We start from the raw sequence: 72,089 nt of genomic DNA on the forward strand, positions 1-72,089 counted from the left end.
CCCATACAATTGCAGCCCACCCATTCTGACCCCAATCCCTCCCCTCCCACCCCCGCCCCCCTAAAAGTGTCTCTGGTTCCTAGTTTTTTGTTGATTTTGATTTTCACTTTCTTATACTTATTCATTTTCCTGGTCCCTTATTTAAGTTTTCTAGATTCCTGCTATGAGTGAGACCATCCGGTATTTTTCTTTTTCTTTTTGGCTTATTTCGCTGAGCATGATCCCTTCCAGCGCCATCCATGTTGCTGCAAATTGCATGTGTTTATCTTTTTTGAATGCTGAGTAATATTCCATGGTATATATGTACCACATCTTCTTGATCCAGTCATCTATTTTTGGGCATTTCGGTTGTTTCCAAAGCTTAGCTATTGTAAACAGTGCTGCTATAAACATAGGGGTGCAGGTGTTCTTTGGAATTGATGTTTCTGTGTCCTTTGGGTAAATACCTAGGAGTGGAATCGCTGGATCATATGGAAGCTCTATGTTTAGTAGGTCCAGAAATCTCCACACAGCTCTCCACAGTGGTTGGACCAGTTTGCACTCCCACCAACAGTGCAGAAGAGTTCCTTTTTCTCCACACCCTCGCCAGCATTTGTTGTTGCTAGTTTTTTTAATATGTGCCATTCTCACTGGTGTAAGATGGTATCTCATGGTAGTTTTGATTTGCATTTCCCTGATGACAAGTGATGTTGAACATTTTTTCATATGCCTGTTGGCCATTTGCATTTCCTCTTCAGAGAAGTTTCTTTTTAGCTCTTCTGCCCATTTTTTGACTGGATTATTTTCTTTGTTGTTGTTGAGTCTCATCAGCTCTTTGCAGATTTTTGTGATCAGTCCTTTATCATTAGTGTTGGGTGCAAAAATGTTCTCCCAGTTGGTGGGGTTTCTCTTTGTTTTTGTTATTGTCTCTTTTGCTGTGCAGAAGCTCTTTAATTTGATGTAGTCCCAGCTGTTGATCTTTGCCTTCACTATCACTGCTTTGGGTGATGTGTCTGTAAAGATGTCTTTGATGTGCAGATCACGTAGTGTTTCGCCTATATTTCCTTCTATATATTTTATGGTTTCAGGTCTTATGTCTAGTTCTTTAATCCATTTTGAGTTGATTTTTGTGTATGGTGTGAGGTAGTGGTCAAGCTTCATTCTTTTGCATGTAGCGACCCAGTTTTCCCAGCACCATTTATTGAACAAACTTTCTTTGCTCCAATGCATATTCTTTGCTCCTTTGTCAAAGATTAGTTGACCATAAATCTGTGGGTTTATTTCTGGATTTTCTATTCGATTCCATTGGTCTGTATGTCTGTTCTTGTTCCAGTACCATGCAGTTTTGATGATTTTGGCTTTGTAGTATAGTTTGAAGTCTGGGAGTATAATGCCTCCATTCCCTTCTTTTTTTTTTCAGGAGAGCTTTGGCTATTCGGGGTTTTTTGTGATTCCATATGAATTTCATCAATAATTGTTCTATTTCTTTGAAGAATGACATTGAAATTTTGATTGGAATAGCATTGAATCTGTATATTGCTTTTGGAAGGATGGCCATTTTAATAATGTTTATTCTTCCAATCCACGAGCAGGGGATGTCTCTCCATTTCTTTGTGTCTTCTTCTATTTCTTTTAACAGTGTTTTATAGTTTTTTTTGTATAGGTCCTTTACCTCTTTTGTTAGATTTATTCCCAAATATTTGATTTTTTTTTGTTTCAATAACAAAAGGGATGGTTTTTTTGATTTCTTCTTCTTCAGATTTATTGTTTGTGTATAGGAAGGCTACTGACTTTTGCGTGTTGATTTTGCATCATGCCACTTTACTGAACTGATTGATGAGTTGAATTAGCTTTTCTGTGGACTTTTTGGGGTTCTCTATGTATAATATCATATCGTCTGCAAATAGTGATAGTTTGACTTCTTCTTTTCCTATTTGGATTCCTTGGATGTCTTTCTCTTGTCTTATTGCCCTGGCTAGGACTTCCAGTATTATATTGAAAAGCAGAGGTGAGAGTGGACATCCTTGTCTTGTTCTGGATCTTAATGGAATTGCTTTCAGCTTTTCACCATTGAGAATGATACTGGCTGTTGGCTTGTCATAGATGGCCTTTATGATGTTGAGGTATGTTCCTTGTATCCCAAGAATTTCAAGGGCTTTTATCATGAATGGGTGTTGCACTTTGTCGAAAGCTTTCTCAGCATCTATTAATATTATCATATGGTTTTTATATTTCTTTTTGTTGATGTGTTGGATAACGTTGATTGATTTTCAGATGTTAAACCATCCTTGTGTCCCTGGAATGAATCCTACTTGGTCGTGGTGAATTATCTTATGGATACATTGTTGGATTCTGATGGCTAAAATTTTATTGAGGATTTTTGCATCAGTGTTCATTAGGGAGATTGGCCTGTAGTTTTCCTTTTTTGTGTTGTCCTTGTTCGGTTTTGGTATTAGTGTATTGTTGGCTTCATAGAACGTGTTTGGTATTGTCCCTTCCTTCTCAAATTTTTGGAAGAGTTTGTGAAGGATAGGCACTAATTTGTCTCTGAATGTTTGGTAGAATTCATTTGTAAATCCATCAGGTCCTGGGCTTTTGTTTTTGGGGAGGTTTTTGATTACCATTTCAATTTCGCTAATTGTAATTGGTCTGTTTAGGTGTTCTATTTCTTCTTTATCTAGCTTTGGGTGATTGTAGAGTTGTAGGAATTTGTCCATCTCCTCTAGATTATTAAACTTGTTTCCATATAACTGTTCATAGTAGTTAGTGATTATTCTTTTGATTTCTGCTGTGTCCGTTGTGATTTCTCCTCTTTCATTGATGATCCTGTTTATTTGTGCTTTCTCCCTTTTTTCCTTTGTGAGCCTGGCTAGGGGTTTGTCTATTTTATTGATTTTTTCAAAGAACCAGCTCTTGGTTTCATTGATCTTTTGGATTGTTTTTTTAGTTTCAATTTAATTTATTTCTGCTTTGGTTTTTATTATTTCTTTTCTTCTACTGGTTTTGGGTTTTTTTGTTGTTCTTTTTCTAGATCTTTGAGCTTCGAGATTAGGTTGTTTCTTTGAGTTCTTTCTTGTTTCTTGATGTGAGCTTCTATTGCTATATATTTTCCTCTTATTACTGCTTTTGCTGCATCCCATACATTTAGGATATTGGTGTCCTCCTTGTCGTTAAATTCAAGAAATTTTTTAATTTCTTCTTTGATCTCCTCATTAGTCCAGTGGTCTTCCAGTAGTGTGGTTTTTAATCTCCATGAGGTAGGAAAGTTCCTTGCCTTCTTTTTATGGTTTATTTCTAGTTTGATGCCTTCATGGTCAGAAAAGATGGTTGATATGATTTCAATCTTGGTGTATCTGTTGATGTTTGTCTTGTGCCCCAGTATGTGATCGATCCTGGAGAATGACCCGTGTGCGCTTGAGAAAAATGTGTACTCCGTTTTTTTGGGGTTTAGTGTTCTATAGATGTCTGTTAAGCCCAATTGCTCTAGGCCCTTATTTAGAGCTTTGGTTTCTTTACTTATTTTTTGTCTTGTTGATCTATCCATTGTTGATAGTGGTGTGTTGAAGTCTCCCACTACATATGTGTTTTCTCTGATGTCTGTTTTCAGAGAGGACAACAGTTGTCTGATATATTTTGGTGCTCCTTCGTTTGGTGAGTATATGTTAATGAGTGTTATTTCTTCTTGAAGTATTGTCCCCTTGATCATAATGTAGTGACCATTGGGGTCTCTTTTTATCTTTTTGAGTTTGAAATCTGTTTTATCTGATATAAGTATAGCTGTTCCTGCTTTCTTTTTTGGTCCATTTGCTTGTAGGATTGTTTTCCATCCTTTAACTTTGAGCCTATTTTTATCTTTTGTAGCTAAATGTGTTTCCTGGAGACAGCAAAAGGTTGGGTTTTGTTTCTTAATCCAGGCTGCAACTCTGTGTCTTTTTATTGAAGAGTTTAGTCCATTTACATTTAGAGTTAATATTGATATGTTAACATCTGTATTTGCCATTGTGTTTGTCTTTCCTTTGATTTTATTTATTTATTCTTTTAGTAACTTTTTTTTTCTTTGGCCTTCTTTCATTGTTATTCATCCCTCTGAGGTTCTGGCTTTAGGACTCCTTGTAGTATTTTTTGGAGTGGGGGTTTAGTTGCAATGAAATTCCGGAGTTTCTGTTTGTCTGGGAAGGTCCATATTCTTTCTTCAAAGAGGAAGGAGAGCTTTGCGGGATAGAGTATTCATGGTTGGCATCTGTTTTCTTGGAGTCTGTTGACTATGTCCCTCCACTCTCTCCTTGCCCGTAGTGTTTCTTCGGAGAAGTCTGATGTCAGCCTGATTGGCTTTCCTTTGAATGTTATCTGTTTCTTCCCTCTTGCCAGCTTCATTATTTTTTCCTTGTCCTGGATTCTTGGGAGCTTTACTATTATGTGTCTTGCTGTATTTTTTCTTTCGTCGTGGAAGTTTGGTGTTCTTCTTGCTTCTTGTATACCAATTTTCAGCTCCTTCTTCACATTTGGGAAGTTCTCTTCAATTATCTCTTTGAATATTTTCTCTGTTCCTACTTCTCTCTCCTCTCCTTCTGGTATTCCTATAACTCTTATATTTCCTTTCCTCATGGAGTCAGATAGTTCCCGAAGTCTTTCTTCATTCTTTTTCCTTCGTACTTCTCTTTCCTTTTCTGTTTTGGTTCTTTTTATTTCTGTGTCTTCAAGAGCACTTATTCATTCTTCCATTTCATCAATTCTGCTTTCATTGCTTTTCCCAGAATTCTTTAGTTCTTCCACTAATTCTTTGATCTCCTGCATTTCTTTTACTTCCCTCTTTAGGGACTCAATTTCATTCTTCTGATCGTTGATTATTTTCCCTTATCATTGTTTTCCTTTATGACTTCTGTCAGTTTTTTAATCACGGCAATTTTAAATTCTCTTTCTGGAAGGCTCAGAAGTTCTTCCAAGTTACTGTCGTTGCAATCTGGGGGCTGGCTTTCTTTTTGTGGTGTGCTTTTTCTCTGGAGAGTTGCTAGGTTGCGTGTGGTTCTTCTCCTCCCTACTGTCTGTTTTCTAATTTGCCGTATGCGTTGGGACACTGTGTTGTTGGGACTGGCCGGCATCTTGGGTGGGCTTCTCTTCTCCCCTCTGGTTCCTCCAGGAGTCATCTGTCAGTTTCAAGCAGTCTTTATTGGAGAAAGGTCCCTGTCCTAAAATGTCGATGTGGGGACACACTCCCCTGTGCGCCTGGTCTGCACAGGCGGTGGGTTACTGCTCCCCCTCTGGGCTTGGACTGCAGGCCAGAGGGGGTCTGGCGTGGGCGAGCTTCCCCCGCTCACCTCTGGCTCCTGAGGAAGCCTTCTGCAGGTAGTCTTTACTGAAGAAATGTCCCTGTTCTAAAATGGTGATGTGGGACACACTCCCTGCGCTTCCAGTGTCAGGCACACTCTTCTGCGTGCCTGGTCTGCCTTGGCTGTGGGTGCTCGCTCTCCCTGTGGGCTCAGACTACTTGTTCGGAAGGGCCCGGGTGTGGGCTAACTCCCCAGCTGGCCACTAGCTCCTTCAGGAGCCTGTGCTGGCTTCAAGTCGCTAGGTGGCGCCAAAGATCTCTCCTAGAGCCCTTGGGGAGCTGATTTTCCACCCCGTGGGACAGGGAGCAAAGCGGGGATGGTAGGGTACACCTCAACGGCTTTGGGGTGCTGTGTCTGCCTTGTGCCCCACCGTCGTGGGGAACCTACGCCCCTAATTTCGTGCCCCGGGTCTCAGTTCCAAAGCCTTCAGTTCCAGGACGCGGGCTGTAGCCCAGTTCAGTGGCATGGGAATGGCGCCTTTTGCACCGCTCCCGTGCCTGGGCTCCTGGTTCCTGCTTACTCAGGGAGGGACCTTCACCTCAGTGAGTACCTCTGCGTGTCTCCCTGCAAGCCTAGGTCGTCTCCCAAGCCTAGGTCGCAGGCGCGGGGACCTGGGCAGCAGCGATCCTGGTGGAGCTGTTCGCTCACCGCCGCGGCGAATCCTGCAGGGTTCGCCTCAGCTCCCGTTCAAGGGGTGTGGTGGCTGAAATAGTTCCTTTCCACTCACAGTCCTGCTTGCTGCGTCGTTTGTTCTTGGTGGCCGTTTTGGTTTGTTGTTTTCCTCCTCTCTGCCGGTTGGAGAGTGCCGCCTCTGTGGGCAGGGGAGGGGAGCAGGGTTCTGCGCTTCCCTCCCTTCTGGTCCTCTTTTATGGCAACTTTCTTCTTTGGGCAGTTTGCTGGAGTCGTCCGTTTATCTTCCGTGTCCCAGTTCTCACTGGGACCTGCCGCTTTTCCTCCCTATTAACTTTTTTTAATGGGAGATATTACTCGCAGCGTCTCCTCGCAGCCATGTTTCTGGTGAATCTTCTAACCCCCACACCTCTGGCTTGTACCCCAGCTCTTGTATATAAAAATAAATAAAAAATAAAAAAAATATTTCTATTATTTTTTCATAGTTCATGAATTTTATAATAAAACTTTAAAATTTTCTGTACTTCATTTTTACATTTAGAAATATGTATTTCACACACACAGATATTCTGTTATTCAAGAATGCTTGCCAATTAAGTAGCAATTATTCAATTGTATCTTAAGAGGGAAATAAACAGTGCAAAGATATTTTTGCAGAATAAACTCAGTGTATTGTTCCTGGAGGCTTCATGGCCAGGATACCACAGTGGATTCTGCATGGGAAATGGGGTTTCTCTGCTAGAGACAGGGGTTCTCATTAGTTCATAGACATCATGTGATATCCCAACCCCAGTGTAACTCAAGAAGAAGAGCGAGAATCTTTCATTTACTATTTTCTATCATCCTGACAGAAATGGGCAGGAGAGGGATTACATTAAACTTTTTAAAATCATGATAATTTTTTTTTTGCATACCTAACTTTGTTTTTTTAGAAAAAAATTATCTACTGTATTTGCAAGAGTAAAGTTTATGGAGTTATATGTGTGGATGGTTTTGTTTACTCAGAAGCACATGTTTATGGCAATTGTATGACATGACAACTTTCCCTATGATAATTTTTCTATTTAGCTTTGTCATGTTTTGAGAACCACAGCTATCAATTTGGGAAACATTCTTCTTAACAGGTAAAAGGGCACAAGTCAAGGTGAAGATAGAATTGGACTGGCCCTGAAACTACTGTGCATGAGAAGCATACTCTTTGTGAAAAGGGAGCATTTGAGGGCCTCCCCTGTGGCGCAGCAGTTGAGCGCTGGGTTGCGAAGCTGCCCGCAGCCTCTGTGGCACCAGTTCGATCCCCAGCTGCTCCCCGGCCACCGGAGGAGGGTCCCACATGGCGCGCAGACCTCTCCTGCCGCCCGCTGCTCCCCTCAGCAGTGTACTTTGGTCCTGCTGCCTGCTCTGCTACCCTCTCTGGCTCTGGTGAATTCTCTCACCCTCCCGCGCTTCTGACTGTACCCAGTATAAACCAAACAAACAAACAAATAAATAAATAAATAAAACATGCCTCTATTAAAAAAAAAAAAGCAGCATTTGGGAAACTGCTGCTTTTTTTTTTTTGCAAATCACTAATTTCAAAGCAAGACAGACTTCAAAGTTTGCAGCAGGGCTGAAACATTTAGTTCCCAGATGATAAAGCTCTAAATAGGGTAAATTTTAGCACCATCCTTGCTATTCTCAATAATAGATGACATCAGAGATGCCCACTAAACAGGTTCCCACCCAGATCCTGGGTTTTTTCCCCATACAAATTATATAAAAACCTTATTGAGAAGCTCAGAGTTTAGGCAGCTCTTCCAGCTCTAAGTGGAGCTTGTTTCTAGAATTCATTCACCACTCTTGATTCTTTCATAAGAGCTCTTAATTATTACTTGTTTCAACTTATTTAAGTCAAAAGTTTTCCCAATATATTTTGAAATTCTCACCCAAACAAGAATTAACAGAAGTGCCTCAAAAAAAGAGGTCAGCTTTTCTTCCTTGAAAAACCTTTCTGAGAGCAGTTTTTATTGCTTGGTTTCTCAAGCTATAGATCATTGGGTTGAGAGTTGGGGGCACAACTGTGTACATAATAGTGAGAAAAAGGTCCAGAGCACTTGGAGAGTCAGAAGGTGGCTTTAGAAAATCAAAGACACCAGTTGAAACGAATAAAATGACAACAGAGAGATGGGGAAGACAAGTGGAAAAAGCCTTAGCTCTACCCTCAGCAGATGGCATCCTCAGTACAGTGGAGAATATCTGTGTGTAGGACAGTACAATAAAGGTGATACAAAGACCTCCCACCAGAGAAAAGAAGACACTGACCCCAAACTCACTGATATACTCATTAGAACAAGAGAGTTTCATGAGCTGGGGGATGTCACAGAAGAACTGGTGAATGATATGGGGACCACAGAAGTGCATGGAGAAAGTGGCGGCTGTGTGCATGGCTCCAGAAATGACCCCACTTATCCAGATGCCCAGGACTCCTCGGACACAGGTGCTGATATCCATGATGATTTCATAGTGCAATGGAAGGCAGATGGCCACGTAGCGATCATAAGACATCACTGTGAGCATGAATGTCTCAGCAGCAGTGCAGAGAATGAAAGCAAAACACTGCACTATGCATTCCCCAAGGGAAATGTAGCCATTATGTGTGAAAGAATTGTAAATGGACCTTGGTACAGTCACAGAAATGTAGCACAGGTCCAGAAAGGAGAGATGTTTCAGGAAGAAATACATGGGTGAGTGGAGACTATTGTCCATGGAAATTGCAGTGATAATGAGGAGATTGCCAGTTATGGCCACCATGTATAAGACTAAGAACAGAGAAGCATGGACGAGTTCTAACTCAGGCATGGCAGAGATTCCCATCAGAAGAAATCCGCTCATAGTAACATTATCCATGTTCCTTCTTAATTTCCCAGTGATGCTGGCTGCAAGACAAGATGGAACCATTGGAAAATTATTATTGAACCTCATAATCCACCTGAAATAAATGAAGTTAGGCATGAAATTTCTTAAAGAAATCACCACTTCATCATTCATGTGAAGGTAGTTTTTATATACTACTAATCAAGTGGAGAAATTTTAAACGATTTTGGTCACAAAATGGAAACATGGATAAAGAGGATTTTAAATTTTAGTGTTGCCCATTTCAATCAAAGGAAATGGAAATGCATATTTGAATAAAATCAATACAATGTCTTTTAAAATATATAATCTTACAGTACTGGAGCATTGAATTTTGATTTGTATACAAAGTTTTATGTAGTGTATGAGCTCATATGCTCAAAGTTTTAAAAGTTTCTTAGCCTTATACTTTTTCATTAATCATTCTTTCTATTCTTATACCACTCCAATTACAATGGATTTTTATTGCAATTTTATAATTTCATTTTGTATTTGAGAAGTAAAATCCACATAATTTTGCTTCTTTAACTAAACATTTACATTCTCAATAAATGAAATTACAAAATATCAAATTGATGGCAGCTGTGAGGTAATTGTGATACATAAATAATATGATATATAGGTAGCCATTATAATAACATTATGTATTGTAAAGTATTGATCTGAAAAATACTTATTTCCTACATGTATTGGAAAGAAAAGGACCTTTATTGATGTAATTTAATAAAAATTAATATAACTAATGTACACCTGAAGAAGTCATTTACTCTATTTCTTAGTTAATAAAACATAGAACAACAAGGGAACATAATTTGTACCAAACACATTAGTGAAGCTATGAAAAGAAAATACTCAATGCTTTAATTATGGGAAAGCCACCTCATGGTCACATATATCTCAAGAGGTGTTAACCTGACCCCTAAATCTTGTACAGTCTTGGAAATAATCCAACTTTAATAAATTCATACAATTACAAAATAATGTTATTTCATGAAAGAAGGAAAAACGGTTGATATATGCAAGCAGTCTGGTCAAATTTGTATCTACTCTTTAGAAAAAGCAAATATTTAGGGAAAAAAACCTTGAAGCACACTGCATCTTAAGCCATGTAACTTCAGTATAGATAACATTTTACTAAGTCATCTGAATAATTAGTATTAAGAAAAATATTTCACTCATAGCAGGAATTTAGAAAACCTAAATAAGGGACCAGGAAAAAGACTAATTATAATAAAGTAAAAATCAAAATCATCAAGCAACTATAAGCCTGAGACACACAAGTGGGGGGAGGTGGGGAGAAGAGAGTAGGATCAAAACAAGGGTGGTGGGAATTGTATGGGGACTATAACCAAGATAAAAATGTATACACTGTGCAAAAATGAAAAAATGATGTAAAAATATATAAAATTAAAAATTAAAATAAAAAAATAAAAAACAAGTTAAAACATAAAAATATGTAAAATGTAAAAAATAAAAAAGTAAATGTAAAATTCAAAAAAGAAAACTATGTTCATTTTAAGTTAGGGCAATAGGAGAAATATTGACAAATTCTAAAAATATAACTGAATAAATATTTTCATGATAATATTTTATGCAGCCTTGAAATTTGTCTTTTTGAAGTTTTTTTTTTTAATAGGATTTGAGTACTACTTAGATGATAAAGAAGTAAGATATAAACAATTTATGTTCTCAAGACAAGTAAATACTCAGGAATGGAATAAGCAAAGAAAAAAGAGTATAAGGCAATGAAACGCCTAACATCAATGATTATTTCTGCATGGTAAGGGAATGTTGTGTTTATGGCTGGTTTGTAGATTTGTTAAACTGACCAGAAAAGAAAAGACAATGATCCTCCTTTTCAGTTTTTCAGCCTAAAATACATGGGTGTTCTTGTAATGATTTACTGAGAAGCTGAGGGTGACGGGTGCTTCTAGCTTCTGTACTGAACTATACAATTTTACTGGGAAATTGCTTAAGTCTGATGGATAGAAAGACTTGGCATAGATGAAACAGTCCTTTCCACACAAAAGCAAAATTTATTGAGAATTGGTTCAGCTATTGTATGTGTGTGTATTTCACAGGATTGTTAATATACTATTAAGTGTTACCAAATAATTCTGTTTTAGAGAATATTTAAGGGAGACTTTGAAGGTGACCCCTTGCATTTTTAGAGGTGATCCTGATACATTTACTCATCTGGCATCATCTTTCATAACTGCGACTTACCAGGTGAGGTTTCTGAAGCCTCTAAATTTCCATTTCTATGTGTCTGGGAGAAGGTTACTTATTTATTTTATGGAACCCAACAAAAATAATTCATTTCATATATATTGAAGTATTACTTGATTTATCCAAAAGTATTTATTTGATCTTTCCATTAATTTAAATCTACTTTTGTCAATGATTATAAATTAATGTGAGATTAGACTATATATATATATATATAAACATGTGTAAATAATTTATGTATTGACCCAATTGAGTGTGTGTGTGTGTGTGTGTATTGGTATGTAAAAAGTTACTTTGTCACAATATGGATTATAAATGAATCATATTTTTAATATGGTACTGCTGTAACAACAAGTGTAAAAGCAGTAAGAAATAAAGGACTTGAAATGTCTTTAGTTGGTTCTTAGATATTATATCAGATTACTTTGCTTTATTAATTAGATATCACTTTAATCATGAAGATAAGATGGTCACTTTTGCTTCAAGGAAATCCCTAATTTCAGGGTTGATCTAGACATTTACAGTAGTTTTACTTCTTTAATTCACCATTTCATTGTCTTCAACTTATTCACTGTTCTATAATAAAGGGAACATTCAAAGTGTTATACATCGGGCTTCCCCAGTGGCGCAGCGGTTGAGCGCTGGCTTGCAAAGCTGCCCACAGCCTCTGCAGCGCCGGTTCGATCCCCGGCTGCTCCCTGGACACCAGAGGAGGGTCCCACATGGCGCGCAGACCTCTCCTGCCGCCCGCTGCTCCCCTCAGCAGTGTACTTCGGTCCTTCTGCCTGTTCTGCTCCCCACTCTGGCTCTGGTGAATTCTCTCACCCTCCCGCGCTTCTGACTGTGCCCAGTGCTTGTATAAATAAATAAATCTTAAAAAAAAAATGTTATACATCTATCACTATTTTAGGTAAATATTAAATGCCTTTAAATATTAATGTTTAGGTGGATATGGTGTTTTCAAAACATGACAAAATTCTTTGTTAAGTGGATTGAGTATGATGTACTTAATTATTTTTACCAGTTATTTTTCCAGTCCTTTTCTCTATTAGTTTTTCTATTAAATGATCATTCACAAGTCCATTTCAGAAATTTGTGTATTTTCTCTATTTCAGAATTGTCTCCTAAGAGTTAGAAGAAATTAGAAGGCTGGGTTATTGTTATGATATGAACCATGCTCTCGTATTACATTCTTTCAATCTTTTTTTTTAATTTAAATTTTATTTTTATATTCCCCATACAATTACAACCCCCTTATTTTGACCCCAAGCCCTCCTTTCCCCATCCCCCAACCCCCATAGAGTATCTCTGGTTCATAGTGGTTTGTTGATTTTGATATTTTCTTTCTTATATTTTTTCTTTTTCCTGGTCCCTTATTTAAGTTTTCTAGATTCCTGCTTTATCTATGGTTTGTTTTTGATCCTTCCTCTGGTAAGATGGAAAATGTAGTTATAATGCTCTCATGAAACTGTTGGATCCATTATCAATTTTCAATCTTTTCTAATGTATTTGAACAATATTTTCTGAGATTTCTAATGTGGAAAACATTCACATCACTTATAACTCACTAGCATAAGCGTCAATGAATGATATGAATATAAGGTACATCCAACAGAATTACTCTATCATACATCCACACTGAATTACTTCTACAATGGTTAGAGAAAGAAAGACATTGTTATGGAGGTAGAATTGGCACTCCACAAAGTATTTCTTGGAATAGAACACATTTACAACAGTCTCCGAGTTGCCTAATTTCCTAATTTCCGTTCTAAAGTAATCATAGCTTATCAATAGTATTTCATCCTTAACAAGTTAAATGACATGACTAGTTCTCTCAGCCATTCAAAACCGGTATCCAATGGGCTTTCCATTATTCTGTGTGATTCAGCTTTTTAGACTCTAAGGAAACTCACCAGAGCATATTCAAGAATATCTTCCCTCAACAGAAGAAGCTGTCAGTGTGAACAGCTGACACTTATTTCAGTCTTGATCACTGAAATCAGTTCACAAAATGAGAACTGTGGAGAAAATTTAAGTTCATCCCAATCCTTTTTGGGCCCTAGTGATTAGACAATTATATCTCTTGGCACAAGCAGAGTTTGTGGCAGCTCTGGGTATTTGGCATTGTTGGCCAGTACCCTGGGACCAAAGCTTGAAATTATATTAATTGCTCCTGCAGAGTATTTTTCTACTGAATTGCTTTAATGATTAGTTGTGTGTATTGGATCAAATTATTGAAAAATACTATAATTTAGTGTTAGATTAAAATATTCAATTATATTTATTGAAATAGAAAGTTATTAATTTACTTTATAGTAACATAGTCATTTTTTTTTTTTAAATCTGAGTGTGTGGTCAATGTTTTGCCTATCATAAAACTTAATTTTTATGAAAATAAACTCTTTGTTCAAGGTCAAGCCCAACAGGATATTCACTGAGTATATATTCCAGTATCATAAAACATGTCTTTATCCAAGGCTTCATTTTAAAAAGAATGTAATGAGCTTTATGTTTTTTCCACATCTACTTTGTTTGAATGTGACTGGATTGCAGAGATCAGTATTGAGCTGTGTCAGCTACTCATGGAGACAGATTCTCCTTCAGTTGAGGGAACATGATCTTCAATATGCTCTGATGAGTTTCCTTAGGTTCTAACAATATAGATTACAAAGTTAAGGAGAGCCCATAAGTTACTGGTTTGAGTGGATGAGATAACCAGTCATTGTTGGTAGAATATGAAATGGTATTTATGAGAGATGATTATTTTAATATGTTAGGAATAAGGGGAGAACATTGTAAACTCCTTCTCCAGAAGCATTTTATGCAGTGCAATTCTCACCTCCCTAACAATGTTTTATAATAATGAATTATATATAAGAGATGTGAGATCCTTTCCACCTGTAATAGTAAAGGTAAATTGCTCAAATATGCAGAAAAAAATATAAAATGAGAATGTATCAAACATCTTAATGAAAGCATAATTATCACATTTTCCATCTTCACACAGTGTAGAACAAAGGGAAAGTATAAAATTGAAAGACCAAATAGGAGACGCTTCTTTTCATAACCAGTCATCAGCCTTCTGATTTCTTTTAATTCATAGGGGAAAATTCTGAAGTAGAGAAAATTCAATACCCAAGAATGGACATGCCAATGGTCAATATTTTAGAAATATAGAGAAAAAATTTTACAAGAAAATTAGCTGTTAGGGTGAAGATGGATATTTTTATGTTTCATATTTACATGGATATGTTGTTTTTAAAACATAACCGAAGTCTGTTAAATGTATTGACTTTAATATATTTAATACATTTGGATCTTTACTAAAATTATGATAGAGATCTTAGATTTTTAATTCTCCTTCAGTTATATGACTGTGAATAAGTTGGGGACAATAAAATGGTATAATTACAGATGTAAAATAATTAAAACTTCTAGATAAACACAGAGTAGGAATTTCATTGACAAGGAAAATCGACCATCTTTATCTCCTTTGTTAACATGAGATTCATAAAAAAGACAAAGAATTGGAGTAATAGCTATGAACCAATAAGAATTTGTTCTTTTCCATAAAGAATTCACAAATTTGATCCTTGCACTTGCTTGTATTAAGCTTACTATTTCTTTATTTTTTTAAATAAATCATATTCATTATTATTTTATGCATTCATTTTATTGAAGTAACATTTACAACACTGACCATGACTTAGGGGACTATATTCACATCTCTATGTTACCACCAGGTATCTTTCTTCATAATATGTACTATTGATTATATTATTTTTGATGGTTTACTAATATGTTATGTTCAAAATTTTATTTCATAGTTGTTTTAATCAAAAATTAGAATAAATATAATTTTGTGTATATAAATCACATTATTTTCTTTTAAAATATACATGTTGAAGGTGTGTTCAATTCTTTTCTTTCTAGAAAACAGTATTTTTCAGATAAATTTATGTATTTTATGTTAATAAATTATTTATATGTCACAATTAGGTAATGAATAGGCACCACCAGTTTGATGTTTCATTATTATAACTATTAAGAAAATAGGGACTACCCTGGTGGCACAGCAGTTGAGCACTGGGCTGTGAAGCTACCCGCAGGCCCTGCAGCACCTGTTCCGTCCCTGGCACCGGTGAGGGACCCACATGTCACGCAGACCTCTCGTGCTCTGCCCGCTGCTCCCCTCAGCAGTGTATGTCATCAGTCTGCCTGTTCTGCTCCCCACTCTGGCTCTGGTGAATTCTCTCACCCTCCCGCGCTTCTGCCTGTACCCAATGCTTGTATAATAAAATAAATTTAAAAAAAAGAAAATAATGTTTATTTAGAAGTCAAAACATGAGGAAATTTTTCCTTCTATATTAAGCAAAATTATTACATTGCAATAATAAACAATGGAGGTTGCTGTGGTGTATGAATAGAATGATTAACAAAAAATAGGCAGCTAAAAATAAAAAATAATAATATAAAAATAAAATATCCAAGTAGTCAGCAAAAAAAAGAAGCATTTATAAATGTGAAAGTCTGAACTATATAAAACTTTAATATAAATAAAAAATCAATGACCTATAGTGTAAGTAATAAATAATCTGAAGAATAGACTCAGTTTTGATGATAAGTTTCAGGGCAAACTAGGATGGGCTGCTTCCCCTTCTAACCGTATTATAGGAAGTAGAGTACTTTTAAGGATGAACATTAAAATACTCCGTTATAGGAAAGAGGGTGTCATTTTTAGCTGAGAGGATTTGGGCCCAAGTGAGTGCTAATTCCTTCATTTGGTGATTGATAATCATGTAAAGAGCGTTATTTCAATAAGATGGAAATGTGATTGAGTAAAAGCATTTTGTTCTTTTCCAACATATGTTCTGCCCAAAATGATGCAAAATTAGGGAAAGGGATGTTTTATTACTGAAAATTTAGAAAGCATGTCAGTCACCTGACAGAAACTGCAATGAATATTGGCCAGAGACAGCAACTGATCCATCCTGAAAGAAAACTCTGAAAATTGCTTCCCAGTGACCTTTCTGAGAAGCTGTAAGGCATGTGGAAATTACAGCAAACCCTGGACTACTAGAGTGACCGGAAGGGTGAGGGTGAGATGAGAAGAGAAGAGGCCCAAGGTGTAAGCTAAAGTACTATGGGAACTTTGACTGTGGGGTGGAGTGGAAACATACTTCTGAGGGATGTGAGCTTATTCCCCTAAATCATAAGCAGTGTTGCAATACAATGTTACCTCAATAAAGAAAACATACAAAAAACTGAAAAATAGAAATTCCATTTGATCGGGATATCCCATTTCTGGGTATATATATGAAAAAATACAAATACACTAAGTCAAATAGATATATGTGCCAACATCTTTATTGTGGTATTATGTTACCATAGCCAAGAGTAAGAAATAACTAAATGCCCAGGGACAGATGAATGGCTAAAAAGGATGTGGTGTATCACTCAATGGAATAACACTCAAGTGTTCCAAGATGAACTCTGCCATTTGTCCCAACATGGGTGTCCCTGAGGGTATTATGCTTAGTGAAATAAGTCACAAAAAGAACACTAATACAGTAGGCTTTTACTCATGTGTGGATATATATCAGCCAGAGAAATAGAGATTATATAATACAAAAACAAAGTTCTATACCAATTAGCAGTTACCAGAAGGGCAGGGGAAGAGGAGTGGGTAAATGTCATAAAATGTGCCAGTTGTATGAGAACAGAATCTGAGCTTTAGTGGTGAACTTAATGTAGAAAACACCCATTGTTCATTTTTAAGTATGCACACTTGAAACTTACAGAATGTTGAAATGCAAGATTATTCCAATAAAGAAATGAATTTAAGTATTAAAAAAGATGTACAAAACCATTACACTAATAACTATATATCATGGATGAGAGAATTTTCAAAGACTTCAATAAATGCAAAAAATTTCCTAACCATGGATTAGAAGATACGATCTTTTCAATTCTTCTGCTCTATCTATAGAGTGAATATAATTTCAAACAAAATTTCAGCAGGTATATTTTGGAATTGGAAAGCTGATTCTAAAGTTTGCATAAATGTAGAGGGAACCCAAAGAAGTCTAGACAATCTGTAACAACAGAATACTTAGCATAATGAATTACTGTGAAACTATAGTAATTTACAGATTTTTATGTTATAAGCATTAATCGATACATCAATCGACCAGGTTAAAACTTCCACACCTATATCATCAGTTCACAACACACAGGTGAAATTTATGAGCAAACAACATTTCTCAATTAATGACACTGAAATTTATTGAGGAGACTGCTTCTCAATTAATTTTTGTGAACCATCTACATATCACTTTGAATAAAATGGACCACCACATCTACCTCACTTCTCAAATCTTAAGATAGTTAATTTTAAATGGATTGTGGAATGCAAGAGATAAAACAGTAAAGTTTTTAATGTAAATATAAATATTTTTGTCTTTGTTATTTTATACTTTTAAAGGTGTTTTGAATACACTTAAAATATATTAACCAATTTCTGTTTCTTGAAGCTAGTGATTTGTATTTCTATTATTTCTAGGAAACATATCAACATCATTTTTTAAACATTGTTTGTTGCCATGCCCTTAAAGCAATGGAAAACACATCTCTGGCCTATACCCCAGCTATTGTATGCAGTAGTAATTAAATCTTAAAAACATATATTAGAGTCTCTCCCTTCCTGTCATTTATGTTTCGATCTCTTTCTCTATGTTTTATCACTTCATTCATTCGTTCATTTGATGGAAATTTTATTTATGTTTGAGCACCTATCTTTCAGTTTACATTTCTGTCTTTCCTTGTTTTATTTGCTGATTAATCCATCCATTGATTTTTTAGATTTTGATCACTACAATTTGTATCTCTGTGTGTATATATATATATATATATATATATATGCTTGAAATATTTCTGTTTTTGATAGTTTATGAATTTTAGAATAAAGTAATATTTTAAATGTTCTTTGAGTCATTTTTAATTTTAGAAATATTATTTCACAAGCACTCACAGATATTCAAGGATTCCTACCAGTTGACTAGCAATTATTCAATTGCATCTTAAGAGACAAATAAACAGTGCAATGATATTGTTGCAGAGTAACCTCAGTGGTTTGCTCCTGGAAGCCTCACGTTGGGTAGAACACAGTGGATTCTGCATGGGAAGTAGGGACTGTAGACAGGGGTTATCATCAACTTATAGACATCATGTGGTATCCCAACTCCCAATGTAAATTAGGAAAAAGTGGAGAGAATCTCTTATTTACTATTTTCTATCATCTGGACAGAAATGACCAGGGAAGGGGTTATTTGAAACTCTTTAAAATTATGGTAATTTTTTTTTTTGCATACCTGACTTTTTTTAAGAAAGCATTTATCTACTGTATTTGCAAGAGTAAAGTTTATGGAGTTATATGTGTGGATGGTTTTGTTTACTCAGAAGCACATGTTTATGGCAATTGTGTGACATGACTACTTTCCCTATGATCATTTTTCTATTTAGCTTTAAATTATTTGCTGGCTGTGTCATGTTTGGATAATCACAGCTAGCAATTTAGGAAACATTCTCCTTGGCCCCAAGTAAAACAGCACAAGCCAAGGTGAAGATGGAATTGGCCTGCTCTTTGTGAAAAGGCAGCATTTGGGAAATTATTGCTTCTGGGAAGATGACTAACTTCAAAGAAAGACAGACTTCAAGGTTTGCAGCAGGGCTGAAACACCTAGTTCCCAGATGATAAAGCTCTAAATAGGGTAAATTTTAGCACCATCTTGCTATCAACAATACATAGATAACATCAAATATATCCACTAAGTAGGCTCCGATACAGATTCTGGACATTTTTGCCCAGCAAATTGTAAAAAAAAAAAAAAAAAAAAATAACAAACAAAACAAAACCTCATTGAGAAACTCAGAGCTTAGGCAGTTCTTCCAGATCTATCTGGAGGGTTTTTGTGGAATTCATTCACCAGGCTTGATTCTTTCATAAGTCCTCTTAGTTATTACTTGTCTCAATTTATTTAATTCAACAGTTTTCTCCATATATTTTGAACTTGTTTCCAAACCAGTAACTTTGAGATATGTCTTTTCTGTCTTAATAAAAGAGGTCAGCTTTTCTTCCTTGAAAAACCTTTCTGAGAGCAGCTTTTATGGCTTGGTTTCTCAGGCTATAGATCATTGGGTTGAGTGTTGGGGGCACAACTGTGTACATAATAGTGAGAAAAATGTCCAGAGCACTTGGAGAGTCAGAAGGTGGCTTGAGAAACTCAAAGACACCAGTTGAAATGAATAAAATGATAACAGTGAGGTGAGGAAGGCAAGTGGAAAAGGCCTTAGCTCTGCCCTCAGCAGATGGCATCCTCAGTACAGTAGAGAATATCTGTGTGTAAGACAAACCTATAAAGGAGATACAAAGAAAGCCCACCAGAGACAAGAAGGCACTAACCCCAACCTCACTGATATACTCATTAGAACAAGAGAGTTTCATGAGCTGGGGGATGTCACAGAAGAACTGGTGAATGATATGTGAACCACAGAGGTGCATGGAGAAAGTGGCAGCTGCGTGCATAGTTCCACAAATGACCCCACTGATCCAGATGCCTAGGACTCCGTGGACACAGGTGCTTACATCCATGATGATTTCATAGCGCAGTGGAAGGCAGATGGCCACATAGCGATCATAAGACATCACTGTGAGCATGAGCAGCTCAGCAGAACCACAGAGAGTAAAAGCAAAGCACTGCACTATGCATTCCCAGAGAGAAATGTAGCCACTATGCATGAAAGAATTGTAAATAGACCTTGGCACAGTGACAGAAATATAGCACAGGTCCAGAAAGGAGAGATGTTTCAGGAAGAAATACATGGGTGAGTGGAGACTATTGTCCACGGAAATTGCTGTGATAATGAGGATATTGCCAGTCAATGAAACCATGTATAAGATTAAGAACAGGGAAGCGTGGACGAGTTCTAGGTCAGGCTTGGCAGAAAATCCCATCAGAAGAAACCCACTCATAGTAACATTATCCATGTTCCTTTTTAATTTCCCAGTGATGTTGGCTGCAAGACAAGATGGAACCATTGGAAATTGTTATTGAACCTCCTAATCCACTTAGTATCAATGATGTTAGGCATGAAATTACTTGAAGAAATCACCACTTCATATTCATTTGAAGGTAGTTCTTTAAGCTACTAATAAAGTGGAGAAAATTTAAATGATTTTTGCTCACACATGGTAACCATGGATAATGAATTTCAAATTTTAGTATTGCCCATTTCAATTAATGGCAATGAAAATGCATATTTAAATACAATTAATACAATATCTTTTAAACTATATAATCTTATTCATAGTACTGGAGCATTGAATTTTGATTTGTGTACAAAGATTTATGTAGCTCATGTACTCACATTTTAAAATGTTTCTTAAGTTTATTCTTTTTCATTAATTGTTCTTTCTATTCATATACCACTCCATTTACAGTGGATTTTTTATTGCAGTTTTATAATTTCATTTTGTATTTGAGCAGCAATAGCCATATATTTTTGCTTTTTAAATAAACATTTACATTCTAATAAATTAAATTATGAAACATCAAATTGAGGGCACCTGTGAGGTAATTGTGATATATAAATAATATGATATATAAATAGTCATTATAATAACATAACGTTTCATAAAGTATTGGTCTGTAAATTACTTAATTTCCACATGAATTGGAAAGGGAAGGGCCTTTGTAGGTGTATTTTTATAACCATTAATATGACTAATATACACCTGAAAAAGTCATTTATTCTGCTTCTTAGTTAATAAAACATAGGGGGCCTCCATGGTGGCTCAGCAGTTGAGCACTGGGTTTGATCCCACGGCCAGCAGGCGAGGGTCCCACACAGTGCGCAGACCTCTCCTGCCGTACCCGCTGCTTCCCTCAGCAGTGTATTTTGTCAGTCTGCTTTTTATGTTCCCTGCTCTGGCTCTGGTGAATACTCTCATCCTCCCGTGCTTCTGACTGTACCCAGTGCTTGTATAAATAAATAAATAAATCTTTAAAATAAATAAATAAAACATAGAACAACAAGGGAACATAATGTGTACCCACACTTTAGTGAAGCTATGAAAAGAAAATACTCAGTGCCATTAATTATGAGAAAAGCCACCTCACAGTCATATATATCTCAAAAGGAGTGAAATCTGACCCCTAAATCTTGTATAATCTTGTAAATAACCCTACTTTAATAAAATTCTTGCAATTACATAATAATATGTTGCTTATTTCATGAAAGAAGGAAAAAGTTTGAGATATGCAAGTAGTATGGTCAAATTTGTGTCTACTCTTTTGAAAAAGCAAATATTTAGGAAAAATCTTGAAGCACTCTGCATCTTAAGCCATGTAACTTTATGTGTAGATAATATTTTACTAAGTCATCTGAATAATAAGTATTAAGAAAACTATGTTCCTTTAAACTTCAATTTTCCAAACACATAGGAAAATGATCCACTTCAGTTTGAAGTGGATGATCCATTTCAGATTTTCAGCCTGATATCCATGGTGTTCTTATAATGATTTACTTAGAAGCTGTGGGTGATGGATGCTTCTAACTTCTGCAGTGAACTACATAATTTGATTGGGAAATTGTTTAAGTCTGATTGATAGAAAGACTTGGCATAGATGAGATAGGCCTTTGCACACACAAGAAAAATTTATTTGAGAATTGGTTCTGCTATTGTGTGTGTCCCTGTATTTCACAGGAATGTTAACATATTACTAAGCATTACCAGGTAATTTTATTTTAGACAAAATTAAAGGAAGACTTTGAAGGTGACCCCTTGTATTTCTAGAGGTGATCCTGACACAGTTACTCATCGGCATCATCTCTTATAACTGCAACTTACCAGGTGAGGTTTCTGAAGCCTCCAAATTTCCATTTCCATGTGTCTGGGAGAAGGTTGCTTATTTTTCTTTAGAAACTCAATAAAAAGAATTAATTTCCTATGTATTGAAATATTGCTTGATTTATCCAAAAGTATTTATTTGATCTTTCCATTAATTTAAATCTACTCTTGTCAACATTATACAGTGACTACACAGTCAAATTAAATACAGTTTTTGTTATCATCTTTAAAACATTACATATATTTTCAGTACCTTGAAAATATATATACATTATATATATGTTAATGTAAGGTTACACTATGTATAAACATATGTAAATAATTTATGCATTGACCCAATTGTGGGTGTGTGTGTGTACATGGGCACGTAAAACATATCTTTGGATTATAACAATATGGATTATTATAATTATGGATTTTGTAATACAATTATAAAACACTAACATTTTTTAATATATTGCTGCTGTGACTGTGATAACAAGATAACAAGTGTAAAAGCAAGAAGAAATAAAAGGACTCGAAATTAATTTTAATTGGTTCTTAGATATTATTTCAGATTACTTTTGCTTTATTAATTATACGTCATTTTAATCATGAAAATTAAGACGGTCACTTTTGACTTCAAAGAAATCCCTAATTTCAGGGTTGTTCTAAATGTTTACATTAGTTATTCCTCTTTAAATCAGCATTTCATTTTCTCCAACTTATTTGCTGTCATATAACAAAGGAAACATTCAAAATGAAATACATATATCACCATTTTAGTTAAATATTAATTTTTAGGTGGATTTAGTGTTTTCAAAACATAACAAAACTGTTTCTTAAGTGGATTAAGCTTGCTCTACTCGATCATTTTTACCAGCTATTTTTCCAGTCCTTTTCTATTTCTATTAAATGACCACTCACAAGTCCATTTCAGAAATCTGTGTATTTTCTGTACTTCAGAATCTTCTCCTAAGAGTTAAGGGAAATTGGAAGTCTGGGTGATTGTTATGATATGATTGTTATGGTTTCTTTTGTTTTTGTGGGGTTTTTTTGTGTGTAAAGATTTATTTATTTACTTATACAAGCACTGGGTACAGTCAGAAGCGCGGGAGGGTGAGAGAATTCACCAGAGCCAGAGCAGGGAGCAGAGCAGGCAGAAGGACCAAAGTACACTGCTGAGGGGAGCAGCGGGCAGCAGGAGAGGTCTGTGCGCCATGTGGGACCCTCCTCTGGTGGCCGGGGAGCAGCCGGGGATTGAACCGGTGCTGCAGAGGCTGTGGGCAGCTTTGCAACCCAGCGCTCAACCACTGTGCCACCAGGGAGGCCCTGTTATGGTTTCTTTTGTTCCTTCCTCTGGGAAGAAGGAAAATATGGTTATGATGCTCTCATGAAACTGTTGGATCCATTATCAATTTTCAATCTTTTCTAATGTATTTGAACAATATTTTCTGAGATTTCTAAGGTGGGAAGTATCTCTCATCTCTTATAACTCACTAGTGTAAGAGTCAATGAATAAGATGAATATAAGGTACATCCCACAGAATTACTCTATCATACATCCACATTGAATTACTTCTACAATGGTTAGAGAAAGAAAGACATTGTTATGGAGGCATTTACAACAGTCTCCGAGTTGCCTAATTTCCTAATTGCCATTCTAAAATAATCATAGCTTATCAATATTTCATCCTTAAGTTAAATGACATGACTAATTCTCTGAGCCATTCAAAACTAGTGTCTTATGGATTTCCATTATTCTGTGTGATCCAGTTTTTTAGACCCTAAGGAAACTCACCAGAGCATATTTCTGGATCCCCTTCCCTCAATAGGAGAAGCCGTCAATGTGAGCAGCTGAAACTTAACTCAAAGTCCTGATCAATGAAATCAGTCACCATCAGAAAAATATGAATTGTGGAGAAAATTTAAGTCTGTATCAATCCTTTTTTGGTCCCTCGTGATTAGGCAATAAATCTCTAGTCACAAGCAGAGTTTGTGGGAGCTCTGGGTATTTGTCATTGCTGGCCAGTACCCTGGGACCCAAACTTGAAATATTAATTGTTCCTGCAGAATATTTTTCTGCTGAGTTGCTTTAATGATTATAACTGGGTACCTGGAATTTCAACTTATTTGTGTGTATTGAATCAAATTATTGAAAAATATTATAATTTAGTGGTAGATTCAAGAGAATTCAATTTTATTAATTGAAATGTCAAGTTATGTATATACTTTATAGTATCAAATAAGCTTTTTTTTTTTCAAAAATATCGGTATGTGGCAAGCCCAACAGGATATTTAATGAGTATATATTCCATTATCATTAAACATGGCTTTGTCCCAGGCTTCATTTCCAAATGAGTTTTTACAGTATTAAAAATGCTGTGAAATAGTCAGATGGTTTCCAAGTAAATTATCATTTGAACAGAAACTTCCAACTAATTGTCACTGTATTTCACATTTATGTTCTAAGAGCTCAAAAAGCTTTAATTTCAACCATCCTTTTTGTACATGTATTAGTGCTCCTGAATTTGGGGAATACTCTAAATTAATAAGAAATGTCTACAGGTTTCTGATCACTTGGTCCAACAAAAGCTATGTCTTATAAGATATCAGAATTCAGTCATTTTTTTAACTTTTATTGATTTTTTTTCATTTTTAAACTTTTTTTATTCATGTACATCTTTATTCATTTTTGGACAACATTTGATTTCTCCCCTCAGGTGTAGTCCCCACAAATTTTCCACCACCACATCACTTGTAACACATCACCAATGTCCTTGTGCTGTTCCTTCCCCTATTTTGACCCCTCTTTCTCTCTTTCTTTTGCTATATATCTCAGATAAAGAAGAGCTAAAAAGATACTTCTTCAGTGAGGAAATGCAACTGGCCAACAGGTATATGAAAAACTGTAAAAATCACTTATAATCAGGGAATTTCAAATCAAAACCACAATGAGATACCAAGTCACTCTTGTGAAAATGGTCCATATTAAAATTTAAAAAAAAGCAAAAACTGGCAACCACAAATTCTGTCCAGCGGTGGAGAAAAGAGACCCCTATTACACTTCTGGTGGGAAAACAACTATCACAACTTAAATGTGTGTATATTTTCAAGCTGTGAGCCCAAGAAGCAGGACCGACATTAAAAATGATGAATGGTGAAAAATTTTATGCTCTCTTAAAAATAATTCTCTAGACAATCATATAGGTAGCTTTACATATCTGCAGGATTATTACATATTAACAAGACCAGATCTTTCCTTTTACATTATGAAAAGAGATGGTAAAATCATATATAGCAGAGAAGCTGTAGCTCAATAAGGAAGATGCTAAAATAGTTTCACCTTTAAGTAGTAAATGTGATGTCCTACAGATGCACTGAAGTCCTAAAACTGTTCATGACAGTTATATAGATGTGCAGAGATCCATTTTTAATTTGGAAGGATGTTGGCTTCCATGATCTCTAATTTTTTTCTAACTCTACAATTCCCAGAGTTTATCCTAATATCTAATTTATAAATGTGAGAATAACAAATCTCAGATCCTATTTCGTTCTCTTTTGATTCTCCTTGAATCCTTTGGTTGTACAGAATATGTTGTTTAATTTCCACCTATTAGTGAGGTTTTCGGTTTTCCCTCTGTTGCTCATCTCTAGCTTCATATCACTGTCGTCAGAAAAGTTATACCTTTTCAGATGATGGACTTGTCTACTTGACATTATAATATTATTTAGTTATGATTTAAATTGAATTACTAACTTGCTAATTTAATGAATATAATTAAGTCTTTCTTTTGGATTTTTCAGAATCTAACACAAATTCAAACATTTTTCAATAATGATCCAATAAACATAGTCAAAATTCTTGGTAACTATGTATGGTCATAAAATCAACTTAACAGAAAAACAGAAGCCAAGAATAATCAATATAATTGCAAGGTTTGGTCTCAGGGTATTTACCAAGAAGAAGAAATACCCACAGCACCCACACACTTTGCTTGTGCCAAAGAGATTTAATTGCCTAATCACCAGTAACCAAAGAAAGGTTGTAATGAGCTTATTTTTTTTTTTCTCCACAGCTACTTTATTTGAATATGACTGGATTGCAGAGATCAGTACTGAGCTGTGTCACCTGCTCATGGAGACAGCCTCTCCTTCCTTGAGGAAGAAATATTCCCTCAAGGAATATTCTCAATATGCTGTGATGAGTTTCCATAGGTTCTAAAAATATAGATTACAAAGAATAATAGAAAGCCCATATTTTACTTGTTTTGACTGGATGAGATAACCAGCCAGTGCTTGTAAAATATGAAATGTTATTTATGAGAGATGATTATTTTAATAGAAGTTAGAAATATGGTAGAGAACATTGTAAACTCCTTCTTTTCCGGAAGCATTTATGGAGAACAATTCTCGCCTCCCTTACAATATCTTATAATAGTGACTTAAAATAGGAGATATGAGATAGTTTCCACATCTGAAATTAAAGATAAATTGTTCAAAGAGCTAACGAGACTCCACAAAAACAAAGTGAACAACCCAGTCAAAAAAAGGGCAGAAGTTGGGCCTCCCTGGTGGCCCAAAGGGGTAAGCATGGCACTGTGAAGCTATCCACAGCCTCTGAAGCATGAGTTTGATCCCTTGCTGGCCAGGAGCTACCCACATAGCACAGCAGACCTCTCCTGTCTCACCCACTACTTCCCTCAGCAGTTTATTTCATCACTCTGCCTGCTCTGTTCCCTGCTCTGGCGCTGGTGAATTCTCTGACTCTCCTGCGCTTCTGACTGTACCCAGCGCTTGTATAAATAAATAAATAAATCTTTTTTTAAAAAATGCTTTAAATTGAAAACAGAGGCATCTTTGTCTCTTGTGCACAAAGCCAAGGTAACTTGGATTTTGTTATTACCAGGTTTATAATTTAGACATTACTAAAAACTCAGAATTTTAGCATAAGAAAATATTTTAGAGATCACAGTGGCTAACATTCTAACAAATTCTGTGTGTCTCTCTACTTCTATGTAGCTGTCATGAACAGTTATAGGACCTCAAAGCATCTCTAGGACACCAATACACTACTTAAAGTTGAAAACTTTTTAGCATCTTCCTCACTGAGCTGCATCTCCTCTGCTAATTATGGTTTTACTATTTTTTTTAATATTGTGTAAATGGACAAATGTGGTCCTACTAATACATCGCAATCCTTCAGATATGTGAAGCTATATGATTTTCTACAATTAATTAACTTTTGAAGATTCTAAATCTTTTCACTTTTCCTCATTCATAATCTGTTTGTCCCACTTCATGAACTCAACGACTCATAAACAATTTACATTTTTAAATTCTGATTTTTCTTTTTTTTTTCCAAAGATTTATCTATTTATACAAGAACCAGGGTACAGGCCAGATGTGTGGGAGGGTGAGAGGATTCACCAGAGACAGAACGGGGAACAGAACAGGAAGACTGATGAAATACACTGCTGAGGGGAGCAGTGGGCTAGACAGGAGAGGTCTGCTGGCCAAGCGCCAGGATTGAATGCATGCTGCAGACAGCTTCACAGTGTGGCGCTCAACCGCCTGCGCCACCAGGGAGGCCCTAAATTCTGATTTTTGTTTTGTTTTGGTTTTGGTTTTGTTTTGTTTTTTTGTTCATTTTTTGGGGGGAGGTTATTTATTTATTTTTACTTGAAAATGTATTTTTTTATTATTTTTTAAACAATATTTGCTTCCCCTCACACCCTCAGATTTAGTCCCCATAGAATTTCCTTCCCCAAGGCACCTATGCACCAACCATCACCACAGTTCCCTGTGATCCTCCTTTTCATCCCTCTCCCTCCTCCTCCCCTGCAGTATGTCTGCTTTTGCTTTTTTGTGTTTTGTACTGTTGTTATTTTGTTTTACACTGATGGCTTATTTGGTTCCCCTATATTCCTGTTATAAGTGAAACCATCAGATATTTTTCTTTTTCCTTCTGGCTTATTTCACTGGGCTTAACTAATGATATGATAATATACATAGAGAACCCTAAAAACTCCACAGAAAAACTATTCAAAATAATGAACCAGTTCAGTAAAGTAGCGGAATACAAAATTAACACACAAAAATCAGTAACCTTCCTATACACAATCAATGTGAAGAAGAAGAAATCAAGAAAACCATCCCTTGTATAACTGAAACCAAAAAAAAAAATCAAATACTTGGGAATAAACCTAACAAAAGAGGTGAAAGACCTATGTTAAGAAAATTATAAAACACTGTTAAAAGAAATTGAAGAAGACACAAAGAAATGGAAAGACATCCCCTGCTCATGGATTGGAAGAATTAACATTATTAAAATGGCCATCCTACCAAAAGCAATCTACAGATTCAATGCTATTCCAATAAAAATTTCAATGACATTCTTCAAAGAAATAAACAAATATGGATGAAATTCATATGGAACCACAAAAAACCATGAGCCTAATCCCTACTGATAAAAACAAAGGAGATGGGAAGTATCATACTTCCAAACTTCAAGCTATACCTAAATTCTGATTTTTCAAAGACATATTTCTTTGTTGTTCCATGTCTTCACAGACCTATAGATCTTTTCTCATGAATTAATGGAGAAGATGTATTCTTCAAATTCATATAGCTACATGTGCTAAATGAGTAATTTAAACCCTTGCATGCCATTCTTAGTTTACAAGTGTGGTATGCATTGATAATTAGCTACAAGTTTGTTTCAAAGTGACAGTTTACTTGGAATCAATCTCAATTTTATTTCATGGCTTTTATAGGTTTGGAAAACACACATTTCTGAAATGAAAGCCTGCCTGGTATAAGACAAGTTTTGTGACAAAGGAATGCACAGTGTCACCTCTTCTAATTTGAATTTAAACTTGAAACAATGCATTTGTTGTCAATAATTACTAGACAAAACATAGATTGACATTCAGTTTTCTTAAAAAAGAGCTATTGATTACTACCTCACTCAAAGTTAAATTACATTGGGACTTCAGTAAAGATGGGGTTATTTTGCTGCATCATTGGTAGTCGTCATTGATAATTGACATTTTTCAGATTATGGGCATGTCTATTAGACATTGTAATATTAGCTAGTTATTGGTAAAATGAATGACCTGTTAATTCAATGAATGAAATTAAATCTTTTTGTTGGATTTTCAGAATCCAACACACAAATGAAAATGTTTTCGAATAATTGGGTCCCAGGGTATTTTACAGAGAACAAATATCCACAGCAACAAGACACTACACTTGTGCCAAACGGATTACATAGTGTAACCTCCAGTGGCCAAAAAGAAGGTTGAAATGGACTTATTTTTTCACCACAGTCCACATTTTTCTGAAAGTTACTGAATTCAGAGGTCAGCAGCTCACACTGACAAATTCTCCTGTTGAGGACAGAAGTTCTTGAATATGCTCAGGTGAGTTTCCTTAGGTTCTAAAAAGCTAGATTACACACTAAAGTGAAAGCTGTAAGTTACTGGTATTGAGTGGGTGAGAGAACCAGTCACTGCCACTTAGCTTGTAGATGATGAAATACTGTATATGATCTAGATTATTTAAGTGGGAATTAAGAATCTGTTAGAGAATGTTGTAAACTCTTTCCATTCCAGATCATTTTGCGGAGTGCAATTCAACCTCCCTAGCAATGCCTTTCTTTAGATAACCAGCATAGATATAATGTAGCATGAGTGTATGATGGTATGGTACTGTATGATCTTCTTTGTGTTTGTTCTATGACTCATAAGACATAGGAGATGTTTTTCACATCAGCAATCACAGAACAATTGTTGAACTTTGGTAGAAAAACTTAAAAATTAAGAATGAATTAGATATTTTATTTTTTTTAAAGATTTATTTATTTATTTATTTATTTATTTATTTATTTATTTATTTATATAAGCAGTGGGTACAGTCAGAAGCGCGGAAGGGTGAGAGAATTCACCAGAGCCAGAGCGGGGAGCAGAGCAGGCAGAAGGACCAAAGTACACTGCTGAGGGGAGCAGCGGGCTGGCAGGAGAGGTCTGCGCGCCATGTGGGACCCTCCTCTGGTGGCCGAGGAGCAGCTGGGGATCGAACCGGCATTGCAGAGGCTGTGGGCAGCTTCGCAACCCAGCGCTCAACCGCTGCGCCACCGGGGAGGCCCTGAATTAGATATTTTAATCAGAACAAATAAACCTCATTTTCCATGTGAACAAAGTTAAAAATTAAAAGAAAACATTGATAGATTGAAAGAGCATAATCAGAGATCATACTTCTCATCATAACCAGTCATCAGGCCTTCTTATTGTTTCTAACAAATATAGCTTGTAAAAAGCATTAACTATACCATAACACAGTTATCAAAGACTTTTGTTATGTTTTTAAATATTTTATCCACCTAAATCTAAAAATTCAAGTACAGAAATGTTAATGTTTAGTTCCTAAACAGTGGTAGAGATCTTAGATCTTGAAAGCCCATTTTAAAGTAAGGTAAATAACTTGTAGACACTGAAATAATATAATTAAAGACATAAATCCATGTGAAATCCTGCTCGACAGTTAAAATAGGAATTTCATTAAAGTAAAAAAAGGACCTATCATTTTGTCTTAGTTAACTTGATCAGTCAGTAAAAAAAAAGACAAAAAAAACCCCAAAGTAATTTTTTCCTGTATCTGTACTTGGTTTCACAGACAATAATACAACTGTATATAAAACAAGTCTTAGAGTCTCATAATTCAAAATGTGAAAAAGTTATTTTTACAAACCCATATAATTGGGTTGAAATGCATTACACATATGGGCATGTGTGTGTGTTCATGTATTTGTTGTTTTTTTTTTTTAAGTTTTTTGATTGATTGATTGATTTAGACAAGCACTGGGTACAGTCAGAAGCGCGGGAGGGTGAGAGAATTCACCAGAGCCAGAGCGGGAAACAACAGACAGATGGACGGAAATACACTGCTGAGGGGAGCAGCGGGCGGCAGGAGAGGTCTGCGGGCCATGTGGGGCCCTCCCTGGGGGCCGGGGATCAAACCCGTGCTGCAGAGGCTGCGGGCTGCTTCGCAGCCAAGCGTTCAACCACTGCGCCACCAGGCAAGACCCCGTGTTCATGTATTTGTATTTAAGAAAGGAAAATATATATGTAATGATTTAAAGATGGAACAAAAAATGAATTTAATGTCACAATACGGTCACTGTACTAATTATTGGCAATAGTTGATTTAAATTATTGGGAGGTCAAATCAGAATACTTTTGGATAAGTAATGCAATACTTCCATGCATGTGGACTGCAGACTTTTTTGTTTTTCAAAACAAAAATCAAGCAACATTCTCTCAGACACTTAGAAATGGGATTTCTAGAGGTCCCATACACTCATCTGCCTTGATCAGTAGGTGTGTCATTATAAACTCTAGAAATGTCAGGTGCCATCTTCAAAGTCTCTTTAGTGTGGCTTAGATATGAAATCACTAGGATTAATTTGACAGTATTTTAAGATTCCAGGGGACCACACCTAGACATACACATACACACATGCATGTCCTCAAAACAACAGGGATGACCCAATTTTTGAATAAGGTTACTGCATATGCAAGGGACTGTCTCATCTACGCCAAGTTCTCTCCATATATCACAGACATAAATAATTCCCCAAGAAAATTACATAGTTCACTACAGAAGTTAGAAGCATCCATCAGCTCTGCTTCTAAGTAAATCATGAATTTCAGGCTGAAAAACTAAAAAAAAGAGGATTTTTTTTTTTTTGTGAGACCCTTGGCGGTGGCCGGGAAATGAACCGGCACTGCAGAGGCTGCGGGTAGCCTCACAGCCCAGTGCTCAACCGCTGTGCCACCAGGGGAGGCCCGAGGATCATTTTCTTACGTATCTCAGGTCATGATAATCTATACAAATCTATACACTTGCAATAGTCATGATAATCTATACAAATCTATACACTTGCAATAAACACAATCATTCACTCACCATGAAGGAATAATTACTGTTATTACACGTGTCATTTCCTTATACTCTTTATTCTCTGCATTTGTGGATTTACATATCTTGAGAACATAAAATGTACCTAATATCTCTTCCTTCTATGTCATCTAAATAGTGACCAGGTCCCATTTTAGAAAAAAACACTTCATAGAGGTAACTTTCAAGAACACCTAAAATATTATCATGAAAATATTTTTAGGATTTGTCAATAGATTTTGCTACTGTACTAATTTTAAATGAACATGGTTTTCTTAACATTAATTATCAGCTTAACTGAGATGTTATCTAATAGTGTTAAATAGCTTAAGTTGCAGACTGTTTTAGAGTCTGATAAATAATTTTCCATATTCCAGAAAATCGAACAAAAGTAGGAACATATCGCTTGCATGCTTTAATTTTATTCTGTGTCTATTTAATGAAATAAGCATCATATAAATTATTTTTGATATCATTAATTCTACTGATGCAACATTTGTTTATAACACTGTCTAGGGTCAAAAATCCTCAGCTATATGTTACCAATAGATGTCTTTCATCCTAATAACTGAGTATTTTTTTAATCTTAGCTAATGTGTTGGGTACAAATTGATATTTCATAGTTGTTTCAAATTTTATTTAACTAAAAATTAGAGTAAATGAAATTTTCATGAGTGTATTAGCTATTTTCTTAAAAAAAATATCCAGGAAATGTACTTTTCCATTTCCTTTGGAAAATTAATGTATAAGTAAATGTATAGGTAACTAAGAAACATTTATAAAGTATTATAAAGTAATATTCATAAATATTTAAATATAAAGTATTATATGAACTGTAATAAAAGTTTTCTATAGAATCCAAACTCAATGATCCATAGTTCAATTAATAAGAATTTATACTTTAAGAATATTTTTTAATTTTTCTATAATATACAACCCTTTTTCTGATCTTTGATTTTTTTTTTTTTTTTGTGGGACCCTTGCCGGTGGCCGGGGATCGAACTGGGACTGCTGAGGCTGCGGGCATCCTCACCACCCAGCGCTCAACCACTGTGCCACCAAGAGAGGCCCCCTTTTTCTGATCTTTGATAGAAATAGTTATATTAAAAATTATAATTCCTTACTCATGTTTCCTTAACTGATAATAAGTGATTTAAAATTGGTTGACATGATTATTAGTGTAAATGATTATTAGCACTACTTTCACATTTAAGATGAACTGGTGTCTTCTTCAAGTCACTTCTTGCCTATCTTTATTGATCCAGGAAGTTTAGGTGAATAAGTAATATTTCCAATGGTTCCATCTTGTCTTGCAGCCGACATCACTGGGGAATTAAGAAGGACTATGGCTAATTTCACTATCAGTGGGTTTGTTCTGATGGGATTTTCTGCCAAGCCTGAACTAGAACTCGTCCACTCTTCTCTGTTCTTAGTCTTATACATGACGGCATTAACTGGAAATCTCCTCATTATCACTGCAACTTCCACGGACAATAGTCTCCAGTCACCAATGTATTTCTTCTTGAAACATCTCTCCTTCCTGGACCTGTGCTACATTTCCGTGACTGTGCCAAGGGCCATTTACAACTCTTTAAAGCATAGTGGCTACATTTCCTTTGGTGAATGCATAGTGCAGTGTTTTGCTTTTGCTCTATGTAGCTCTGCTGAGCTGTCCATCCTGACAGTCATGTCTTATGATCGCTTCGTGGCCATCTGCCTTCCACTGCGCTATGAAATCATCATGGATGTCAACACCTGTATCCATGGAGTCCTGGGTGTCTGGATCAGTGCAGTCATTTCTGGAATCATGCACACAGCTGCCACTTTCTCCATCCACTTCTGTGGCTCCCATGTCATTCACCAGTTCTTCTGTGACTTCCCCCAGCTCCTGAAACTCTCTTGTTCAAATGATTATATCAGCGAGGTTGGTGTCACTTGTTTCATAGCGATTGTGGTATTTCTTTGTGTCATCTTTATTGGACTATCCTATGCACAGATATTCTCTACTGTGCTGAGGATGCCATCTGCTGAGGGTCGAGCAAAGGCCTTTTCCACTTGCCTTCCTCACCTCACTGTGTTCATGTTGTTTATTACAACCAGCTCCATTGAGTTTCTCAAGCCACCTTCTGACTCTCCAAGTGCACTGGATGTGTTTCTCACTATTATGTACACAGTTGTGCCCCCAACAGTCAACCCAATGATCTATAGCCTGAGAAATCAAGCCATAAAGGCAGCTCTAAGAAAAGTTGCTAGAAGAAGTAAAGCTGATCTCTTTTGTTGAGGTACATCTGTTATTTCTTGGTTGTGAGGGGAGCTAGAAATATATTGGGAACTTTTGGTTGAAATAAACTAATATCAGCAAAAATTATGAGAATTTATTAAAGAAATATGCAGAGGATTCAAGGTCCAGACTAACTTCCAGATAATTGTGAAGAAGCTCTTGAACTTGGAGCCTCTCAATGAAGACTTCATATAATTTGCAAGGCAAACATTTAAAGGTTCTGAGCAGTTGTCCAGTGTTGAAACTACATGATGTTGTCTACTCATTTAGAACAAGAAGGGTTGTTAAAATTTACCATATTTAGAGCTTCATCATCCATGTAGTTTAAGGCCTTCCATAAATCTTGGAAGTGTCTTTCTTTGATGTTAACCTATTTGTCCAGAGGCAACAGTTTGCAAAATGCTGCCTTTTCAACAATAGCATTTTTCATGGGCACAATTTCTTTAAGACCTTTTAGTTGCTTCTTTATTCTTGGCATGCCTTTTTAGGTGAGGTCAGGAAATGGAGACCAAAAGCTTTTTATTTGTTTTAACAAGCATAGCATAATCAACTAAGATTTACATCTAAATAAAGAAATGAGAATAGGAAAGTTTCTATAAATTGTGCTCTTTGCATAATATAAATATTCACACATACAGCTCTAGAAATACTACTTCTGCAAATGTAGATTAAAATCTCACCCCCTGAAACAATATGTGAAAATCATTTATAAGATTTTTAAAAATTAAGAATCAGGGTCTCCCCTGTGAAGCTGTCCACAGCCTCTGCAGTGTCAGTTTGATCCCGGCCAGCCAGCGAGGGCCCCACATGGCACAGCAGACCTCTCCTGTCTTGCCCGCTGCACCCCTCAGAAGTGTATTTCATCAGTCTGCTTGATCTGTTCCCTGCTCTGTCTCTGGTGAATCCTCTCATCCTCCCGCGCATCTGGCCTGTACCCCGGTTCTTGTATCAATAAATAAATAAATCTTTAAAAAAAATTAAGGGGACTCCCTGGTGGCGCAGCAGTTGAGCGGTGTGCTGCGAAGCTGTCTTCAGCCTCTGAAGCACCGGTTCGATTCCCTGCCAGCTGGGAGAACACTACATGGTGCGGCAGACAGACCTCTCCTGTCTCGCCTGCTGCTCCCCTCAGCAGTGTCTTCGCTCCGTCTGCCTGTTCTGCTCCCAACTCTGGCTTTGGTGAATTCTCTCACCCTCCCACCTTCTGACCTATACCCCAGTTCTTGTATAAAATAAATAAATAAATCTTTTTTTTTAATAAATTTTATTGTTATATTCCCCATACAATTGCAGCCCCCCCATTCTGACCCCAATCCCTCCCCTCCCACCCCCGCCCCCCTAAAAGTGTCTCTGGTTCATAGTTTTTTGTTGATTTTGATTTTCACTTTCTTATACTTATTCATTTTCCTGGTCCCTTATTTAAGTTTTCTAGATTCCTGCTATGAGTGAGACCATCTGGTATTTTTCTTTTTCTTTTTGGCTTATTTCGCTGAGCATGGTCCCTTCCAGCGCCATCCATGTGTTGCTGCAAATTGCATATGTTTATCTTTTTTGAATGCTGAGTAATATTCCATGGTATATATGTACCACATCTTCTTGATCCAGTCATCTATTTTTGGGCATTTGGGCTGTTTCCAAAGCTTAGCTATTGTAAACAGTGCTGCTATAAACATAGGGGTGCAGGTGTTCTTTGGAATTGATGTTTCTGTGTCCTTTGGGTAAATACCTAGGAGTGGAATTGCTGGATCATATGGAAGCTCTATGTTTAGTAGGTCCAGAAATCTCCACACAGCTTTCCACAGTGATTGGACCAGTTTGCACTCCCACCAACAGTGCAGAAGAGTTCCTTTTTCTCCACACCCTCGCCAACATTTGTTGTTGCTAGTTTTTTTAATATATGCCATTCTCACTGGTGTAAGATGGTATCTCATGGTAGTTTTGATTTGCATTTCCCTGATGACAAGTGATGTTGAACATTTTTTCATATGCCTGTTGGCCATTTGCATTTCCTCTTCAGAGAAGTTTCTTTTTAGCTCTTCTGCCCATTTTTTGACTGGATTATTTTCTTTGTTGTTGTTGAGTCTCATCAGCTCTTTGCAGATTTTTGTGATCAGTCCTTTATCATTAGTGTTGGGTGCAAAAATGTTCTCCCAGTTGGTGGGGTTTCTCTTTGTTTTTGTTATTGTCTCTTTTGCTGTGCAAAAGCTCTTTAATTTGATGTAGTCCCAGCTGTTTATCTTTGCCTTCACTATCACTGCTTTGGGTGATATGTCTGTAAAGATGTCTTTCATGTGCAAATCACGTAGTGTTTTGCCTATATTTCCTTCTATATATTTTATGGTTTCAGGTCTTATGTCTAGTTCTTTAATCCATTTTGAGTTGATTTTTGTGTATGGTGTGAGGTATTGGTCAAGCTTCATTCTTTTGCATGTAGCGACACAGTTTTCCCAGCACCATTTATTGAACAAACTTTCTTTGCTCCAATGCATATTCTTTGCTCCTTTGTCAAAGATTAGTTGACCATAAATCTGTGGGTTTATTTCTGGATTTTCTATTCGATTCCATTGGTCTGTATGTCTGTTCTTGTTCCAATACCATGCAGTTTTGATGATTATGGCTTTGTAGTATACTTTGAAGTCTGGGAGTGTGATGCCTCCATTCCCTTCTTTTTTTTTCAGGAGAGCTTTGGCTATTCGGGGTTTTTTGTGATTCCATATGAATTTCATCAATAATTGTTCTATTTCTTTGAAGAATGACATTGAAATAAATAAATAAATAATTGTATAAAATAAATAAATCTTAAAAAAATTAAGAATCACTCCATGAACATTTCCATCAGGAAGGTATAAAACAGTAAACATGAGTTTCTATTCTCATTGTTTCCTGAGTTACTCTGGAGTTGGGCTATCACATGATATCTGTGTACTGATGAGAACAACCAGACTCCCAGCAATCCTTGGTCCTTGTGGATTTTCAGGAAGGCTCTACCAACTCAATGGTTTCCATGAATAATTTACTGAGATCACTCACTCTGCAAAAGTGTCATTGTACCCTTTTTTGCCTCTTAAGATTCAATGGACCAGGCCTCCCTGGTGGCACAAGGGGTTAAGATATAACCTATGAAGCTATCTGCAGCCACTGCAGCATGAGTTCGATCCCCAGCCAGGGAGCTACCTACATGGCACAGCAGACCTCTCCTGACTCACCTGCTGCTCCCCTCAGTAGTGTATTTCAGTCGATCTGCCTGTTGTGTTCCCCACTCTGTCTCTGGTGAATCCTCTCACCCCCCACACACCTCTGGCCTGTACCCCAATTCTTATATGCATAAATAAATAAATCTTTAATAAAAAATTCAATGGACCGATTGCCATTCATGTCAGAGGAATGTTGGATAACACATTAATCAGTTAGTGCCACAGAAATAAATGTTTTTCTTTTTTATGTAATTTATATTTTAAAAAGTATTTACTGCATAGAACAGGAGTGTAGCTCAGGAGTCAGAGGGTGGTAAAAGGGTTCACAAGAGACAGCATGGGGAGCAGAATGGGCAAATTTACTGAAATGCACTGCTGAGTGGAGCAGCAGGCAATACAGTAAAATTTTGCTGTGCCATATGTGGGTTAGATCCCTGGCCAGGGATTGAACTCAGGTTGTAGTGGTGATAACACTGAGACTTAAACCCTAGGCCATGAGAAATACATGTTTCTAGATGTTAAAAGAGTAAAAAAAAGGAATACAAGAATATTAAAAGAATCCTATGCTAACAAAAAAAATAGATATATTGAAAAATAGGCAAAAAAAATCTTATGTGAGTATAATGCACAGTGATCAAAATTTAAAAGTCAATGGATAAATTAATCACAATGAATTCATTGTTATGTCAAAAGATGATGTATTGTAGATTCAAATCTGTTGATATATGTTCTCATGTCTATAATATACAACTTTTTATTTTTTAAGTGATTTTGGCAAACCAATGTGCTTTTTATCATATTTATTATTTTATATATTTTTACATCATTGTTCATTTTTGTACAATGTGTGCTTTCTTTTTTTAAAAGAATTATTTATTTATTCATACAAGAGCTGGATACAGGCCAGAGATGTGGAGGGTGAGAGGATTCACCAGAGACAGAGTGGGGAACAGAAGAGGCAGATTGACTGAAATACACTGCTGAGGGGAGCAGCAGGCAAGACATGAAAGGTCTGCTGGCCATGTGGGTTTCTCCCTGGCCAGCTGGGGATCGAACTCGTGCTATAGAGGCTGTGGATTGCTTCATAGTGTGGTGCTTAAACCCTTGTGCCACCAGGGAAGCCCCAATGTGTGCTTTCTTATCTCGGTTATAGTTTCTGAGTATTTTATTATGTAAAGAAATTTGTGTTTCCCATTCTGTTCACTCAAATTGTTCTAAATTTTATAAGAACACATGTCTTGTTGGATAGTGCCTCATCTTCCAGTATGACATCTTCATACCTGCTCCATTCCATCTGCCATGGCTGAACACTTCAAAATATGTATTTTCAGGGAACACAATTCTACTCCTAGTATTGTAATAAGTGAGTCAAGAAACTAATCAGGGCCTCCCTGGTGGTGCAGCGGTTGAGCACTGGGCTGTGAAGCTGCCCGTAACTTATGCAGGGCCAGTTCAATACCCGAAAGTTGGCGAGGGTCCCACATGGTGCGACAGACCTCCCCTGCTGCGCCCGCTGCTCCCCTCAGCAGTATTCTTCGTCAGTCTGGCTGTTCTGTTCCCCACTCTGACTCTGGTAAATTCTCTCACCCTCCCGCACTTATGACTGTACCCAGTGCTTATATAAATAAATAAATAAATAAATAAATCTTTAAAAAAAGAAACTATTTCAACTCATAATAAACTAAAATTATGAGTGAATTTAATTATGTAGTTATAAAAGTCAATGCAGATGAATATTCTTTTTTCTGTTAACTGCATTAGAAAGCAATTTATAAAGCAAGAGGTATATAATGTATTGTTGTGCTAGAACATGTGGAAAAGTAATATATTTTCCAATAATAGCATTAGAAGGTGAGTGGGAGTAGAGTGTTGGGAGCTTAAAGTAATAAAGGTGCATTGAATACACATACAAATGGACAGATCCATCAATTATAAGGTTAATAAAACAAAAGATATATATGGAAGCATGTTCTCTTACCTTCTCTGAATTTCTTAAAAGACATAATTTTGGAAATAGAGGTGTATAATAATATCTTGCTAAAGTTGTAATACAGAATGAATATAAATATATAGAATGAGTATAAATATGTAATAAATATATAGAAAGAATGGAATTATTTGTGTATATATATGTATAAGAGGAGTTAGCATAAGTGGATAGTATTTGTGTTAAGAAACATAAAGATTTATTGGTAAACCCTTCAGCAATGTGTGATATTGTGATATATATTTGGTTGTTGTCCACAGTTCTTGTCATAGAGATGTAATCCCTTGTAAATTCCTGACTGAGAGGTGTGAGTGAATTTCTTTTATTCATCACGACTTCCTTTTCCTCCATACCTGATTTTATGCCAATTATGTGTCTCATTGCGTGTGTTTAAGTCAATTCAGGGTTTTCTTTATATGTCAGTTAATTTGCACTAAATGAAAATAGCCATTTATAATCTTCTAAGGCCTCCCTTGTGATACAATGGTTAAAGTATCAGAGCTATCAAGCTATCACCATCCACTGCCACATGAGTGGCACACCATCCTCTGCCAGGGAGCTGACCCACGTGGAGCAGCAGACCTCTCATGTCTCATCTGCTGCTACCCTCAGCAGTGTATTTCAGTAGATCTGCCTGTTCTGCTCCCCAATCTGTCTCTGGTGAATCCTCTAACCCCTCACCCCTTGTACTCTGGCCAACACCCCAGATGTTCCATGAATAAATAAATAAATAAAATTTATAAAAAGAAATAAAATTTTCTAAATATGCTATAATCTTTCCATTAGAAGAGCACCAAAATATTAGGTTTGCTATATTGCTAGGCATTGTTTTGCACGTCTTATCAGTCCACTTAAACAGAATATCCTAACTATTGGTTTTCTAAAGTCACATCACCAAGAAATTCCTAGTATCATATTACTAAGCAGAGCTACTAGTTAAAATGAAAATGCATAAGAGAAAACTTTTGAAAATAAGTTTATATTTTTTATTTCACTTAAAGCAATAGATATTAAGTTGATATTTTGGAAAGGAAACAATTGAACTACATACATCTTACTACTATCTTAAAGGTTATAACAATCTGACTTGTGGCAACACAATGAAGAACATCAAATATATGTTTCGATTCATCAAAAAATCTGTAAAATACTGGTATCTATGAAATATTTTGGAATATCCTCAAATAAATAAATACTCTGAGGAATAAATAAATAAAAACAAAATAAATACTCTGAAGAATGGACTCATAATTTTGATCACAAATTTCAGTGAAAACCAGGATGGTCTGCTCCCCCTTCTAACATTTTTATAGGAAGAAGAGTGCTTTTAAGGATGAACATTAAAATACTGTGTTACAGGAAAGAGGATGTCACTTTCAGCTGGAAGGATTTGGGCCCAGTGAGTGCAAATTCCTTCATTTGATGAGGGATAATCATGTAAAGAGTGTTATTTCAGTAAGATGGAAACATGATTAACATGATTGAGTTGATTATATGTTTTGGATATTAATCCCTTGTGTGATATAAGGTTTCGAAATGGCTTCTCCCATTTATTAGGTGCCTTTTTCATCTAATGATGTTCCTTTCACTGTGCAGAAGCTGTTGAGTTTGATATAGTCCTGTTTGTTGATTTTTGTTTTTTCAACAAATTTATTAACCTTGGGGAAGTAGACGTAGTCCTAGAAACATGTAAAATATCAAAATTGATTATGAGGAAATTAAAATTTGAATGGAATAATGAGTTAGGAGGTTGAACAAAAGACTTTAAAAATGAACATCTCAGTAAAAAAGGTCAAAAATTTGGCAAAATTTAATATTATTGATAAAAATGCAACAAATTGGGTTTAGAGGGAATGCAGTTCAACATAGAAAAATCAGTATATAAATTCTTGTTTTATTCATGACACCAAACAAAAAGGATTCATTTCCCTTTTTAATTTAAATGATAATAGATTCATGCTTTGGAAATCATATCCCCTTTGTGCATTAAGCAGAGGTAACTTATATTTTGTTATTCCCATGTTTATAGCTTTGATATTACCAAAACCTCATTGAAATTTAGAGAATATTTAGAAAATAATTTAGAGATCATGGTGGCCAACATTCTTACAAATTCCATGTGTTTTTCTACTTCTGTGTAGCTGTCATGAACAGTTATAGGGCCTCAATTCATCTCTCTCTAGGAAACTTACTACTTAAAAGTGAAAACATTTTAGCATCTTCCTCATTTGGCTACATCTTCTCTATGACTTTACTATTGTGAAAGGACAGATTTAGTCCTGCAAATACATGACTATCCTTCAGATATTAATATCTGAAAGATTCTAAAATGTTTCTTTTTTATTCATTCCTTATCTGATTGCCAGATACGAGTTCAACAACCTACAAACCTACACACATTTATATCAAAATATTTTTAGACTTATTTACTTATTGTCCCATATCTTCAGAAACCTATAGATTTTTCTTCATTAATTAGTAGAGGAGATATTTTTTCCAATTCAGACAGATACATGAGCTGCATGCATAACTTAAATCCTTGGATGCTATTCTTAGATTACAATTGTGGGTGAATTGATCATTAATTACAAGTTTGTTTTAAAATGTCAGTTTACCTGAAAACTATCTAAATTCTATTTTGTGGTGTTTTTAGGACTGGAAAAGCTCACATTTCTGAAATGAGAGCCTGGGATAAGACATGTTTTGTAATAATTGAATGCACAGTGTCACCTTTTCTAATTTGAATATAACCTTTAAACAATGAGTTTATTTTCAATAATTCTTATGTTTGTACTAGGGAAAAAACATGGAGTACACACCCAGGCTTCTTACAGAATGGGTATTTGTTACTACCTCACTCAAAGTGAAATTAGTTTGGCATTTAGTGATAAATATTAGGGAGAATTTAGCTGCATCATTGGTAGTTATCTATTGTGAATTAACCCTTTTCAGATAAAGGACATGTCTAACAGGCATCATAACCTAAACTATTTATTAAATTAATAACCCGTTAATTCAATTAATAGAATAAAGATTCTATTGGATATTTCTGAATTTTTTCAAAGATTTGTACAATAAACACACCTAAGCTGAAATTCCAGGTAACTATGTGTATTCATTAAAGAAACTCAATAGAAAAATACTCTGTAGGAACAATGAGTGTAATAGCAAGTTTTAGTTTCAGGGTATATTGGCCCCAGAGTATTTACCCTGAACACCAAATACCCACAGCAATAAGACATTCTGCTTGTGCAAAGAGATTGCATAATCTGATCTCCAGTGGCCAAAGAAGGATTGAAATGGACTTACTTTTTCTTCAAAGTTCACACTCTTCTGAATGGTACTGAATTCAGAGGTTAACTTTGAGTTAAATGCAGCTGCTCACACTGATAGCTTCTCCTTCTGCTGTGGATAGATGTTCTCAAATATGTTCTGGTGAGTTTCCTTAGGTTCTAAAAAGATAGATTACACAGAAAAATGAAAGCTCTAAGCAACTGGTTTTGAGTGGGTGAGAACACCAGTCAGTACTATTTAACTTGTAAATTATGTGCATAAACTATGATTATTTAAGGGGAAATTAGGGATCTGTTAGGGACCATTGTAAATTCCTTCCATTCCAGAAACATTTTGTGGAGTGCAATTCCAAACTCCTTAGTAATGCTTTCTTTAGGTAACATCATAGAAATAATGCAGAATGAGCATATAATGGTATGATACTGTCAGATATTCCCTGTATTCATATTATTCTATGACTCATAAGATATAGGCCATGCTTTCCAAATCAGAGGTAACAGATAATTGTTGAAATGTGGCAGAAAAATTTAAAAATGAAGAATGAATCAGATATTCTAATCAAAGTGAAATAATCACATTTCCATCTCCAAAAAGTTAAAAATTCAAAGCAATCATAGATGAGAAGAACATAAGCAGAGACCATGCTTCTTGTCATAACCATTCATCAGGACTTCTGATTGTTTCTGAGTTAGAGAAATTTCAAGAAATTCTGGACTGGACATGTGCATGGTCATTATTTTAATATTTCAAAGAAATGAATTTACAAAAAGTAGCATGCAAAATCATTAAATAGATTGTTATTACATAATCAATGACTTTTGTAAGGTTTTAGAAACATTATATTGACCTAAACATTAAACATCAATGTTCAGAAATATTGATGTTTTCCTAAACTATGATAGCAATCTTAGATTTTGAGTATCTCATATTATAGTATAGGAAATGATTTGTGGACACTGAAATAGTATAACTAAAGATATAAAATCAATGTAAAATTCTTATCAACACGTAAGGTAGGAATTTCATTAACATAAAAAGGGCCTAATATTATATTCTTAGTTAAATTGATATGTCATAAAGACAAAAAAAAAAAAAAACCCTGAAATAATTCTAAGAATCAGCAAAAGAGACAATTAAATCCCTTCATTCTTTCCTGCAGCTGTAGTTGGTATCACAGGGAGTTAATGCAAAAATATATAAAGCAAGTCTTAGTTAAATCCGTGTAACCCATAATGTGGCAAGTTTACTTTTTTTTTAAAGATTTATATATTTATACAAGAGCTGGGGTATAGGCCAGATGCGCAGGAGGGTGAGAGAATTCACCAGAGACAGAGCGGGGAACAGAACAGGCAGACTGACAAAATACACTGCTGAGGGGAGAAACAGACAAGACAGGAGAGGTCTACCATGCCATGTGGGATTCTCGCCAGCCGGCAGGGATCAAACCCATGCTGCAGAAGCTGTGGACAGCTTCACAGTGTGATGCTCAACCGCCTGAGCCACCAGGGAGAACCCAAAATTTACGTTTACTTTTGGGTGAATCAAAATAGTTTTGGGTAAAATTAAATAAACTTCCATGCATGTGGAATGGAGACTTTTTTTGTTTTTCTAAACAAAAAAATAAGCAATATTCTCCCACTTAGAAATGGAAGTTTCTGGAGGTTCAATATACCTTGTCTACCTTGATAAGTAGGTGTGTCATTATAATCTCTAGAAACCTCAGGTGTCTCTCTTCATTGTTGCTTAGATATAAAATTATCAGGGTTAATTTAAAGGTATTTTAAAACTCCAGTGGACCACACCTAGACATACACATACCCACATGCACACACACATATTGTCCCAAATTTTTAAAAAAGATTTATTTATTTGTTTATTTGTTTATTTATACAAGAACTGGGTACAGTCAGAAGTGCAGGAGGGTGAGAGAATTCACCAGAGCCAGAGTGGAGACAGAACAGGCTGACTGATGAAATACACTGCTGAGGGGAGCAGCGGGCGCAGCAGGGGAGGTCTGTCATGCCATATGGGACCCTCCCCCGTGGCTGGGAATCGAACCGGCATTGCAGAGGTTGCAGGCAGTTTTGCATCCCAGCGCTCAACTGCTGCACCACCAGGGGAAGCCCACATTGTCCCAATTTTTAAATGTTTACTTGTGTGTGCAAGGGGACTGTCTCATCTATGCCAAGTCCTCTCCATCCAGCTCAGACTTGAATAATTTCCCAATTAATTTACATAGTTCACTGCAGAAGCTTGAAGCATCCATCACCCCCAGCTTCTCAGCAAATCACTGCAGGTGCATCGTGGATTTCAGGCTGATAAACTAAAAAGGAGGATCATTTCCGTAAGTGTCTCAGGTCAGGTTGATTTAATTGCTATAAATGAGCAATAAACACATTCACTCATCACTAAGAAATAATTACTCTATTATGTGTTTCTATTCCTTATATGCTTTATTCTATGCTTCTATGCATTTACAGATCCTGAGAACATGAAGTTTATATAATATCTTCCTTCCTCCTACGTCATCCAAAAAGTGGTCAGGTCCCATCTCAGAAAAAATACTTCAAAATGAAAATTTTCAAGTCCACCTTCGTAGGCTTCTCAATAGCTTTTGCAACTGCACTACTTTTCAATGAACATAGTTTTCTTCACTGCAATTATCAAATGAATTCATTGAACTCATATATATATCATGCTTTATTGTTTCATTGCAAATGATTTGGGATCTCTGCTAAATAATTTTCTGCTTGCAGAAATTATGCATTGAAGTTTGAACATATCGCCTTCATATTTTAAGTTTATTCTGTGTCTACTTTATGAAATAAACCACATTATTTATTATTTCTTTATTGAATTTTACTGTAGTGCATGGTTTGTGATACTGTACACAATTTAGGACTCTAGGGTACACCACTTCAAATACATGTTATCACTAGATGTCTTTCTTCATAAGAGCTGGCAATTTTTTTTATTATTGACCAATATGTTGAATGTAAAATCATATCACATAGTGTACATTTTATTAAATTAAAAATTAGAGTAAATGATATTTTCTTGTGTGCATTAGTTATGCTATTTTCTTAAGCAAATAACCTGGGGAAAGTCTGCTGTTTTGAATTTCTTTTGGGAAATCAACAATGTTAATTAATTTCTGTTATTTTATGATAATGACAAAGATATATATAATTATTACATAGATACTTGTATTAATTATTGTATTTCATATTTTTATTTATGGAGAAAATAACTATGAAAATAAAGCTGTGGCATTTTTCTTCTCAAATGTAAAACTCCACTACGAATAGTAACTAATATATTTTTTTAAAGGTTTATTTATTTATTTATATAAGCACTGGGTACAGTCAGAAACGCGGGAGGGTGAGAGAATTCACCAGAGCCAGAGCAGGGAACAGAGCAGGCAGAAGGACTGAAGTACACTGCTGAGGGGAGCAGCGGGCAGCAGGAGAGGTCTGCGCGCCATGTGGGACCTTCCTCCAGTGGCCGGGGAGCAGCCGGGGATCGAACCGGCGCTGCAGAGGCTGCAGGCAGCTTCGCAACCCAGCGCTCAACCACTGCGCCACCGGGGAGGCCCAACTAATATTATTATAAAATTCCACTAATAAAACCTTGTGGTTGGAGTACATTCTGAATAGATAGAATGATGACTGAAAATGAATAGGTAGCTAAGAAACATTTGTAAATGTGAGTCTTTGAACTATATAGAGCTTTTTATTAAATCAGTCATTGTTCCATATTCCTATTAACACACCTATATGTTTGAACAATGCATGTTATTTGTTCTATTATATATTTACATTTTTCCTAAACTGATTGAAAAGGCAATATTAAAATTTATAATCTTTCATACCTAATTTTCCATGACCTGACTGTAGGTGATTTAAAATTGGTCAACATGATTTGTGATTTAAGATGAAGTAATGACTTGCTCAGGTATCTTCATGCCTTAATTCATTGAGTCCAAGATGGCTTAGGGGTTTAAATAACAATTTTCTTTCCAATAGTTTCATCTTCTCTTGCACCCAATATCACTGGGAAATTAAGGACTATGGCTAATTTCACTATGAACGGGTTTCTTCTGGTAGGATTTTCTGCCAAGCCTGAGTTAGAACTGGTCCATGCTTCTCTGTTCTTAGTCTTATACATGGTGGCATTAACTGGCAATATCCTCATTATCTCTGCAATTTCCATGGACAATAGTCTTCACTCAGCCATGTATTTCTTCCTGAAACATCTCTCCTTTCTGGACCTGTGCTACATTTCTGTGACTGTGCCAAGGGCCATTTACAACTCTTTCGTGCACAGTGGCTACATTTCCCTAAGGGAATGCATAGTGCAGTGTTTTTCTTTCATTGTCTGTGGTTCTGCTGAGCTGTCCATGCTCACAGTGATGTCCTATGATCGCTACGTGGCCATCTGCCTTCCACTGCGTTATGAAATCATCATGGATGCAAGCACTTGTGTCCATGGAGTCCTGGGAGTCTGGATCAGTGGGGTCATTTCTGGAACCATGCACACAGCTGGTACTTTCTCCATCCACTTCTGTGGTTCCCATATCATTCATCAGTTCTTCTGTGACATCCCACAACTCCTGAAACTCTCTTGTTCAAATGAATATATCAGCGAGATTTGGATCAGTGTCTTCTTGTTACTAATGGCATTTCCTTGCATTGTCTTTATTGGAACATCCTACATCCAGATATTCTCTACTGTGTTGAGGATGCCATCTGCTGAGGGAAGAGCTAGGGCCTTTTCCACCTGCCTTCCCCACCTGGCTGTGGTCATATTGTTTGTTTCAACCAGCGCCTTTGAATTTTTCAAGCCACCTTCTGACTCTCCAAGTACACTGGATGTGTTTCTCACTATTATGTACACAGTTGTGCCCCCAACAGTCAACCCAATGATCTATAGCCTGAGAAATCAAGCTATAATGGCAGCTCTAAGAAAGGTTGTCAGAAGAAGGAAAGCTCACCTCTATTGTTGAGATATATCTGGTAATTATTGGTTGTGAGGGGAGCTAGAAATATATTGGGGACTATTGGTTGAAATAAATTAATATCAGCAAAAAATTATGTGAGTTTAATATAGAAATATACTGAGGTCTCAAGGTCCTAGGAATCTCCAGATACTTCAGGAAAAGTTCTTGAACTTGGAGTCTCTCAATGAAGACTTTATATAATTTACAAGGAAACATTTCAGAGTTCTAGGCAAGTACCAGGTGTGTATAACTCCATGATGTTGTCTGCTCATTTAGAAGAACAAGGAAGGTTGTTAAAATTTACCATATTTAGAGCTTCATCCTCAGTGATCTGGGAGTTTAAGCCCTTCCCTAAATATTGAAGTTTGTCTTTCTTTGATGTTACCTATTTGTCCAGAGGCAGAAGTTTCTAAAATGCTGCCTTTTCATCCATGGCATTTTTACTGGGCACAATTTCTCCAGGACCAAGGCAGTTGTGTCTTTGTTCTACCTTGTGTCTTTTAGTTGGGGCCAGGAAATGGAGACCAAAATATGTTATATTTGCTTTAACAACCTTATAGTAGTCAACCAAGACTTTACATTTAACTAAAGAGATGAGAATAGAGATGTTGCTATAACTTGTGTTCTGCGTAATATTAATATTCACACATATAACTCTATAAACATTACTTCTGCAAATGCAGGTTAAAATCTCACTCCACAAATCAATGTGTGGAAAACATTTATATAATTTTTAAAAAGTTAAGAATCCCTCCATTGGCATCAGATCATTTCCATCAGGATGATACGAAACAGAAAACATGAGAGTCTGTTCTTATTGTTTCCTGAGTTCTCTGGATATGGGCTATCCCATGTCATCTGTGTACCAATGAGAACAACTCGACTCCCAGCACCCCTTGGTCCTTGCAATGCTCCACTAAGGCTCTATCAACCTCGAAGGTCTCCATGAGTAATTTACTGAGATTACTCAGCAAAAATCTCATTGTTCTTTCTTTATATCTTAAGATGCAATGGACTAATTGCCACGTATGTGGGAGAAATGTTTAAATAACAGCAATCTATTAGTTCCCCAGAGATAATTGTTTCTAAACGTTAAGATGGTTAAAAGAAGAAATAAAATATTATTAAAAGACTCCTGTGCTAACAAAAATAGATGTATTAACAACAGACAAAATTACTTATGTGAGTATAATGTGCAGTAATCAAAATTAATGTCAATGGATGAATTAATCAACATGAGTTTATTGCTTTTTCAAATGATGATAGATTCTAATTTGTTCTGTTGGCATATGTGTTCATGCTTATAATATACAAGTCTTTGTTGTCATTTCACAGTACTTTATTATATAAAGATCTCAAGGTTTCCCAGTATGGTCTTTCATATTTTTCTGTATTTTACTAGAATACATGCCCTATTGGATAGTGGTTCACCCTGGTCCAGTATGACATTATCTCACCTACAACATTACATCTACCATGACTTTTTTCCTAAACAAGATGCTCTGAGGGGGCATGGGTGAAGACTTCAGAATGTATATTTTCAGGCAACACAATTCTACCCCTAGTTGAAAGTGACTCAGGAAACTATTTCAATTCATAATAAATCCAAGGGAAAGAATTTAATTGTATTATTTAAATTAAAAAAATATTTACTTATGCATACAAGAACTTGGGTACAGGCCAGAAGTGTTGGGAGGTGAGAGGATTCACCAGAGACAGGGTGGGGAGCAGAACAGGCAGATCTACTAAAATACACTGCTGAGGGGAAACAGTGGGCGAGTCAGGAGAGGTCTGCTGCGCCGGGGATCAAACTCATGCTGCAGTGGCTGCAGAGAGCTTCATAGGTTGCTTCCTAACCTCTTGTGCCACCAGGGAGGCCCTAGTTTACAAATTTAATTCAAATTAACCTTTCTTGTTTTGTCTTTTAACTACATTAGAAAGGAATTTATATCCAAATGTATACAATGTATTGTTGGGCTCAGAACATGTGGAAAAGTAATATAGTTTCCAATAATAGCATTAGAAGGTGAGTGGGAGTAGAATTGTGTAAGGTTAGGGTAATAATGGTTTATTGAATACACACAAATGAAGAGAATCATGTACTATCATTGTTTGATTTTGGAATCAGAATAAAAAAAGAAGAGAGAAAACCCAAATCAATAGAACGAGCAATGAATAAAAGTTAAATTATAGCAGATACTGCAGAAATACATAGAAGAACCTACTATAAAAATATCTATGCAAACAAATTGGACAATTTAGAAAAAATGGACAAATTATTAGACTCTTACAACCTCCCAAGATTGAACCAGGATGAAAGAGTTTAAACAGTCCAATCACAAATGCTGAAATTGAGAGTGTAATAAAAAGTCTCTCCCAGAACAAAAGCTCAGGGCAGATGGGTGCTCCAGTGAATTCTACCAAACCTATGAAGAATATCTAATACCTACCTATTCAAACTCTTCAAAAAAGTCAAAGAGGGAGGAAAACTCCCAAACACATTCTGTGAATGCAAATACAATTCAATATGCCCTACAAAAACAATTCAAGAATACAGTTAGGTTATAGCTAGGGTCATGTCCTGCAACCATCCCATACAGGGTAAGTTCATTACTGGTTCTAGTAGATGTGTTGGTGTTTTCATACAGCACTCCACACACTGCTGCAACCTTCCACACTCCCCTGCACTCCTCCACACTCCACTGCAGTCCTCTGTCCTCGCACACCACAACGCACCAGGCCCCGCGCCATGCCATTTGGCCATGTGCACATGCGCAGTGGGAGGGTGGAAAAGCCTGATGCTTTTCCATTTTACTTACCCCACAGGTCAGTATTAGGATCATAACATGCGGAACTTAACTTTCCCAAATTATGTCCTAGTTCCCGACTTTAATAGCTATATGGATCTTGTAAAACTGCTTATCTCTCTCTCAGATTATTAATGTATATCAATGGGCAGTTATTAATAACATCGACTTTGATGTGTTATTCAGAAGATAAGAAAGGCATGATTTTAGAGTTCTTAGCACTATTCCTTACCCTTGTTAAGCTCTTATTCAAGATTAGTGCTATATTATTATTGTTGTTGTTGTTGTTGTTGTTATTTATATATAAGCAACTATGATTCAAATGTTTTGATTAGAAAACATTTTGACACAATTTTTTATTAACCATTTCTACTGAACACTGACCTAAAGTTCCTACTCAGCATTAAAAAAATGAAAGCTTCAAAACAAAAGGGAACAATGCAAAACATTTACTGACAACAGGTCATGAGGTATAAATGGAAATCAAAAGATTCTGTAAAGTTCGATTGTCATATATAGGTGAATTTAGGGAAATCATTGAATAAGGTCATTGAGTAAAAGTTGATCATATGTCTAAATACTGGCTAGGGCCTCCCTGGTGGCTCAGGGGGTTGAGTGCAGCGCTATAAACACCCTGAGGGCCTTTTGGCATGAGTTAGATCCTGGGCTGGCTGGGAAGCAACCCACATAGTGAGGTAGACCTCTCCTGCTGCTCCCCTCAGTAGTGTGTTTTGGTACAGCTGCCTGTTCTGCTCCCTGCTCTCTCTGGTGGATCTTCTCACCCCCTGCGATTCTGGCCTGTACCCCATTTCTTAAATAAATAAATAAATAAATAAACAAATACTGGCTAACAATTAAAGGTAGGCTATTTTTAAAATACAACATGGAATAGCATCAAGTACATATATTGTACAAATATTAACAATGATGCAAGATAAAGTTACTTTATTTAAAAAATAATTTTTAAAAGTACATGGAAAAGTATTTTACAAAGATGCACAGTAAACGAAAACCAGACGTCTTCCTTAGAGATGTATTTGGGACTCAGCAAGTAAAACACATGCAAAAAATAAAGCAAAGAGACTACATCAAACTAGAAACTTCTTCATATTGAAGAATATGCTACTAAATTTGTAGAAAATATTTACACCTCAGATAGCTGATAAATGGTTAATATCCAAAGTACAAATTACTCATAATACTCAAAATAATTATAAAAACCCTAAAAATAAAGGGGCAGAAGATGTGAAGAGTGACTCCTTAGAAGTAAACATACTGTTGGCTAATACTGACATGAAAAATTGTTCATCATCTCTTAGCAATAAGGAAAAACAAATCAAAACCACAATGAGCTACAACCTCAAATCTCTCAATGCCTATCAATCAAAAATAAGCAACAAGTGTTGAAGGAGATAAGGAAAGAGTACACCCTGTGTACACTGATTGTGGAAATGTAAAATGGCACAGATATTATAGAAAACATTATGATTTTCAAAAAAATTAAAAATATAGACAATGGTTCTCTGTATAACTAGGTGCAGTATATTAAGATGATGTGGTATACATAAACAATAGAATACTACTGAGCTATAAAAAATGATGAACTCTTGCCATTTGCAATAACAGGGATGTAACTGGAGGGGATTATGCTGAGTGTGAAGGAGAAACACAAACACCAGATTTTCACTCATTTATTTAATGTAGAGGAAAAAGCAACTGACAAAGTTGAAACAAATAAACCCTACAAATATGACTACAGAGTTAAGGCTATTAGAGTGGCAGGAAGGTTGGGGTGGGATGAGGAGGTGGCCCAAGGTCCAGGGTCAAGTGCTATGAGTGTTTTGATGGGGTGGTGGGTAGTGAAATACATCTGAGGGATGTGAGCCTACTCCCCTAAATTATAACAGTGTTGCAAATTAATGTTACATTAACAAATAAAGAAAATAAATAAAATAGAAATTCCATGAGATCCAGTTATCCCTATTCTGGGTATATACAAAAAATTACTAAAATGTTAAATCAATAGATATATGTGTTGCCATATTTATTGCAGTTATTATGACAATAAATCTAAGTAAGAAGCAACCAACGTGTCTAGAGACAGACCATTGGCTAAAAAGGATGTGGTTTATCACACAATGGATATCACTCAGGTGTCCCAGAATGAAATCCACCATTTGCCACAGTGTGGATGGCCCTGCGGGAATTATGCTTAGTGAAATAAGTCACAAAAAGAAGACTAATACAGTAGGATTTCACTCATATGTGGCATATAGAGAAGCCAGACAAACAGATGAATTAAATAACACAAAAACAAACTTTTGGTAATTAGTGATTCCCAGAAGGAAAGGGGAAGAGGACCACTCTTAGTGGTACAATGTGCCAGGTGCTATTGGTCAATCGTATAGAGAAGAACAGAATCAGAGCTTTAGTGAACTTAATGCAGAACACACACAAGTTGATTTTTAATGGTGCACACTTGAAACTTACATAATGTTAAAATGCAGGAAATTTCCAATAGAGAAATGGATTAATGTATTATCAAAAATATGTACAAAGCCATTACACTAATAATTATATAAAATAATAAGAATTTTTGAAGCCTTAAATAAACATATAAAGTTTCCTGACCATGGATTGGAAGACATGATCTTTTCCATTTTTCTTCTTTATCTCTAGATTGAATGTAATTCCAATGAAAATTTCAGTACGTATGTTTTGGAATTGGAAAACTGACTCTAAAGTTTGTATGAATATAGAAGGAAACTAGAGAAGTGTAAGCAATCTGGAAGAATAGAGTTGGAAAATTTGGAGTCCATGATATAATAAAGTACTGTGAATTGACAGTAATTAACAGCTTGATAATATAATCATGAACACATACATCAATTGAAGAGATTAGAGACTCCCACGCCTATAACATAATTTGACAAAGAAACATAAAATTCACTAGCAAACAACATTTCTCAGTTAATGACACTGAAATTCATTGAGGAGTTTATTTCTCAATTATACTGAGTCAGCTGCATATTACTTGGAAGAAAATGAACCACAACTTCTGCTTCACAACATACACAAAAAATAAGTTCTTTTTTTAATTTTTTTTATTTTACATTAACCTTTTACAATACATTTTTTTTAATTTTTAAACAATATTTGCTTCCCCTCATCCCTTCAGGTTGAGTCCCCATAGAATTTCCTTCCCCAAGGTACCTGTGCACCATCATCACAGTCCCCTGTGCTCCCCCCCACTCTGATCCCTCTTCCTCCTCCTCCCCTGCAGTATGTCTCTGATTTATAATTATCTGTTTTTGCTTTATTGTGTTTTGTACTGTTATTATTTTTTAAGCTGATGTCATTTTTGATTCCCCTATATTCCTGTTATAAGTGAAACCATCTGATATTTTTCTTTTTTCCTTCTGGCTTATTTCACTTCTACCTCCATCCACATTGCTTCTATAATTCCTTCTGCCTCCATCCACATTGCTGCAAATGACATGAGTTTATCTTTTTTGATTGCTGAATAATATTCCAGTGTGTATATATACCACATCTTCCTGAGCCAGTCATCTATTTTTGGGCATTTGGGTTGTTTCCAGGTTTTACCTATTGTAAATAATGCTGCAATATATATATATATATATATATATATATATATATAGTGTACAGGTGTTCCTTTGTTCTTGGGGTTTTTTTTGTGTTTTTTTGTTTTTGTTTTTGTTTTTGTTTTTTTTGTGGGACCCTCACTGGTGGCTGGGGAACGAACCGGGCTGCAGAGGCTGCGGGCAGCCTAGCAGCCCAGCGCTCAACTGCTGTGCTACCAGGGGAGGCCCCCAGGTGTTCTTTTGAATCAATGTTTTTGTATCCTTTGGGTAGATCCCTAGTAGTGGAATTGTCAGGTCATATGGTAGCTCCATTTTTAGTAGACTGAGGAACCTCCATACAGCTTTCCATAGTGGTTGGACCAGTTTGCACTCCCACCAGCAATGTAGGAGAGTTCCTTTTTAACCACATCCTCGCCAATATTTGTTGTTGCTTGTTTTTTGATATGTGTCATTCTTCCTGGTGTAAGGTGGGTATCTCAATGTAGTTTTGATTTTCATTTCCCTGATTATAAGGGATGTTGAACAATTTTTCATATGCCTGTTAGCCATTTTCATTTCCTCTTTGGAGAAATGTCTTTTAAGTTCTTCTGCCCATTTCTTGACTGGATTGCTTATTTTGATTATGTTGAGCCATATGTCTTATAAGTTGTATATCTTATCAGTTGAATGGAGTGCAAAGATTTTTTCCGTCAGTAGGGTGTCTCTCTGTTTTGATTAATGTCTCCTTTTCTGTACAGAAGCTTTTCAGTTTAATGTAATCCCAAGTGTTCATCTTTGCCTTCACTATCTTGCTTTGGGTGATGAATTTTTAAAGACATTTCTGAGATGTATGTCTAGTAGTGTTTTACCTATGCTTTCTTCTACATATTTTATGGTTTCAGGACTTACATCCAGTTCTTTTATCCATTTTGAGTTGATTTTTGTGCACGGTGAGAGGTAGTGGTCTAGTTTCATTTTTTTGCATGTGGAGGTCCAGTTTCCCCAGCACCATTTATTGAACAAACTGTCCATGTTCCATTGCATATTCTTTGCTCCTTTGTCAAAGATTAGTTGTTCATATAAGTGTGGTTGTATTTCTGGGCTCTCTATTTGGTTCCATTGGTCTGTGGGTCTCTTTTTGTTCCAATACCAAACTGTTTTAATTATTATAGCTTTGTAGTATAGCTTGACGTTTGGAAGTGTGATACCTCCTTTCTCCTTTGTTTTCATCAACAGGGCTTTGGCTATTTGTGTATTTTTGTGGTTCCATATGAATTTCATCAGTATTTGTTCTATTTCTTTGAAGAATGTCATTGAAATTTTTATTGGAATAGCATTGAATCTGTATATTGCTTTTGGTAGGATGGACATTTTAATAATGTTAATTCTTCCAATCCATGAGCAAGGGATTTCTGTCCATTTCTTTTTGTCTTCTTTAATTTTTTTAACAGTGATTTATAATTATCTTTGTATAGGTCCTTCACGTCTTTTGTTAGGTTTATTCCCAAGTATTTTTGTTTGTTTGTTTGTTTCAATTATACAAGGGATGGTTTTCTTGATTTCTTCTTCTTCATATTGATTGTTTGTGTATAGGAAGGCTATTGATTTTTGTGTGTTGATTTTGTGTCCTGCTAATTTACTGAACTGGTTGATTATTTTGAGTAATTTTTCTGCGGAGCTTTTAGAGTTCTCTCTGTATATTATCATCTCATCTGCAAATAATGATAGTTTTACTTCTACTTTCCCTATTTGGATTCCTTGTATGTCTTTTGCTTGTGTTGTTGCCCTGTGTATTATATTGAAGAGCATTGGTGAGAGAGGACAACCTTGTCATGTTCCTGATCTTAAAGGAAAGGCCTTCAGCTTTTTGCCATTGAGAATAATGTTGGCAATGGGTTTGTCATATGGCTTTTATCATGTTAAGGTATGTTCCTTCCATCCCGAGAATTTCAAGGGCCTTCATCATAAATGGATGTTGGACTTTGTCGAATGATTGCTTAGCATCTATTGATATGATCATATGCTTTTTTTAATTTTTCTTTCTGTTGATGTGTTGGATTACACTGATCGATTTTTGTATGTTGAACCATCTTTGTGCCCTGGGATGAAACCCACTTGATCGTGGTGTACTATCCCTGATGCATTGTTGGATTCTGTTGGCAAGGATTTTGTTGAGGATTTTTGCATGAGTGTTCATTAGGGAGTCTGACCTGTAATTTTCTTTTTTGTGCTGTCTTTGTTTGGTTTTGGTATTAGTGTAATGTTGGCTTCATAGAACGTATTTGGTAGTATTCCTTCTTTTTCAATTTTTTGAAAGCGTTTTTGTAGGATAGACACTAATTCACTGCTGAATGTTTGGTAGAATTCATTTGTGAAGCCGTCTGGACCTGGGCTTTTGTTTTTAGGTAGTGCTTTGATTACTGGCTCAATTTTGCTGCTCATAATTAGTCTGTTTATTTTTTCTATTTCTTCTTTGTACAGCTTTTGGATGATTATATCATTCTAGGATTGGTCCATCTCTTCTAGGTTGTTGAATTTGTTTGCATATAAGTGTTCATAGTTATCTCTGATTATTCTTTTGATTTCTAGTGAGTCTGTTGTGATTTCTCCTCTTTCATTTATAATCTTTTTTATATGTGTTTTCTCCCATTTTTTCTTTGTGAGCCTGGCTAGAGATTTGTCTATTTTGTTTAATTTTTCAAAGAACAAACTTTTGGTTTCATTGATCTTTTGGATTGGTTTATTAATTTCCGTTTTGTTTATTTCTGCTTTGATTTTTAGGGCTTTTTTGTTGTTCTTTTCCTAGATCTTTGAGATGTGATATTAGATTATTTCTTTGAGCTCTTTCTTATTTCTTGATGTGAGCCTTTATTGCTATATATTTTCCTCTTATTACTGCTTTTGCTGCATCCCATACATTCTGGAAAGTGGTGTCCTCCTTGTCGTTCAACTCAGAGGTTTTTTTTTTAATTTCTTCTTTGATTTCCTCATTAGTCCAGTGGTCTTCCAGTAGTGTGGATTTCAATCTCCATGAAGTGGGAGGTTTCCTTGTGTTCTTTTCATGATTAATTTCTTGTTTGATGCCTTTATGATCAGAAAAGATAATTGGAATGATCTTCATGCATCTGTTGGTGTTTGTCTTGTGTTCCAGTATATGATTGATTCTGGAGAATGATCCATGTACACTTGAGAAAAATGTGCACTCAGATTTTTGGGGGTGCAGTGTCCTGTAGATGTCTGTTAAGTCCGTGAGTTCTATGTCTTTATTTAGGGCTCTAGTGTCTTTGCTTCTTTTTTGTCTCATTGATCTGTCCATTGGTGAGAGTGGGGTGTTGAAGTCTCCCACTATATATGTATTTTATTTAATATCTGTTTTCAGAGCTGATAACAGTTGTCTAATATATTTTGGTGCCCCTTCATTTGGTGAGTATATGTTGATGAGTATTATATCTTCCTGATCTACTGTCCCCTTGATCATAATATAATGTCTGTCTATGCCTCTTTTAACTTTTTTAATTTGAAGTCTATTTTATCTGATATAAGTATGGCTGTTCCTGCCTTCTTTTTTAGTCCATTTGCTTGAGGATTGTTTTCCAAGCTTTTACTTTCAGTCTATGTTTAACTTCTGTGGTTAAATGTGTTTCCTAGAGACAGCAGAAGGTGGATTTCTTTTTTTAATTCAGCCTACTACTCTGTATCTTTTTATTGATGAGTTTAATCCGTTTACATTTAGAGTTAATATTGATATGTTGGAATCTGTATTGTCATTTTGTTTGTCTTCTTTGTGATTTTATTCCTTGCTTTATTCTGTTCCTGTTCATTCCTATGTTGGTTTTGGCTTTAGGACTTCTTGTAGAATTTTTTGGAGAGGGGGTTTAGTTGTTATCAATTTCTGGAGTTCCTGTTTATCTGAGAAGGTCCATATGTTTTCTTCAAAGAGAAAGGAGAGCTTTGCAGGGTAAAATATTCTTGGTTGGCATTTGCTGTGTTGAAGTTTGCTAAATATGTTACTCCATTTTCTTTGTGCCTGTAATGTTTCTTCGGAGAAGTCTTAAGTTAACCTGATTGGTTTTCCCTTATAACTTATCTGTTTCTTCCCCCTTGCCAGTTTCATTCTTTTTGCCTTGTCTTGGACTCTTGCAAGCTTAACTATTATGTGTCTTGCTGTATTTTTCTTTTCATTGTGGTAGCTGGGAGTTCTTCTCGCTTCATGTATGTCTATATTCATCTCCTTTTTCATGCTTGGGAAGTTTTCTTCAATTAGCTCCTTGATTTATCTCTCAGTTCCTTTGTCTCTCTCCTCACCTTTTGGAATGCCTATAACTCTTACATTTCCTCTCTTCATGGAGTCTGATAATTTATCCTGATACTTCCTCATTTGCACTTCTCTCTCCTTTTCTTTTTTTGGCTCTTTTTTTTCTGCATCTTCGATAGTACTGATCCATTCTTCCATTTCATTTATTCTGTTTCAATTGCTTTACCAGAGTTCTTTATCTACTCTAGTAATCTTTTAATCTCCTATGTTTCTTTTCTTTCCTTTCTTAAGGTCTCAATTTCATTCTTCAGTTCAGTGATTATTTGTCTCAAATCATTTTTTTTCTTTTCATTTTCTTTCTTTCTGCTTTTTAATCATGATGATCATTAATTCTCTATCTGATAGGTTGATAAGTTCTTCCATGTCATTGGTGAGCTCTGGTGACTGTACTTCTTTTTATGGTGTGTCCTTATCCTGTGAGCTTGCTTGACCATTTGTATTTTTTTCTTCTCCCTGTTGTTTCCTTTCTAATTAGTTCTATGCACTGGGACATTGCACGACTGGTGTTGGCAGGCATCTCTTTGGAGTGCTCCTTTAGGTATGTCAGAAACTGTTTACCAGACTGAGACTAGCACAGGTAGGCCAAAACTCCTCCAGGGTGTTGATGCTGTGTTGCTGGGCACTGTCCCTTACAGTTCCTTCCCTCTGTATTTACTCAGTTCCAACAGGAAATCAGCTAGTTGGTGATTTTGTTCTGGTCATGAGGTGGCGCCAGAGACCATACTTGCTGACCTGAGCTTTTTACCAGTGGTTCTCTGGGTGCTGTGTCTGCCCCATGTTTACCCAGTTCTGTGCTCGCAGCTGTTTGGATCCCACGCCCTGAGTTCTGCTCTAGGTCTCAGTTCCAGGGCTATCAGATCCAAAACACTGGCTGTCATCCTGTGCAGTGCCTGCTGCTATGGCTTGTCCCATGCCCTGTGCCTGGCTTTCAGTTCCAGAATGGGGTTCTTCCTGCTCCACACCATATTTCCCTTCTTACCGCCATTTGCATGGCCCAACCTCTCTCAGAGCCTGAGGTTTTTTTTGGGATTCCTGGTTTCCAACTATCAGGATGTTGGTTATTTTGTTCTGGTCACTAGGTGGCGCCAGAGATCTTTCCTAGTGTCCTTCCAGAATATTTTTTTTTCCCTCTGTAGGTCTGGGGAACAGAGTAGGGGTGGTGTGGACTGCCTCAATGATGTGGGGGTGTCATGTATTCCCTGTGCCCCACAGCCGTGTGGATCCCATACCCTCAATTTTGTGCCCTGGTTCTCAGCTCCAAAACACTCAGACACAGGATACGGGCTGTAGCTTAGTTCAGTGTCTGCAGAAATGGCACCTTTTGCACCCTGCTCCCATGTCCAGGAGCCTGGTTAATGATTATTCAGTGAGGGACATTCACTTCAATGACTGCTCCCGCTTGTTTCCCCCGCAAACCTAGGTTGTGGACGCAGGGACCTGGGCAGCTGCAATCCACATATGCTTTTCGAGTGCATGCTGCTTTTCCAAAGAAACTTACCTGCTGGCCGTGGGTATTTGTAGGTCTCTGGGGAGTCCTTGTTTTCCTCTAATGGCACCTGGAGTCATTTACTCACCTCTTTGGTGATTACTGCATGGTTCTCCACAGTTCCCATTTGCAGGGTGCGGTGCCTGAAATAGTTCCTTTCTACTCACTGTCCCACTTGATCTGTAGTTCATTCCCTTTTTTTCTTTTTTTTCCTCCTTTCTGTTGGTCAGAGAGTGCCAACTTTGTGGGTGGAGCTGGGTAACAGGGTTCTGAGCTTTCCTCCTCTCCTTCCTCTTTTATGTCAACTTTCCTCTTTGGGCAGTTTGCCAGAGTTGCCCGTTTAAGATTTATTTATTTATTTATTTATTTATAAAAGCACTGGGTACAGTCAGAAGCGCAGGAGGGTGAGAGTATTCACCAGAGCCAGAGCAGGGAACATAACAGGCAGACTGACGAAATACACTGCTGAGGGGAGCAGCGGGTGGCAGGAGAGTTCTGTGCGCCATGTGGGTCCCTCGCTGGTGGCAGGGGATCAAACCACCGGCGCTGCAGAGGCTTCAGGCAGCTTCGCAACCCAGTGCTCAACCGCTGAGCCACTGGGGAGGCCCTAACATTTTTTTTTTTTTATGGGAGGACATACTGGCAGCATTTCCCCACTGCCATGTTGATACCTATCTCCTAAAAATAAGTTTAAATGGATTGTTGAATGCAAAGGATAAACGCAGTGGTTGAGCGCTGGCCTGCGAAGCTGCCTGCAGCCTTGCAGCACCAGATCAATCCCTGGCTGCCGGTGAGGGTCACACATGGTGTGACACACCTCTCTTGCCGCTCTGGCTGCTCCCCTCAGCAGTGTATTTCATCAGTCTGCCTGTTCTTTTCCCCGCTCTGGCTCAGGTGATTTCTCTTACCTTCCTGCGCTTCTGACTGTATAAATAAATTAATATTTTTAAAAAACATAAAAAATATTTTTAAAATATTGTTTGTTGCTATGCCCATAAAGCAAGGGTAAAATAACTGGGAACAGATGTATGCAAATTTTAATAGGTCAATATTATACTCTACCTTCCTATCATTTATGATTCAATCTCTCAGTGTTTCATTTCACTTCATTTGTACATTTGGTAGAAACACTTTATTTGTGTTTGAAAACTTATCTTTCAGTTTGGTAATTATGTCCTTCCCTATTTTATTCATTATTAATCCATCTGTTGATTTCTAATCCCGATAGCTACAAATTGTGTGTGTATGTATATATATTCATATATAATTATATATATTTTCTATGTGCTTTTCAAATGTCTATTCATTTTGAATTTTAAAATAATATTTTATATTCTTCTATGAGTCATTTTAACATTTAGAAACACATATTTCATAGTAACTCACAGATATTCTGTTATTCAAAGACTCCTCCCATATGACTGGCAATTATTCAATAGCATTTTAAGAGGCAAAGAAAAGGTATAATGAGATTTTTGCAGAGTGACTTCAGTGTATTGCTTCTACAGCTCTTATGGTGTGTAGACCACAGTGGACTCTCCATGGGTAATGGGTGCTGAGAGTCTGGTGGTTTTCAACAATTCATAGATTTCCATGTGATATTGCAACTCCAATGTAACTCAGGAAAAAAGAGAAAAGAATCTCATATTTACTGTCTTCCATCATCTGGACAGAATTGACAAGGGAAGGGATTATATTAACCTTTTAAAAATCATGGTAATTTCTTTTTTTTCACACATGGCTTTTTGTAGAAAGATTTTAATATACTGTATTTGCAGGAATAAAGTTTATGGAGTTATGTGTGTGAATAATTTTGTTACTTAGCACATATTTATGGTAAACTTGTGACATGACACCTGTCCCTGTGATCTTTTCTCTATTGAATTTTAAATTCTTGGCTGGCTGTGCCATGTTTGGGGAACCATAGCTAACAATTTGAGAAACATTCTCCTTGGCCCCAAGTAAGGGGCACAAGTTAAGGTGAAGAAGTAACTGCCCTAGCCCTGAAGCTACTGTACATGAAAAACATGCTTTTTGTGAAAAAGTGGCATTTTGGAAATCACTGCTTCTTGGTAAATCAGTAACTCCAAAGAAAGAATTCAAGGTTTGCAGCAGGGATGAAACACCTAGTCCCCAGTTTACAAAGTTGGGAATAGGGTAAATTTTAGCAACTATCCTTGTTTTCCTTAACATTTTTTTCTTGTAAATTCTATAAAATTCTTACTGAGAAGCTCAGAGTTTAGGCAGCTCTTCCAGATCTATCTGGAGATTGTTTCTGTGCTTGAGTCACCATTCTTGATTCTTTCCTAATATCTTTTTTTTTTTTTAAATCTATTTATTTATTTATTTATTTGTTTATTTGTTTATTTATACAAGCACAGGGTACAGGCAGAAGCGCAGGAGGGTGAGAGAATCCACCAGAGCCAGAGCTGGGAGCAGAACAGGCAGACTGACAAAGTACACTGCTGAGGGGAGCAGTGAGCATGGCAGGAGAGGTCTACGAGCCATGTGGGACCCTCCCTGGTGGTCAGGGATCCAACTGGCACTGCAGAGGCTGCGGGCAGCTTCACAGCCCAGCGCTCAACTGCTGTGCCACCGGGGAGGCCCCTAAAATCTCTTAATTATTATTTGTCTCAATTTACTTAAGTCAAGAGTTTTCCTAATATATTTTGAATTTGTTTCCCAGCTAAGAATTTACAGATGTGCTTCAACAAAAGAGGTCAGCTTTCTTTCTTTGGAAAACCTTTCTCAGGGCTGTCTTCATGGCTTGATTTCTTAGGCTGTAGATCATTGGGTTGAGTGATGGAGGCACAACAGTGTACATAATAGTGAGAAAAATGTCCAGTGCACTTGGAGAGTCAGAAGGTGGCTTGAGAAACTCAAAGACGCTGGTTGAAATGAATAAAATGACAACAGCGAGATGGGGAAGGCAAGTGGAAAAGGCTTTAGCTCTGCCCTCAGCAGATGGCATCCTTAGCACAGTAGAAAATATCTTTGTGTAGGAAAGACCAATAAAGGTGACACACAGACATGCCATAAGCGCTAAGAAGTAACTTATCCCAAACTCATTCATATACTCATTCGAACAAGAGAGTTTCAGGAGCTGGGGGATGTCGCAGAAGAATTGGTGAATTATATGGGAACCACAGAAGTGGATGGAGAAAGTGCCAGCTGTGTGCATGGCTCCAGAAATGGCCGCACTGATCCAGACGCCTAAGACACTGTGAACACATTTGCTAGAATCCATGATGATTTCGTAGCGAAGTGGAAGGCAGATGGCCACGTAGCGATCATAAGACATCACTGTGAGCATGGACAGCTCAGCAGAACCACAGAGAGTGAAAGCATAGCACTGCACTATGCATTCCCCAAGGGAAATGTAGCCACTATGCATGAAAGAGTTGTAAATGGACCTTGGCACAGTCACAGAAATGTAGCAGAGATCCAGAAAGGAGAGATGTTTCAGGAAGAAATACATGGGTGAGTGGAGACTATTGTCCATAGAAATTGTGGCAATAATGAGGAGATTGCCAGTTAATGCCATCATGTATAAGACTAAGAACAGAGAAGCATGGACGAGTTCTAGCTCAGGCTTGGCAGAAAATCCCATTAGAAGAAACCCACTCAGAGTGAAATTAACCATTGTCCTTGATTTCACAGTGATGTTCACTGCAAAACAAGATAGAACCAGTGGAAATTAGTTATTGAACCTCATAATCCACCTGGATTCAATGAAGTTAAGAATGAAATTACTTGAAGAAATCACCACTTCATCATTAATGTGAAGGTAGTTCTTTATACAATTAATTAAGTGGAGAAATTTTCAATGATTTTGACTCAGAAATATGGATAAAGAGGATTATACATTTTAGTATTGCCATTTCAGTCAAAGGAAAGGAAAATTTATGTTGGAATAAATTTAATACAATATACTTTATTTTTTTTAAAAAAATTAAGTTTTGTTTATTTATTTATACAAGCACTGGGGTACAGTCAGAAGCACAGGAGTGTGAGAAAATTCACCAGAGCCAGAGTGGAGAGCAGAACAGGCAGACTGACGAAATTCACTGCTGAGGGAAGCAGCGGGCATGGCAGGAGAGGTCTGCATGCCATGTGGGACCCTCGCTTGGTGGTCAGGGATTGAACCGGTGCTGCAGAAGCTGCAGACAGCTTCGCAACCCAGCGCTCAACAGCTATGCCACCAGGGAGGCCCTAATACAATATGCTTTAAAATATATAATATTGTTAAAGGGCTAGAACATTGAATTTGTTTTATATAAAAAGTCTTATGCAGTTCATACACTACATTTATAAATCTTTTAGCTATCAATTCTTTTTCATTACAATGGATTTATTGTGCTATTTTATAATTTTGTTTTATATTTGAGCAGTAAAATCCTAATATTTGTCTTCATTAGGTAAGCATTTATATTCTCAATAAGTGAAATTATGAAACATTAAATGGTATAATTTTGATATATAAATAACTATTATCATTTGCACAAAATATCATAAAAATTGCTCTGAAAAACATTTTCCAAATGAATTGGAAAGGAATAGACTGATTATTATTATTATTATTTCTTAATTAAATAAAATGTAAAACAGCTATGGAATAATTTTTTTATCCAACACATTAGTTGAGATGCAAAAGAAAATATTCATTATGAATTAAGTCATATATGTTATGTGGTATATGGTATTATATATGGAACATGTATCTGAAGAGGTGTGAATCTTGATCCCTAAATTGTGTACCATCTTATAAATCAATATTACTTTAATAAAATTCATACATATGCAAAATAATATGATACTTATTTCATAAACAAAAAAAGGAAAAATCTTATAACATTCAAACAGTATGGTCAAATTTGTGCAAACTCTTTAGAAAAAGCAAATATTTTGGAAAAACTTTGATACACACTACATCTTAAGCCACATAGATATTTAGATAACTATTAAGTCATCTGAATAATTAGAATTAAAATATTTAATATTAAACAATAAATTTAAATTTAGGGCAGTAGCAAAAATATTGACAAACCATAAAACATAACTGAAAAAATATTTTCATGTTAATATTTTAGGTAGCCTTGAAAATTATTTTTGAATTTTTTTGAAAATGGATTTGATAACTATTTAGAAAACAAGGAAGATATACACACTTTATGTTCTCAGAACATGAAAGGAATAAGCAGAGAAAAATGAATATAAAGAAATAAAACATATATTATTAGGAATTATTAGGCATGGTGAGGGAATGATTGTATTTATTGCTAATTGCTAGCCTGACCTGAACATATAGGAAAATGAGCCTCCTTTTTAGTTGTTCAGCCTGAAATCCATGGTGTTCCTGTATTGATTTACTTGGAACCTGAGGGTGATGATATTTCCATTACACAGTTGTAGTAAAGTGTGTAATATTACTGGGAAACTGTTTAAGTTTGTGGTTGATAGAAAAGTTTTGGCATAGATGAGACGGTCCCTTGCACACACAAGTAAAAGTTATTTGAGAACTGCTTCAGCTATTGTGTGTGTGTGTGTGTGATCCACAGGAATGTTAACATACTGTTAAGTATGACCAAGTAATTCTATTTTAGACAATATTAAAGGGAGACTTTGAAGGTGACCCTTGCATTTCTAGAGCTGATTATGACACATTTACTTACTCATCTGGCATCATCTCTTGTAACTGAATCTTTCCAGGTGAGGTTTCTGAAGCCTCCAAAATTTTCCATTTCTATGAAACTGGGAGAAGGTTGCTTATTTTTTCTTTATGGAACCCAACAAAAAGAATTAATTTCCTATGTATTTTCATATTGCTTAATTTATCCAAAAGTTTTTGTTTGGTCTTTCCATTAATTTAAATCTACTCTTGCCAATAATTTATACAGAGACACACAGTAGAATTAAATGCAGTTTTGGTTATTTACAACATATGTATCTTTTCTGTATCTTGAAAATATATATTAAAGATTAATGTTAGATTAGGCCATATATAAACATGTATAAATTATTTATAAATTTATTTAGTTTTGTGTATGTGTGTGTACATGGATAGGTAAAAAATAACTGTCACATTATGGATTATAAATATCTACCTAATATTTTTAATATACTGTTGCTGTAATTAATTATGATAACAAGCATAAAAGCAGGAAGAAATAAATGGACTCAAGATGTCACTTTAGTTAGTTCTTAGATATTACTTCAGATTACTTTTGCTTTATTAGTTAGAGATCACTTTAATCATGAAGATTAAGATGGTCACTTTTGACTTCAAAGAAATCCCAATTTTTAGGGTTGATCTGGACCTTTACATCAGTTTTACCTCTTTAATTTACCATTTCATTGTCTCCAATTTATTCTCTATCCTGTAACAAAATATTATACACCTATCACCATTTTAGGAAAATATTAATGTTTTTAAACATTAATGTTTAGATGGATAGTGTTTTCAAGACATAACAAAATTCTTTAAGTGGATTAAGTATTATGTACTTAATCATTTTTACAAGTTGTTTTTGATCCCAGTCCTTTTCCTTACATTCCTAATAAATTGACCATTCACCTGTCCATTCAGAATCTTCTTCTATTTTCTATGAGTTTTCTTCTAAGAACTAGAAGAATTTAGAAGGTTGGTTGATTGTTATGATATGAGGCATGGTACACACACACACACACACACATATGTATATATACACATATGCACAACATATGTATGTATGGTTTCTTTTTGATCCTTATTTTGGAAAAATGGAAAATATGGTTATGTTGCTTTCTAAAACTGTTGGATTCATTCTGAATTTTTAAATTTTTCTACAATATTAGAACTATTATTTCTGTGATTTCTGAAGCGAAAGCATCTCACATGTCTTATAAGTCACTATTATAAGAGTATTTATGATATGAATACAATGTATCTCAGTTTCATTCTATCATATATTCATGCTCAAATACTTCTATGAGATTATACAAAGAAAGACACTGTGATGGACATAAAATTGGCACTCCAAAAAATGTTTCTTAGAATGGAAAGCATTTACATTATTCTCTCCCAGATTCCTAATTTCCTTTAATCACAGCTCATCCATAGTATTTCATATTTAACAAGTTAAATGGCAATGGTTGTTTCTCTCACCCACTCCAAACCAGTGTCTTGTGGCCTTTCCATTAACTGTGTGATCTAGCTTTTTAGACCCTAAGGAAACTCACCAGAGCATATTCAAATGTATCTTCCCACAACAGGAGAAGCTGTCTGTGTGAGCAGCTGACACTTATCTCAAAGTCCTGATCTCTGAAATCAGTCACCATCAGAAAAATGAGAACTGTGGGGAAAATTTAAGTCCATTTCAATCCTGTTTTGCCCCCTAGTGAGTAGGCAATGAAATCTCTTGGCACAAGCAGAGTTTGTGGGAGCTCTGGGCATTTGCAGGTGCTGGCCAATACCCTGGGACTCAAATGTGAAATTATATTGATTGTTCCTGCAGAGTATTTTTCTGCTGAATTGATTTAATTATTATACCTAGTTACCTGGAATTTCAGCTTAGTTGTTTTAATAGAATCAAATTACTGAAAAATATTATTATTTGGTGTTAGATTCAAGAATATTAAAAAAAGACAACTTAGTTCTATTAATCAAATTAACATGTCATTAATTTACTTTTTTTAAAGATTTATTTATAATGTGTACAAGACCTGGGGTGTAGGGCAGAGGGGTAGGAGAGTGAAAGGATTCACCAAAGACAGAGTGGGAACAGACCAGGTGGATCTACTGAAATACACTGCTGAGGGGAGAAGTGGACAAGACAGGAAAGGTCTGCTTTACCGTGTGGGTATCTCCCTGGCCAGGGATCAAACCCATGCTGCAGTGGCTGCAGATCATTTCATAGCGCTGACACTTAACATCTTGTGTTACCAGGGAGGCCCCAATTTACTTTGTATTTTTTGAAGATTTATTTATTCACTCATACAAGAACTTGGGTACAGGCCAGATGTGTGGGAGGGTGAGAGAATTCACCAGAGACAGAGCAGGGAACAGAACAGGCAGGCTGAGTGGAATACACTGTTGAGGGGAGTAGCAGGTGAGACAAGAGAGGTCTGTCGCGCCATGTGGAATTCTCACTAGCTGGCCGGGATCGAACCAGCGCTGCAGAGGCTGCGGACATCTTCACAGTGCTTTTTAACTGCCTGCGCCACCATGGGATGCCCATCAATTTACTTTTTGAATAACGTTTTACTCTAATAAATCCCTATTATCTGAAAGTGTGTAGCTACCGATACATTGCTACCAAAAATCAAACAAGCATCTCTTAATATTATAACACTAAATGTCAATCTAATTCCACTTAAAGTGGGAATATAATAGCCATTTTTTTTAAACCTGGATGTGTGGACAATGGTTTGTCTAACATAAAATTTTAATTTTTCATGAAAATAAACTCATCATTCAAGATCAAACCCAATAATATAGAGTGTGCATTCCATTGTTATAAAACATGTCTTTATCCCAGGCTATCAATCACAAATGAGTTTTTATAATCCTAAAAATGGCATGGTATAGAAGTCAGATGATTTCCAAGAAAACTTTCATTTGAACAGAATCTCCCAATAAATGTCAAAGCATTTCACATTTATATTCTAAGAATACAGTACACAATTGTTTAATTTCAGTCATCCTTTCTGCACATGTATTGGTGCTCATGAACTTGTAGAATAAATATTCTCTGTTAATTAATGGTAAAGAATCTATATGGGCCTCCCTGGTGGTGCAGCACGTTGAACACAGCGCTAGGGAGCTGTCCACAGCCTCTGTAGCATGGGTCCCATTTCTGGCCAGCCAGGGAGATACCCACATGGCACGGCAGACCTCTCCTGTCTCACCCACTGCTCCCCTCAGCAGTGTATTTCAGTAGATCTGCCTGTTTTGCTCCCCGCTCTGTCTCTGGTGAATTTTCTCAACCTCCCGAGCCTCTGGCCTGTACCCCAGCTCTTGTATAAATAAATAAAAAATCTTTAAAAAAAAAGAATCTGTAAGCTTCTATTCACTTGGTCCAACCAGAAAAACATGTCTTTTAAAATATCAGGATTTGAGGGCCTCCCCCGTGGCACAGCGGTTGAGCGCTGGGTTGCGAAGCTGCCCGCAGCCTCTGCGGCGCCGGTTCGTTCCCCGGCTGCTCCCCGGCTGCCCCAGGAGGGTCCCACATGGCGCGCAGACCTCTCCTGCCGCCCGCTGCTCCCCTCAGCAGTGTACTTCGGTTCTTCTGCCTGCTCTGCTCCCTGCTCTGACTGTGGTGAATTCTCTCACCCTCCCGCGCTTCTGACTGTACCCAGTGCTTGCATAAATAAATAAATGAATAAATCTTTAAAAAAAAAATAAATAAATAAATAAAATATCAGGATTTGAAAGTGTATAATTGCAAGCTTGTGAGCTCATGAAACAGGACATTAAAAATGACAAATAGTGAAAAAATTTAGTATCTTTCAAAAATTAATTGATTATAGAAAATTGTATAAATAGCTTCACATATCTGCAGGATTGTTACCTATTAGCAGGACTAGATCTGTCCTTTCACCTATTGTGAAAAGAAATAGTAAAATCAAAATAGCAGAGCAGATGTAGCTCAATGAGGAAGATGCTAAAATGCTTTCACCTTTAAGTAAGTAAATGTGGTGTCCCAGAGATGCACTGAGGCCCTAGAACTGTCCATGACAGCTACACAGAAGTGGAAAGACACATTTTTAATTTGGTAGGATGTTAGCTAACATGATCTCTAAATTTTTTCTAACTCTAAAATTCATTGAGTTCAACGTAATGTCTAAGTTATAAACATAAGAATAACAAAATGTAAGTTACCTCTGCTTCATGTACAAAGGGGATATGATTTTCCAAAATAAATATCTGCTCTCATGTAAAAATTGAAAAGCAAAATAAGTCCTTTTTGTTTGGTGTCATGAATAAAACACAAGTACATATATGGCCTTTACTTTTTTAAAGATTTGTTTATTTATGCATACAAGAACTGGGGTACAGGCCAGAGTTGTGGGGGGTGAGAGACAGAATTCACCAGAGACAGAGTGGGAAACAGAACAGGTGGATTGACTTAAATGCATTGCTGAGGGGAGTAGTGGGCGAGACAGGAGAGGTCTGCTGGGCCATGTGGGTAGCTCCCAGGCCGGGGATCCAACTTGTGCTGCAGTGGATGCAGCTAGCTTCATAGGTTGTGTCTTAACCCCTTGCACCACCAGGGAGGCCCTATGGTCTTTATTATTTTGAAGTGCAATTCTGCTCTACCTAAGCTCATGTTTAGGTTTATCGTGAAAAGAGCGTGAATTTGCCAAATGCTTTCTAAATCGATTGAGATGATTATGGTTTTTATTTTGTTGTTGATTATGCAAACACCTTGCTCAATATTTGTCTATTAGATTTTCTATTTCCTCATAACATGGTCTTAGTATCTCATATGTTATTAAAAATTGTATGTTTCCACAAAGTTATTAATGTTATTTGCATTTCAACCTTCATATTGGTCTCTTACGAGCCTTTGTATTTGGTGGCATCTGTTGAAATATCTTCTCTGCCATATTTGATTTTACTTACCTGAATAGTCTTTCCTTTTTTCTTAGTCTAGAAAAGGTTTGTCAGTTGTGCCTATCTTTTCAAATAACCAGTTCTTAATTTTGCTGTTATTTCTGCTAATGTTTCAGACTCATTTTCATTACTTTCTATTTGTTCCTTGCTTTGTTCCTCTTTCTAAATTTGTACTTATTTTGTTCTAATTTGTCTAGTACCCTGAGCAGTAAAATTAGGTTATTTGTTTGAGACCCATGTGAATTCCCTTAAGAACTATTTTTACTCCACAATGCAAGACTTAGTTTGTTGTGTTTCCATTTTTCTCAGATACTTTTTCACCTCCCTCTTGATTTCTTCCTGGATTCGTTTGCTGTCCAGAAATGTGTTGTTTAATTTCCACTTATTTGTGCAGTTTTCAGTTTTCCCTGTTATTCGTTTCTAGTTTCACAACATTGTGGGCAGGTAAGATACTTGACACGATTTCAATCATTTCAAATTTGTTAATATTTATTTTAGGACCTAATACATGAACAATTCTGGAGAATGTGCCATGTGCACTTGAGGAGAATGTGTATCATGCTCTCATTGGGTAAAATGTTATGTGTGTGATTGGTACAACGAGAATGGAGTCAAGTTCATAGTCTTTTTTTTTTATTAATATATTTTTAACTGAGTCCTGCCATGAGTTATTACCACCATAGTGCTCTCACCACCACCTCACTCATCATCCACCACCACTGACCATCAGGCTTCCCTCCCTCCCTGCTTCTTCCCCTCCCCCAGCACAACCCCCTTGGTGTCTCTGTTCTGAAGTCAGTTATCAATGGTTAATTTTTCAGTTTTTTTTTCATATGCCTGTAATTTAGTTACTTTATATCCCACAATCAGTGACATCATCTGCATTTATCTTCCTCATTCTTATTTCACTGCGCATTATCCTTTCAAGCTCTATCCATGTTGCTGCACACAGCATGAGTTTCTCTTTTGATTGCTGAGTAGTATTCCATTATGTAGACAGACCACATCTTCATGATCCATTCATCTGTTCTGGGCACTTAGGTTGTTTCCATAGTTTAGCTATCGTAAATAGTGCTGCAATAAACATGGTAGTGCAGATTTCCTTTTGAATTAGTATTTTTGAATTTTTGTATAGATATCTAAGGAGCAGAATTACTGTTCAAATGGACGGTCCATGTTTAATATTTTGAGATACCTCCATACTGCTCTCCATTAGGGCTGGACCACTTTGCATTCCCACCAGCACTGTAGGAGGGTTCCCTTTTTTTCATATCATCACCAGCAATTATTGTTTCTAGGCTTTTTGATATAGTCCACACTCCATTACTATTTTTCAGTCTGTATGATCTATGCATTATTGAAAGTGGGTTATTGTAGTACCCTACAATTTTTTGTGGTGCTGTCTCTTATTACCTTCAGATTTGTGAAAATTTGATTTAAATTCAAATACTGTGATGTTTGGTGTATCTACCTCTCCATCCATCCATCCATCCATCCATCCATCCATCCATCTACCCATCCACCTGATATATACCCTGTTGATGATTTGACCTCTTTATCATTATGTAAACAAGTTACTGTGTATTATTCCATTTTTTTAAAGGACTGTTTCTTTTTTAAAAAAAAAAATATTTATTTATTTATAC

The 72,089-nt window shown here is 36.2% G+C and overlaps 5 protein-coding genes across 5 annotated transcripts; 2 read left to right on the forward strand and 3 right to left on the reverse strand.

Annotated features, from left to right (window-relative positions):
* Positions 1-7,883: 7,883 nt before the first annotated feature.
* LOC311167714 (olfactory receptor 14J1-like) lies at positions 7,884-8,894 on the reverse strand (the record flags this gene model as incomplete). Its single annotated transcript, XM_084228765.1, has 1 exon — positions 7,884-8,894. One exon carries the CDS (start codon positions 8,892-8,894, stop codon positions 7,884-7,886), a length of 1,011 nt encoding a protein of 336 aa, XP_084084891.1.
* A 10,273-nt stretch (positions 8,895-19,167) lies between these two features.
* LOC311167715 (olfactory receptor 14J1-like) lies at positions 19,168-20,103 on the reverse strand (the record flags this gene model as incomplete). Its single annotated transcript, XM_084228766.1, has 1 exon — positions 19,168-20,103. The coding sequence occupies one exon, from the start codon at positions 20,101-20,103 to the stop codon at positions 19,168-19,170; it is 936 nt and encodes a 311-aa protein (XP_084084892.1).
* A 13,147-nt stretch (positions 20,104-33,250) lies between these two features.
* On the forward strand, positions 33,251-34,186 carry LOC311167716 (olfactory receptor 14J1-like; the record flags this gene model as incomplete). The annotated part of the gene is made up of 1 exon (XM_084228767.1): positions 33,251-34,186. The coding sequence occupies one exon, from the start codon at positions 33,251-33,253 to the stop codon at positions 34,184-34,186; it is 936 nt and encodes a 311-aa protein (XP_084084893.1).
* Positions 34,187-46,727: 12,541 nt separating this feature from the next.
* Positions 46,728-47,663, forward strand: LOC311185506 (olfactory receptor 14J1-like; the record flags this gene model as incomplete). The annotated part of the gene is made up of 1 exon (XM_084256131.1): positions 46,728-47,663. The coding sequence occupies one exon, from the start codon at positions 46,728-46,730 to the stop codon at positions 47,661-47,663; it is 936 nt and encodes a 311-aa protein (XP_084112257.1).
* A 14,751-nt stretch (positions 47,664-62,414) lies between these two features.
* On the reverse strand, positions 62,415-63,492 carry LOC311167059 (olfactory receptor 14J1-like; the record flags this gene model as incomplete). The annotated part of the gene is made up of 1 exon (XM_084227860.1): positions 62,415-63,492. The coding sequence occupies one exon, from the start codon at positions 63,490-63,492 to the stop codon at positions 62,557-62,559; it is 936 nt and encodes a 311-aa protein (XP_084083986.1). The 3' UTR covers positions 62,415-62,556.
* Positions 63,493-72,089: the final 8,597 nt, after the last annotated feature.

Source organism: Talpa europaea (assembly GCF_964194135.1).
Source record: "Talpa europaea genome assembly, chromosome: 2".
In the NCBI taxonomy this organism is placed as follows: Eukaryota; Metazoa; Chordata; class Mammalia; order Eulipotyphla; family Talpidae; genus Talpa; species Talpa europaea.